This window comes from Pelodiscus sinensis, chromosome 30, assembly GCF_052426305.1.
Source record: "Pelodiscus sinensis isolate ZL-2025 chromosome 30, ASM5242630v1, whole genome shotgun sequence".
Taxonomy (NCBI): Eukaryota; Metazoa; Chordata; order Testudines; family Trionychidae; genus Pelodiscus; species Pelodiscus sinensis.
Genome location: NC_143081.1, coordinates 11,241,337 through 11,311,552, shown reverse-complemented (window position 1 = coordinate 11,311,552; position 70,216 = coordinate 11,241,337). Strand labels below are relative to the sequence as shown.

Genomic DNA, 70,216 nt, shown 5'->3' with positions numbered 1-70,216 from the left:
TTCGGTGCATGTAACGTACTGTACTTTAATAACCTGACTCTCATGCTTTTCTTTCCTGTAATAATAAACCTTTAGATATAGATTCTAAAGGATTGGCCCAGCGTGATTTGTGGGTAAGATCCAGAGGGTAAATTGACCAGGGATCTGTGGCTGGTTTCTTGGAACCGGACAGAACTTGTTCGGGGTAGGTGGGATTGGGTGCTAGGACCCCCCACCTGTGTATGAGGCCCGGGGCCATCTGGGGCACAGATATTGCTGGGGTGTCGGAGGGGTTTTGCTCGGGAGGCTTCAGGCAGGTTGCTGAAGTGCTCTGTGAGACTGGTTTGTGGCCTGTGTGGAGAGGTCACCAGTCGGGGGCTGTAAGTAGCCCCGGATTCGAGCAGTTCGCCCTGAGCAGACGCCCTCAGCTGTGCCCAGACACGGCCCGGTCCGTCACAGGGGGCCCTTGTAACGGGGGCCCAGAACTGGACACAACACTCCATATGTGTCCTCCCCAGAGCTGAATAAAGGGAAAATCCCCTTCTCTAGATCTGCTGGCAATGCTCCTCCTAATGCAGCCAATGTGCCATTAGCCTGCTTGGCTACAAGGGCACCCTTGGTCTGAAATTTGTTCCCTAAACTAGGCTTTGGGAAAAGCATCAACAGGCCCCTGTAGAGTCAACCGTTAATTAGTGGCTCCCTGGAGCATTCTCAGGAAGCCTCACCAAGTGGGAGTTAAGCTTCTAAGATCCATTGTTTTGCCTAAAGGCTCATTACCCTGAAAAGACCTTTCCCAATAGACTGTCTAGCACAGGCCTGCACAACATGCGGCCCGCAGGGGCTCACTGTGTGGCTCATGGTGACTACAGGCGGCACGGCCCCATCCAATCCGCCAGCTGGGTGGAGGAGCAGAGCTCCGCCGGGGAGGGGGAAATGCAGCAATTCTCGCCGCCGGGCTGCCTGCGTGCAGCTCTGGTGCAAGGAGGCAGGGCGTGAGCTAGAGGGTGGGATGCTGGCAGATGCCAAGATGCTGGCGTGACATGGCATCGTGATGTCACGGCCTGCGACGGCCGGATTCAAAAATATTCCTGCAGCCCCACAAACTGGAAGGCAGAAGCCAGGTAGGGGAGGGGAAGAGGCTTGTGCTGAGGGGAGAGGGGCAGGTCAGGAGAAGAAAGGGGAAGGCCCAAGGGGCGGGATGCAGGAGAGACAAATGTCAGGGGGCCAAGTGAAGACAATAAGGAAAAGGGCAGGAGGAGAGGTGTCAGTGGGAGGGGGGACAGGGTGATGCTGGGAGAGAAGAGGGTAGAGGCATTGGGAGCCATATGTTGTGCAGGCCTGATTTAATTGAAAAATTCTTAATAAAATATCAACCTCCTCCCCCAAAAAACCTACCCTTGTGGCCCACTGCTGTTTTCTTTGGCATAGTATGGCCCTCGCTGCTTTCCAAGTTGTGCAGGCCTGGTCTAGCACCTTCGCAAGTGGAAGGCACCCAGGTATAAGGATATTGGAAATAAAGATACTTGGTCCATATGCATAATTTCAGATACAAAAATAATGCATCAATACAAATAGCCTAATTACCGTATATTCAGCACATCATATCTTTTCCAATCACACCTTAAATGACCTGCCTGGTAAAAAAGCCTCAGGGGATAGCCAAGTTAGTCCGTAACTGGAAAAACATAAAAAACAATGAATAGTCTAGCAGCACCTTAAAGACTAACAAACCATGTAGATGGCATCATGAGCTCTCATGGGCACAACCCACTTCTTCAGATGGCTGGAGAATTAAAAGTTCAGATCCAAGAATAAATAAGTGGAGGGGACAGGAGAGGACTGGATCCCACAGCACTTTCTGGCAAATTTTGTTGTTAATCCTGTCAATAGAAATCAATGTCTCTCTGGTTGGTAATTCCTTTTTCATAGGAGATGATATAATCACCCTTCTTATTTCTACTGGTGTAAATTTGAAATGGTTGCAAAGAAGCAAGTTAATATTTATTTTTATAGAAACGAAAAACAATGGTATGAAGACAGTCTTATTAACAAGCCAGCCTGGTTTGTAGCGTTTAATCTGGCGGCTACAACATGTGTGTGCGTGTGAGATCCACCTTCAGTATCCTCCCTGCCAGAGGAGGGGGAAGTCCTTAGTCTCCCACACTGGGAAAAAGTGCCCGGCCAATGGACTACTCTCCGCACAAGCGCTCCCTCTCTGTCTCTTTCTTGTTAGAGGCTTAGATTTGGTTTCAATAATTAACAGGGAGTTCCACTTTGGTCTTCCGCAGCCAAATGTTCCTCGTAGCTACTAGCCTGCAAAGTTTTCCATTAAAAGCATTTTTGGAACAGAGCGTCCGTGCCAATCTAGACGCGCTTTTCCGCAAAAAAGCCCCAATCGCCATTTTCGCAATCGGGGCTATTTGCAGAAAACAAATCTGAGCTGTCTACACTGGCCCTTTTGTGCAAAAGCTTTGCACAAAAGGGACTTTGGTCCGAATGGGAGCAGCATACATAGTATTTCTGCAAAAAGCACTGATTTTAGACAGTAGGAAGTCAGTGCTTTTGTGGAAATTCAAGTGGCCAGTGTAGACAGCTGGCAAGTTTTTCCGGAAAAGCAGCTGATTTTCCAGAAAAACTGGCCAGTCTAGACACAGCCCTTTTGTCTGGAGGAGCAGCCTGCTTCATCCCTCCGTGTGTGTGCTCTTGCATGCACACAAGATGGCTCTGTGGACTCGGACATAAAGTCATGCGACAGTGGGGCCTTGGCCTGTCTTTTCACTCTGCCTCCTTTCCCTGCAGCTTTAACATCCAACATCCTCCTCACCTCCACCGTCCCAACAACCCCTTGCACCGCCGGCAGGGAACAAGACCAGTTGTGTTCCACGCCCCTCGAGCTCCCCTGTTGGAAACAGCTTCAGAATTAGGGATTCAGTTAAACGATACCCAAACCCAGCCCAAGAATTTCTCCTTAGACTCTAAGCTGTGACTTCACTAACACATCCCAGGAAGGATGGTTTTCAGTTAAGATCTCTGGGTGTTAATTAACAGCAACACTGATTGGTAATATCCCCTGAAATAGCGCTAGCCGGTTGCAGTGTGTTTTCGATAGCATGGGTAGCTCCTCTCTTTTCCCTGTGCTTACACCAGGGCTGTGCCTGCACCAGTGATCTGATAACTGAGCTAATGAATCAGGTTCTGATAACAGACACACCACAGGTACGACTACACTGGCCCCTTTTCCGAAAGGGGCATGCTAATTTTACAGGTCGTAATAGGGAAATCCACGGGGGATTTAAATATCCCCCGCGGCATTTAAATAAAAATGTCCGCCGCTTTTTTCCGGCTTTTAGAAAAGCCACAAAAGAGCGTCTACACTGGCCCTGATTCTCCGGAAAAAAGCCCTTTTCCGGAGGATCTCTTATTCCTACTTTGAAGATGGGTGAGTGGAATGTCCTGGAGGTACTGGCCGCATGCTGCGTGCTCTACAATCTTGTGGAGCGGAGCGGGGAGGTCTTTCTCCCCGCATAGATGGCAGGCGAGGGCCAGGACTACCAACAGCCCCCCACAGCTGCCATCCACCAGGCGCACCAAGATGGGGGGCGCATCCGGGAGGCCCTGACGGACATGTTCTCCCAGGCCCCATAGTAGGGTCGCCTTGGTCTCACTTTACAACTCCCTCCCCTCCCCTCCCCTCCCCTCCCCTCACCTCCCAATAAACCACAAACGCAGTTTTTTCTTGAACACAAAAACTTGTACTTTTTATTTACAATGGGGAGAGGGGAGATCTAGGATGGGAGGGGAAGGAGACCTTGAACGGGGAGGGGAGGAGCTACACCTGGGAGGGGTGGCCCCTGCGACTGCTCCTGCGGGGGCGGACCTGCACATAGGGGACAGGCCGCGTTGGGGCAGGCAACACAGAGAGGTGGGCAGGAGGGGCAGGGACAGAGGGGCAGAGACAGGAGCAGTATGGACAGGAGCAGGAGGGGCCATTGCAGGAGAGGGCAGGGGCAGTGCTAGGGGAGGGATGGTGGGTGCACGGGGCAAGGCCGTGCCATAGTGGATGACATGGCCAATGTGTGCAGCGAGGGTGGCTATTGAATCCGCCATGTGGACGCACTGGGCCTGGAAGGCGCCCCAGGCCTCCTGGTGCCAATGCAGGTCCGCCTCCACGCGCCGAGTGCTGGCTGCCTCGATGCGCTCAACGGCCTGCACATGGTGCCGAAGGAGCTGGTCCCGGTGGCGGAGCTGCCGGCTTGGGGGTTGGGCGGCTGGGGGTGCTGCTGCTGCTGCCGCTGCTGCAGGGCTAGAGGGTCCCCGGCTTGTGCTTGGTCCTGCTACAGGGAAGAGAAGAAAGGACGGGTCAGTCAGGCAGGCCGGCCATTGTCCCCACACCTCCTGCCCCCCACCCATGAGCCAGGTGACACCACAGTTGTGTGGCTTGGGCCCACTTGGTAACCCCCCTCCCTCCCATGTTGTATGTTTGCATACAGGACCGCCCTTAGAGTAGGGTCCTCCTCCATGTATTGGAACCACCGGTCTGTGTCCTGGCCCCGTGGAGGCGGGAGGGTGCTTGTGTTGTGTTAACCTGTGGAACTCCCTGCCGGTGGAGGCTGTGAGGCTTTGGGCTAATGAATCCCCACACAGTGCCTGGGAGCGCATCTGGCAGACGTGGTCTGGGCTCTCAGATCCCCATCGCGTGGGATATCTCCTGGACGGAACCAGGAGAGTGACTGGGGAGTGTCCCATCCTTGCAGCAAAACTCAAGTGGCCCTAGGGCCGGCCAGAGCGCTTCCCCCCTCCCCCTCCCACTAGCCCTCACACACGTAGCCCAGGGACATGTGTGGCCGCAGTGGGGACTTCCCTCAGGGAGCCAGCCAAGGCACCGGGAGCAGGCGAGGGGCTCGGTGGGGGCCACGCTCATGGGCTGTGATGCTGTGGTTTTCCCAGGAGCAGCTGGCTGTGCCTCACACCAGGCATGGGACAGTGTGTCGTTCTGTGTGCCTCACACCAGGCATGGGACAGTGTGTCGTTCTGTGTGCCTCACACCAGGCATGGGACAGTGTGCCGTTCTGTGTGCCACACACCAGGCATGGGACAGTGTGCCGTTCTGTGTGCCTCACACCAGGCATGGGACAGTGTGCCGTTCTGTGTGCCTCACACCAGGCATGGGACAGTGTGCCGTTCTGTGTGCCTCACACCAGGCATGGGACAGTGTGCCGTTCTGTGTGCCTCACACCAGGCACGGGACAGTGTGCCGTTCTGTGTGCCGCACACCAGGCATGGGACAGTGTGCCGTTCTGTGTGCCGCACACCAGGCATGGGACAGTGTGCCGTTCTGTGTGCCGCACAGCCAGACATGGGACAGTGTGCCGTTCTGTGTGCCTCACACCAGGCATGGGACAGTGTGCCGTTCTGTGTGCCTCACACCAGGCATGGGACAGTGTGCCGTTCTGTGTGCCGCACACCAGGCATGGGACAGTGTGCCGTTCTGTGTGCCTCACACCAGGCATGGGACAGTGTGCCGTTCTGTGTGCCGCACACCAGGCATGGGACAGTGTGCCGTTCTGTGTGCCTCACACCAGGCATGGGACAGTGTGCCGTTCTGTGTGCCGCACACCAGGCATGGGACAGTGTGCCGTTCTGTGTGCCGCACACCAGGCATGGGACAGTGTGCCGTTCTGTGTGCCTCACACCAGGCATGGGACAGTGTGCCGTTCTGTGTGCCGCACAGCTTGGCATGGGACAGTGTGCCGTTCTGTGTGCCGCACAGCTTGGCATGGGACAGTGTGCCGTTCTGTGTGCCGCACAGCTTGGCATGGGACAGTGTGCTGTTCTGTGTGCCGCACACCAGGCATGGGACAGTGTGCCGTTCTATGTGCCGCACACCAGGCATGGGACAGTGTGCCGTTCTGTGTGCCTCACACCAGGCATGGGACAGTGTGCCGTTCTGTGTGCCGCACACCAGGCATGGGACAGTGTGCCGTTCTGTGTGCCTCACACCAGGCATGGGACAGTGTGCCGTTCTGTGTGCCTCGCACCAGGCATGGGACAGTGTGTCGTTCTCTGTGCCGCACACCAGGCATGGGACAGTGTGCCGTACACCAGGCATGGGACAGTGTGCCGTTCTGTGTGCCGCACACCAGGCACGGGACAGTGTGCCGTTCTGTGTGCCGCACACCAGGCACGGGACAGTGTGCCGTTCTGTGTGCCTCACACCAGGCACGGGACAGTGTGCCGTTCTGTGTGCCTCACACCAGGCATGGGACAGTGTGTTGTTCTGTGAGCCGCACACCAGGCATGGGACAGTGTGCCGTTCTGTGTGCCGCACACCAGGCACGGGACAGTGTGCCGTTCTGTGTGCCTCACACCAGGCACGGGACAGTGTGCCGTTCTGTGTGCCTCACACCAGGCATGGGACAGTGTGTTGTTCTGTGAGCCGCACACCAGGCACGGGACAGTGTGCCGTTCTGTGTGCCTCACACCAGGCATGGGACAGTGTGCCGTTCTGTGTGCCTCACAGCTTGGCATGGGACAGTGTGCTGTTCTGTGTGCCGCACACCAGGCATGGGACAGTGTGCCGTTCTGTGTGCCGCACAGCTTGGCATGGGACAGTGTGCCGTTCTGTGTGCCGCACAGCTTGGCATGGGACAGTGTGCCGTTCTGTGTGCCGCACACCAGGCATGGGACAGTGTGCCGTTCTGTGTGCCGCACACCAGGCATGGGACAGTGTGCCGTTCTGTGTGCCGCACACCAGGCATGGGACAGTGTGCCGTTCTGTGTGCCTCACACCAGGCATGGGACAGTGTGCCGTTCTGTGTGCCTCACACCAGGCATGGGACAGTGTGCCGTTCTGTGTGCCGCACACCAGGCATGGGACAGTGTGCCGTTCTGTGTGCCACACACCAGGCATGGGACAGTGTGCCGTTCTCTGAGCCGCACACCAGGCATGGGACAGTGTGCCGTTCTGTGTGCCACACACCAGGCATGGGACAGTGTGCCGTTCTGTGTGCCACACACCAGGCATGGGACAGTGTGCCGTTCTGTGTGCCACACACCAGGCATGGGACAGTGTGCCGTTCTATGTGCCGCACACCAGGCATGGGACAGTGTGCCGTTCTGTGTGCCGCACACCAGGCATGGGACAGTGTGCCGTTCTGTGTGCCACACACCAGGCATGGGACAGTGTGTCGTTCTGTGTGCCGCACACCAGGCATGGGACAGTGTGCCGTTCTGTGTGCCACACACCAGGCATGGGACAGTGTGTCGTTCTGTGTGCCACACACCAGGCATGGGACAGTGTGCCGTTCTGTGTGCCTCACACCAGGCATGGGACAGTGTGCCGTTCTGTGTGCCGCGCACCAGGCATGGGACAGTGTGCCGTTCTGTGTGCCTCACACCAGGCATGGGACAGTGTGCCGTTCTGTGTGCCGCGCACCAGGCATGGGGCAGTGTGCCGTTCTGTGTGCCTCACACCAGGCATGGGACAGTGTGCCGTTCTGTGTGCCACACACCAGGCATGGGACAGTGTGCCGTTCTGTGTGCCTCACACCAGGCACGGGACAGTGTGCCGTTCTGTGTGCCGCACACCAGGCACGGGACAGTGTGCCGTTCTGTGTGCCTCACACCAGGCACGGGACAGTGTGCCGTTCTGTGTGCCGCACAGCCAGGCATGGGACAGTGTGCCGTTCTGTGTGCCTCACACCAGGCACGGGACAGTGTGCCGTTCTGTGTGCCGCACACCAGGCATGGGACAGTGTGCCGTTCTGTGTGCCGCACACCAGGCATGGGACAGTGTGCCGTTCTGTGTGCCTCACACCAGGCACGGGACAGTGTGTCGTTCTGTGTGCCGCACAGCCAGGCATGGGACAGTGTGCCGTTCTGTGTGCCGCACAGCCAGGCATGGGACAGTGTGCCGTTCTGTGTGCCTCACACCAGGCACGGGACAGTGTGCCGTTCTGTGTGCCGCACAGCCAGGCATGGGGCAGTGTGCCGTTCTGTGTGCCTCACACCAGGCACGGGACAGTGTGCCGTTCTGTGTGCCGCACAGCCAGGCATGAGACAGTGTGCCGTTCTGTGTCCCGTACACCAGGCATGGGACAGTGTGTCGTTCTGTGTGCCGCACACCAGGCATGGGACAGTGTGCCGTTCTGTGTGCCGCACAGCCAGGCACGGGACAGTGTGTCGTTCTGTGTGCCTCACACCAGGCACGGGACAGTGTGCCGTTCTGTGTGCCGCACAGCCAGGCATGGGGCAGTGTGCCGTTCTGTGTGCCTCACACCAGGCATGGGACAGTGTGCCGTTCTGTGTGCCTCACACCAGGCACGGGACAGTGTGCCGTTCTGTGTGCCGCACAGCCAGGCATGGGGCAGTGTGCCGTTCTGTGTGCCTCACACCAGGCATGGGGCAGTGTGCCGTTCTGTGTGCCTCACACCAGGCATGGGACAGTGTGCCGTTCTGTGTGCCGCACAGCTTGGCATGGGACAGTGTGCCGTTCTGTGTGCCTCACACCAGGCACGGGATAGTGTGCCGTTCTGTGTGCCTCACACCAGGCACGGGACAGTGTGTCGTTCTGTGTGCCGCACAGCCAGGCATGGGACAGTGTGCCGTTCTGTGTGCCGCACACCAGGCATGGGACAGTGTGCCGTTCTGTGTGCCGCACAGCCAGGCATGGGACAGTGTGCCGTTCTGTGTGCCGTACACCAGGCATGGGACAGTGTGTCGTTCTGTGTGCCGCACACCAGGCATGGGACAGTGTGCCGTTCTGTGTGCCGCACAGCCAGGCACGGGACAGTGTGTCGTTCTGTGTGCCTCACACCAGGCACGGGACAGTGTGCCGTTCTGTGTGCCGCACACCAGGCATGGGACAGTGTGCCGTTCTGTGTGCCGCGCACCAGGCATGGGACAGTGTGCCGTTCTGTGTGCCTCACACCAGGCACGGGACAGTGTGCCGTTCTGTGTGCCGCACAGCCAGGCATGGGACAGTGTGCCGTTCTGTGTGCCGTACACCAGGCATGGGACAGTGTGTCGTTCTGTGTGCCGCACACCAGGCACGGGATAGTGTGCCGTTCTGTGTGCCTCACACCAGGCACGGGACAGTGTGCCGTTCTGTGTGCCGCACACCAGGCATGGGACAGTGTGTCGTTCTGTGTGCCGCACACCAGGCACGGGACAGTGTGCCGTTCTGTGTGCCGCACAGCCAGGCATGGGGCAGTGTGCCGTTCTGTGTGCCTCACAGCTTGGCATGGGACAGTGTGCCGTTCTGTGTGCCTCACACCAGGCACGGGACAGTGTGCCGTTCTGTGTGCCGCACAGCCAGGCATGGGACAGTGTGCCGTTCTGTGTGCCGTACACCAGGCACGGGACAGTGTGTCGTTCTGTGTGCCGCACACCAGGCACGGGACAGTGTGCCGTTCTGTGTGCCGCACAGCCAGGCATGGGACAGTGTGCCGTTCTGTGTGCCGCACACCAGGCATGGGACAGTGTGCCGTTCTGTGTGCCGCACACCAGGCATGGGACAGTGTGCCGTTCTGTGTGCCGCACAGCCAGGCACGGGACAGTGTGTCGTTCTGTGTGCCTCACACCAGGCACGGGACAGTGTGCCGTTCTGTGTGCCGCACACCAGGCATGGGACAGTGTGCCGTTCTGTGTGCCTCACACCAGGCACGGGACAGTGTGCCGTTCTGTGTGCCGCACAGCCAGGCATGGGACAGTGTGCCGTTCTGTGTGCCGTACACCAGGCATGGGACAGTGTGTCGTTCTGTGTGCCGCACACCAGGCACGGGACAGTGTGCCGTTCTGTGTGCCGCACAGCCAGGCACGGGACAGTGTGTCGTTCTGTGTGCCTCACACCAGGCACGGGACAGTGTGCCGTTCTGTGTGCCGCACACCAGGCATGGGACAGTGTGCCGTTCTGTGTGCCGCGCACCAGGCATGGGACAGTGTGCCGTTCTGTGTGCCTCACACCAGGCACGGGACAGTGTGCCGTTCTGTGTGCCGCACAGCCAGGCATGGGACAGTGTGCCGTTCTGTGTGCCGTACACCAGGCATGGGACAGTGTGTCGTTCTGTGTGCCGCACACCAGGCACGGGATAGTGTGCCGTTCTGTGTGCCTCACACCAGGCACGGGACAGTGTGCCGTTCTGTGTGCCGCACACCAGGCATGGGACAGTGTGTCGTTCTGTGTGCCGCACACCAGGCACGGGACAGTGTGCCGTTCTGTGTGCCGCACAGCCAGGCATGGGGCAGTGTGCCGTTCTGTGTGCCTCACAGCTTGGCATGGGACAGTGTGCCGTTCTGTGTGCCTCACACCAGGCACGGGACAGTGTGCCGTTCTGTGTGCCGCACAGCCAGGCATGGGACAGTGTGCCGTTCTGTGTGCCGTACACCAGGCACGGGACAGTGTGTCGTTCTGTGTGCCGCACACCAGGCACGGGACAGTGTGCCGTTCTGTGTGCCGCACAGCCAGGCATGGGACAGTGTGCCGTTCTGTGTGCCGCACACCAGGCATGGGACAGTGTGCCGTTCTGTGTGCCGCACACCAGGCATGGGACAGTGTGCCGTTCTGTGTGCCGCACAGCCAGGCACGGGACAGTGTGTCGTTCTGTGTGCCTCACACCAGGCACGGGACAGTGTGCCGTTCTGTGTGCCGCACACCAGGCATGGGACAGTGTGCCGTTCTGTGTGCCTCACACCAGGCACGGGACAGTGTGCCGTTCTGTGTGCCGCACAGCCAGGCATGGGACAGTGTGCCGTTCTGTGTGCCGTACACCAGGCATGGGACAGTGTGTCGTTCTGTGTGCCGCACACCAGGCACGGGACAGTGTGCCGTTCTGTGTGCCGCACAGCCAGGCATGGGACAGTGTGCTGTTCTGCGTGCCTCACACCAGGCACGGGACAGTGTGCCGTTCTGCGTGCCTCACACCAGGCATGGGACAGTGTGCCGTTCTGTGTGCCTCACACCAGGCACGGGACAGTGTGCCGTTCTGCGTGCCTCACACCAGGCATGGGACAGTGTGCCGTTCTGTGTGCCGCACACCAGGCATGGGACAGTGTGTCGTTCTGTGTGCCGCACACCAGGCACGGGACAGTGTGCCGTTCTGTGTGCCGCACAGCCAGGCATGGGGCAGTGTGCCGTTCTGTGTGCCTCACACCAGGCACGGGACAGTGTGCCGTTCTGTGTGCCGCACAGCCAGGCATGGGACAGTGTGCCGTTCTGTGTGCCTCGCACCAGGCATGGGACAGTGTGTCGTTCTGTGTGCCGCACACCAGGCATGGGACAGTGTGCCGTTCTGTGTGCCTCGCACCAGGCATGGGACAGTGTGCCGTTCTGTGTGCCTCGCACCAGGCATGGGACAGTGTGCCGTTCTGTGTGCCTCGCACCAGGCATGGGGCAGTGTGCCGTTCTGTGTGCCTCGCACCAGGCATGGGACAGTGTGTCGTTCTGTGTGCCGCACACCAGGCATGGGACAGTGTGCCGTTCTGTGTGCCGCACACCAGGCATGGGACTGTGTGCCGTTCTGTGTGCCGCACACCAGGCATGGGACAGTGTGTCGTTCTGTGTGCCGCACACCAGGCACGAGACAGTGTGCCGTTCTGTGTGCCGCACAGCCAGGCATGGGACAGTGTGCCGTTCTGTGTGCCGCACACCAGGCATGGGACAGTGTGCCGTTCTGTGTGCCGCACACCAGGCATGGGACAGTGTGCCGTTCTGTGTGCCGCACAGCCAGGCACGGGACAGTGTGCCGTTCTGTGTGCCTCACACCAGGCACGGGACAGTGTGCCGTTCTGTGTGCCGCACAGCCAGGCATGGGACAGTGTGCCGTTCTGTGTGCCTCACAGCTTGGCATGGGACAGTGTGCCGTTCTGTGTGCCGCACACCAGGCATGGGACAGTGTGCCGTTCTGTGTGCCGCACACCAGGCATGGGACAGTGTGCCGTTCTGTGTGCCGTACACCAGGCATGGGACAGTGTGTCGTTCTGTGTGCCGCACACCAGGCACGGGACAGTGTGCCGTTCTGTGTGCCGCACAGCCAGGCATGGGACAGTGTGCCGTTCTGTGTGCCGCACACCAGGCATGGGACAGTGTGCCGTTCTGTGTGCCTCACACCAGGCATGGGACAGTGTGCCGTTCTGTGTGCCGCACACCAGGCATGGGACAGTGTGCCGTTCTGTGTGCCACACACCAGGCATGGGACAGTGTGCCGTTCTGTGTGCCACACACCAGGCACGGGACAGTGTGCCGTTCTGTGTGCCGCACACCAGGCACGGGACAGTGTGTCGTTCTGTGTGCCGCACACCAGGCATGGGACAGTGTGCCGTTCTGTGTGCCTCACACCAGGCATGGGACAGTGTGCCGTTCTGTGTGCCCCACACCAGGCATGGGACAGTGTGCCGTTCTGTGTGCCGCACACCAGGCATGGGACAGTGTGCCGTTCTGTGTGCCGCACATCAGGCATGGGACAGTGTGCCGTTCTGTGTGCCGCACACCAGGCATGGGACAGTGTGCCGTTCTGTGTGCCGCACAGCCAGGCATGGGACAGTGTGCCGTTCTGTGTGCCTCACACCAGGCACGGGACAGTGTGCCGTTCTGTGTGCCGCACACCAGGCATGGGACAGTGTGCCGTTCTGTGTGCCGCACACCAGGCATGGGACAGTGTGCCGTTCTGTGTGCCGCACACCAGGCATGGGACAGTGTGCCGTTCTGTGTGCCGCACAGCCAGGCATGGGACAGTGTGCCGTTCTGTGTGCCGCACACCAGGCATGGGACAGTGTGCCGTTCTGTGTGCCGCACAGCCAGGCATGGGACAGTGTGCCGTTCTGTGTGCCGCACACCAGGCATGGGACAGTGTGCCGTCTGCCAGCCCCTGCGCTACCCCATTCTCATGTCCCCCCGCCGATGCTGGGTGCTGGCGGCCTCCTGCTGGCTCACCGGCTTCCTGTGGTTTGTGCTGCCCGTCGTCCTCATCTCCCAGCTCTCCTTCTGCGTCCTCACCCTGGACCACTTCGTCTGCGACCCGGGCCCGCTGCTGGCCGCCTCCTGCGCCCCCGCGCCGCAGGCTGAGCTGAGCTGCTACGTGCTCAGCTCCCTCATCATCTTCGGCGCCGCCCTGTTCACCCTGGCCTCCTACAGGCTCATCGTGCGGGCCGTGCTGAGGCTGCCTGCCGGGGCCGGGCGGCACAAGGCCTTCTCCACCTGCTCCTCCCACCTGGCCGTCATCACCCTCTTCTGGGTCTCCGGCATGGTCACCTACATCACCCCCTCCGCCGTGGGGGGCAGCGGGAAGATGGCCACCCTCTTCTACGCCGTGGCCACCCCGCTGCTCAACCCCCTGATCTACAGCCTGCGCAACAAGGAGATGAAGGAGGCGCTGAGGAGGACCCTGCTGGGCAAGGTGTAGGAGGCTCTGCTCAGGCTGTGGGGCCGGCCGGGCGGCAGTAGGGGGTGAGTCCTGGTCCCTCCGCTTGGGGGGAGCACACACGGCCTGGGGCAGAGGCCCCTGAGTCGCTCCCATGGCAGAGACCTGCTTTGGTGCTGTTCCCGCAGCACGGCGGGGTGTTGGGCTGGGGGAGGAAAGTGTGTGTGTGTGTGTGTGTGTGTGTGTGTGTGTTACTGAAATGTGGTTGGCTCGCATCCTTGTCCTTTTTGGGCAGCTCATGTGTGTGTCACGGGGGGGGGGGTGAAGTGTGGCTGGCTCGCATCCTAGCCCTTTTGTGCATCTGCAGTGTGTGTGTTTGCATGTGTGTATGCAAGAAGTGCCTTTTGGTGCAGTTCACGCGTGCACGTGTGTGTGTGTTTGTGCGTGTGTGTGTGCGTGCGTATGCAGAGAGGCTGGCTCACATCTCTGCCCTTTTTGTGCCACTCTAGTGTGTGTGTTTATATGTGTGCATGTATGTGTGAGTTCAGTGAGGTTGTCTCACATCTCTCTGCATTTTGTGTGTGGTCATGTGTGTGAGCACACCTGAGTGCAGGGAGGCTGCCTCACATCTCTGCCTTTTTTGCACAGTTGTGTGTGTGTGTGTGTGTGTGTGTGTGTGTGCATCTCTTCCCTGTCTGTGTGGCTGTGTTCCCCAGATCAGTGTGCGCCCCCTCAGAGCCAGAGAGGAAAAGCTTGTTCCTGTGCTCAGCGAGGAGCAGCAACAAGAGCGTGACCGCTGGGCCCGGAAGCCCTGTTTGTGATGGACCACGCTCCCCGTTCCCAGCCAGGACCGACCCGGGGTCCGCTCCCCGATCTCACCCCCCGGCCCCGCCCCACCCCCCCAGCCAGGGGCAGCCAGGAGACGACTCTCTCCAGGAGGGGTGTCTGGTTCCGGAGCGACCACCGAACAGGAGACCCGGGTGTGCCCGCATCTTCGCGCACCAGGCCTGGCTGGACAAGTCGAGGCGCGGGATTGTCCGCTGGCGTCTCTGGCGATGGGGGGAGCCATTAAAGGCCCTTTGAATTCCTGTCTGAAGTCGTCAAAGCTCCTGCTTCTGGGGCCCAGCTGGGCAGCGGGAGGGGTCAGGCCGGGGATCCTGCGAAGCTGGGCGGAGAGGGAGGGTGGCCAGGGCAGAGAGCCGCTCGCCGGGCCGGTTCTTGCTCAGGTGTCTGGGGCTCACTGGTGACTGGCTCTGCCGTGGGAAGGGCTGGCAGGGACCGCGGCAGCCGGCGGGGTCTTCCTCCTCCAGGCTCTGCCCTGCCTGTGCAGGCCCATGGGGACTCTTCTCTCCCGTCACCTTTCAGTAGCCGGGGGCCTGGGGTCTGGTCCCCCCACTCGGGGATCTGGTGGCCTCCTCTGGCTTTAAACGCTAACCCAGAAATCCACTCCCCATCCCTGCTCTAACCGCTGCTCCCCACTGCCCTCAGAGAGACCCCGGCGCCCCGGCTCCCGGTCTAGCTGGCGGGCCGCTGCCCTGCCTGGGCTGTGCCAGCTCTGGGCGCGAGTGCAGCCCGTCCGGCTCGGAGGCGGGGCTGCCAGCCACGCGGCGAATGGCACCGAGCAGGGTGCCAGGCCTGGGGGAAGGCGTCTCGCTCTGGGCGCTGGCCAGTTGGGCGCTGGCGAGGCCGATGAAGGAGCTGAGCTGAGGTGCGTCATGGTGCTTTTTCGAAATTATGCAAATGAAGTGTGGGAAATTCAAATCCCGGCTTCATTTGCAATTTTCAAGTGCCTAATTTACATCCCTCTGTCGAAAGAGGGATGGAGTCGAGACACACCCCTGCCAACCCTAGTCAGTTTCTTGGGGTGTCCGGGGGCAGGGCCAGGGGGTGGGACCAGCTTAAGCTGAGGGCGAGGGACACAGAGGGCTCTGCCCTGCTTCATCTCAAGGAGGCCCCTGTGTGCACCCCACACCCGACCCCACCAACCTCTGTGCCCTTAGCTCCCAATGCAGCCCTCACCCCGGGGTTCCTGAGCCCTTCTCTGTAGGTGGGTCGCCATGTTCGGACCTCTCCTGCCCTCCAGTGGCTGCAGTCTTCACCGCCCCCAGCCTGGCCCTGCCCTGCCAGACACCCCCACGACCCCCGTAGCCCACCGTGCACTGCCACCACAACCAGACCCCTCCAGTACTTCCAGCCCCGCATGCTCCTGCCAGGCCCCACCTCGGCCCAGGACCCAGGGAGGTGGGGAAACGAGCAACCCGCCAGTGCATTACTGACAATGGTTAACAAGGTGCTGGCTGAGTCCAGGGCCCACATGCTGGGATCCCTTCTTGGGCTCTGCTCTTCGCTTGCATTAGCAAAGAAGAAACACAAAATCCACCCCGAGAGCGAGGGTGGCAGGAGGCCTGCGATCATCGAACATTTCACCCTTCCACTCCCTGGGTACGACATGCAGCCAGCTCTTGGGAGGGGTTGAGGTGTAACAGCCGCACGGTGAGGTGGCTGCCGGGCGGTGAGATGCAGCCAGCTCTTGGGAGGGGTTACGGTGTAACAGCTGCACGGTGAGGTGGCTGCCAGGCGCTGGGATGCAGCCAGCTCTGGGGAGGAGTCACTGTGTAACAGCTGCACGGTGAGGTGGCCACCAGGTGCTGAAATGCAGCCAGCTCTAGGGAGGGGTCACTGTGTAACAGCCACACAGTGAGGTGGCTGCTGGGCGGTGAGATGCAGCCAGCTCTTGGGAGGGGTTACGGTGTAACAGCTGCACGGTGAGGTGGCTGCCAGGCGCTGGGATGCAGCCAGCTCTGGGGAGAGGTCACTGTGTAACAGCTGCACAGTGAGGTGGCTGCCAGGCGCTGAAATGCAGCCAGCTCTGGGGAGAGGTCACTGTGTAACAGCTGCACGGTGAGGTGGCTGCCAGGCTCTGGGACGCAGCCAGCTCTGGGGAGGGGTCACTGTGTAACAGCCACACAGTGAGGTGGCTGCTGGGTGGTGAGATGCAGCCAGCTCTGGGGAGGGGCGCCAGGGAGCAGTGCAAGGGGAAGGCCCGTCCGGCGCTGCTGGAGGGAATGAAGGTTGCGAGACTGCCCGGTACGTCCCAGGGGACAGACGCTGCCTCCACATTGCCGGCCCCGGCTGTGATTGGCCTGTGTGGAGGGGCTGGCCTTGCTCCTTGGTGCTCCTCTGGGTGCCCACAAACCTCTTGGCTTCCCGCCCTGCTCTGGCTGCCCCCTCGCTCCCGAGCCCGGGTCCCAGAGCCCCAGTGCTGGAGAGCAGATATCAGCCCCTGGCCCAGCCCCTCCCAGCAGAGATGCAGAGCGACCTCCCAGCCAGGTGGGTTCACACGCAGCGGCCCCGGCTCTGTCCTGCCCCTGCCCCAACCCGGCAGGCACATGGCCCGGCTGGGGACGGGCTGGAGGTCTCTGGCCGTCCGAGGCCACAGGGTGCTATTTGTTTGCAGAGCCAGGCAGAGAAATGGGTGAGGGGGCTGCTGGGGCTGGCGGGCGGCAGGGCCCAGCCCCCGGACTCATGGCCAGTTCCATGGGCCATGTTCCTATGCGCATGCTTCAGGGTGCAGCCCCATCGGCAGGGACGTCCCTTCGCCAGCCCCTGAGTTTTAACCTCCTCCCTCCAAGGCCCTTGCGGGTGGGTGAGCCAGAGGGGAGACCCTGTCTCCTGCTCGTCTGTCAGGGGCCTCCGCATGGGCCCCGAGTCTCAGGGGGACCTGGGCTGGGGCAGGAATTTCCCCCAGTTCAGACAGGCAGTGAGCTTGGGGGGCGGGTTTCACCGTCCCCTGCAGCGTGTGAGGCTGGCCCCCCACCAAGCTGAGCTGGGAGCATCTTCCAAACCTTCTCTCTGCCTTGCGGGGGTCTCGGCCCCCCTCTTCCCTGCCTGGGGCCAGCGGAAGCCATGTTCCCTGTGGGCTGGGACCTGCTCCTCCTTTGGGTGGGATGGGCAGTGAGCAAAGCTGGGGGGCATCGTGGGCTGTGCTGGACGGCCGGGGATCTCGCCTGGCCTCCGGTTCTGTGGTTCCCTTCCACCGCCCCCCGTCCTCATGCCAGGAATAGAACCCAGATGTCCTGAGTCCCAGGGCTCTGTGCCCCCAAACCACCAGCCCCTGCCCCTTGGAGCCAAGCCTAGAGCTGAGCAGTCCTGAGCCCAGCCCCACGCTTTACCCCACTGGCTCCTTCACCTCCCAGAGCCAGGGAGCGAGCCCAGCAGTGCTGGCTGCCAGCCCCACACTCGCACCAGAGTGCCTGGCTCCAGCCCGGGCCCAGAGGGGGGACTCGGCCTGTGTCAGTGTCATGGAGAGAACAAGGCTACACCACACTTCGGGGGCACTGGCCTTGGGAAGCAAGGAGCACAAAGCCCTTGGCAACGCCTGTGCGGGTCAGCGCCACCAAGAGACTCGGGGTGCCCTGTCTCTGCCCTGCGATGCTCAGACCGGACTGCCCCAGGGTTGTCTGCAGCCCACAATGCGAGTGGGGCCAGGGCAGTCACCTCCGGAAACACAGACACTGGCTGCAGATTTAGCGTTCCCAGAATCCCAGGGTGGGCAGAGACCTCAGGAGTCAACAAGTCCAGCTCCTGGCCCAAGGCAGGACCAACCCAACTAAATCAACCCAGCCAGGGCTTGGTCAAGACGGGACTTAAACACCTCTAGGGAGGGAGACTCCACCCCTCCCTCGGGAACCCATCCCAGCGCTTCCCCACCCGCCATGGGAAATAGTTTTTCCTAATATCCAACCCAGACCTCCCTCCGTGCAAAGTGAGCTCATTGCTCCTTGTTCTGTCATTTGCCACCACTGAGAACAGCCTCTCTCCAGCCTCTTTGGAACCCTCCTTCTCAGGAAGTTGCAGGCTGCTCTCAAATCCCCCCTCACTCTGCTCTTCTGCAAATCCCTCAGTCTCCCCTTGAAGGTCATGCGCTCCATCCCCCTCATCATTTTCAGAGTTTCTACTGGACACAGCCCAAGTGTCCACGTCCTTTCTGTAATGGGGGGCCTAGAATTGGACACACTCCAGATGTGGCTTCACCAGAGCCAAATAAAGTGAAACAATCACTACTCTAGATCTGCTGGCAATACTCCTCTTAATGCAACCCAGTATTCCTATCCCCTTCTTGGCTACAAGGGCGCCCTGGTGACTCATCTCCAGCTTCTCATCCACTGTAACCCCCAGGTCCTTTTCTGCAGAACTGATACTTAGCCAGTCAGTCCCCAGCCTGTAACTATGTTTGGGATTCTTCCGTCCCATGTGCAGGACTCTGCACTTGTCCTTGTTGAACCTCGTCAGATTTCTCTTGGCCCAACCCTCCAATGTGTCTAGGTCACCCTGTACCCTATCCCTGCCCTCCAGTGTATCTACCTCTCCCGGCAGCTTAGTGTTATCTGTGAACTTGCTGAGGGTGCAATCCATCCCCTCCTCCAGGGCATTAATAAAGATGTTGAACAAACCGGCCCCAGGACAGACCTTGGGTGCATTTCCCTTCATACCAGCTACCAACTGGAATCAAGTCTCCCTTTTTGAATCTTACAAATTGATTGTAAACCAGAAATAAGTACAACACACTGCTCTGAGCTTGATATTTAACCAAGGCTTGAAATTTAATTGGTGTAGAACTGTTCGCTCAATATTTCAGCTGGTGCTCGATGTAAAAACACAATAGAACCAGGAATGTAATATTTTAACCAAATCTAAAAATATGTCGAGTTATTAATTGAATGTTTAATGAAATGAAGACATTTGTATACATATCAGCTTAATATTTCAGCCATCTCTAGGAAATACAGTATATCGTTACGAAGTTAGGATATTTATCTAATCCTGAAAATATTACAAAATGTGGTCATTCATTTAATATTTTAATCAAATGTGGACAAAAGTAATATTGAATTCCCAATTTCCTTTGACAATGAAAAACAGGACTGTATTGTCATTAATTATTGCAAGCATGCTAGGAATTCATATGCTATGTAGTTATGAATGTAACATTTCTAACGAAACTGGAGACCAGCTTCATATGTACTTAGTTAAGGTTTTGATCTAATCGAGGAATTAACATTAGACTATAGTAATTTAACGTGTACAGTGATGAGGACACTGGGGGAAAACCTATATTATCTGCACCAACTGTTAATGTCTAACTTATTAGTATTAAAATCTCCGAGGGATAGCCTTGTTAGTCTGTTACCGAAACAAACTTAAAAAATAACAAATTGTCCCGCAGCACCTTAGAGACTAACAAACATTGTCTAAATTGTATCAAGAGCTTTCTTGGGCACCCACAAAGGCTCATGATATTATCTTCATTTTCTCTTAGCCTCTAAGGTGCTTCAGGACCATTTGTGTTTTTTATTAGTAACAGTAGGTAAATGTTTCCACTGGACATTGCAATGAATGTAATATCAAATTCTTCGCTTATTATTTTATTCACAACTGATATTAAAATAAAATGTAATTATCTATTTGTGGGTTTTTGTTTGTTTAAATTGAAGCTAGAATGGATAGCACAGGCAGTTATTAATTCATTTTAATTAAAATGATGAATTGCTCTCTTAGGTAGCTTTTTATATTAATAGAAATTATAAGATAGTTATGAACGCCACATGCCAAACCTATCTAGGAATTTGTACAGAATGAAATGAGCAATTTTAAGTTCTGAGTCTGACACTCAATGGGAACTGGGACTCAATGTCTCATTTTAATCAGTTTGGAAAATATAGGGGGTAAGGCGGATAGGCCAAGCTATAGCTTTTCCCTCTGTGTCTGTGCAACACGTGGCACCATGAGGTTCTGGGGTGTGATGGGGGCTCCCGGAGGTCACCTCACTAATAGAAAACAAAATAATAAATAAATACTATAATTACCCACTGACTCAAACATCCATTTCCCATGTAACGATGGTTTGTAGAGTTGAATCCTACCACCCCAGTGACCCACTTCATCCTGCTGGGTTTCCCCTCCCTGGGCCGGCAGAGCCGGGAGCTCCTCTGTGCCCTGCTCTCCTTAGCCTATGCCGCCACCGTGGTGGGGAACTTCTGCATCGTGTGGGCCGTGCTGCGGGACCCCCGCCTCCAGCGCCTGCCCATGTACATCCTGCTGGGGAGCTTCTCCTGGCTGGAGATCTGCTACGTCACCGCCACCGCGCCCCGGATGCTCTGCGACCTGCTGCACCCCGGCCTCCCCATCTCCTTCCACGCCTGCTTCCTGCAGTTCTACTTCTTCTTCTCCACGGGGGCCACCGAATGTCTCTTCCTCGCGGCCATGGCCCTGGACCGGTACCTGGCCATCTGCCAGCCTCTGCGCTACCCCGTCCTCATGTCCCCTCCACTCTGCTGGACCATGGTCGCCTCCTGCTGGCTTGTTGGCTTCCTGTGGTTCATAGCGCCCATCGGCCTCATCTCCCGGCTCTCTTTCTGCAGCCCCGACACCCTGGACCATTTTGTCTGTGACCCAGGCCCGTTGCTGGCTGCCTCCTGCTCCCCAGCTCACTGGGCCGGTCAGTTCTGTGCCAACATGGCCTCCCTCATGCTCTTCACCACCATCTCCTTCATCCTGGCCTCCTACGGGCTCGTTATCAGGGCCGTGCTGAGGCTGCCCTCAGGGGCCGGGCGGCACAAGGCCTTCTCCACCTGCACCTCCCACCTGGTCATCGTGGGCCTGTACTACGGCTCCGTCATGGTGAACTACGCCATCCCCACGGCCTCCGGGACCAGCGGGAAGGTGGTGACGCTGTTCTACACGGTGGGGACCCCGCTGCTCAACCCGCTGATCTACAGCCTGAGGAACAAGGAGATGAAGGAGGCTCTGAGGAGGACCCTGCTGGGGGAGCGTTAGGGGGCTCTGCGGTGACCCCCGTCTGCCAGGACTGGCAGGGGCGACGGTGACATGGGGATGGGCCCTACTGCCATGGGGGCTCTTACACACACATGGCATTTTGTGTGAGCTGTTGTGGTCACTGTGACATGACCAGTTCCTGAGGCTCCAGCCCCTGCACAGAGGAGGTGTGTGTGTGTCCTTGCTGGGGCCAGGAGCCCAGCTCAGAGCGGGTTTGCAGGGGGCAGTGCACCAAGCCGAGTGCGTGTGCGGGGAGGCCGGCTTGCCCCCTGCCTGTTTTGTGCTGCTGTGTTTGCAGATGGTCCCTGGATCAGTGTGAGCTCCCCCCTTCCCTGCCGTCCAGCAACACCCACCCATGGGTGTGTAGGGACTGAGACGTGTGCAGCTGTGGGGGACGTTGTATTTGTGTGCTTGGACCCCCTGACTCTTCCACCACCAGGGCAGCACCAGCACCCCAGCTCCTGCCCCACGGACGCAGCCCAAAGGGGATGAGACAGTAGAGCTACTGCCCTGAGGCCGGCCGACGTGCAGGCCCCTGCTTGCTTTGAACTTGAACCCCGGTGTCCAGACACCCAACCCCACGGCTCCCACCCACTGGGTCCTACTTTGCCACATCCCCCCCAGAGCTGGGTCCCAGGGGTCTGACAGCCCCTCCCTCCCTGCTCTAACCACTCCACCCCACTGCCCCCAGAGAGCTAATGAGCGAGAGCCCCACCTGCTGCAAATTGTCCATGGACTCATTGGAGTCACTGGGCCAGGGTCCCAGCTGGTGTAAATGAGCCATGGCCCCATTGGTGTGAAGGGGCCAGGACCCCACAAGTCATATAATCTGCCCTTTGCCTCAGTTTCCCCAGGTGTAAAACAGGCACAATGAGAGGCCCCGAGTTTCCCACGTGCTGCACTGGGGCTTAGACAGGGGCCTTTGCAGGACCCTGGGAACAAATGGTTACATAGCACACCCAATCAAATCATAGCATGCATGCCAGAGCCAACCCTCCCTGAATTTCTTCGTCTCTTGTGTGAAGATGTAAATAAAATTTCCTCATTCACTTCCCGTAAGATTTTATAACCCTTTGTCATATCCCCCCTTTACACATCTCTTTTCCAAGCTGAAAAGTCCCAGGCTTGTTAATTTCTCCTCAGATGAAATCTGTTCCTTGCCCCCAATCATGCTTCTCTTCTCCCTTCTTGGTCGAATACTGATACATCTTTTCTGAAATTATTGGATGTGATATACCTTGACTTTAGCAAAGCGTTTGATATAGTCTCCCACAACGTTCTAGCCAGCAAGTTAAGGAGGTATGGACTGGAAAATGGACTAGATGGATAGAAAGCTGGCTAGATTGTCGGGCCCAACAGGTAGTGATCAACAGCTCAATGTCAGGTTGTGGGGTGGTATCAAGTGGAGATCCTCAAGGGTCAGTTTTAGCAACAGTTTGGTTCAACATGTTTATTAATGACCTGGATGAGGGGATGGATTGCACCCTCAGCAAGTTTGCGGATGACACTATGCTAAGGGGAGAGGTAGATATGCTGGAGGGCAGGGATAGGGTCCAGAGTGACTTAGACAAATTGGAGGATTGGGCCAAAAGAAATCTGATGAGGTTCAACAAAGACAAGTGCAGCATCCTGCACTTGGGAGGGAAGAATCCCAAACATTGTTACAGGCTGTGGACCGAATGGCTAAGTAGCAGTTCTGTAGAAAAGGACCCATGGATTCCAGTGGATGAGAAGCTGGACATGAATCAACAGGGACCCTTGTAGCCAAGAAGGCGAATGGCATATTAGGTTGCATTAAGGAGGAACATTTCCAGCAGAACTACAGAAGTGATTATTCCCCTTTATTCAGCTCTGGTGAGGCCACATCTGGAGTATTGTGTCCCACTATAGAAAGGATGTGGACACATTGGAGAGGGTCCAGGAGAGAGTGACCAAGATGATGAGGGGGCTGGAGCACATGACTTCTGATGAGAGACTGAGGGAGTTGGGTCTGTTTAGTCTGCAGAGAAGAGTGAGGGGGGATTTGAGAGCAGCCTTCAACTACCTGAAGGGGGGTTCCAAAGATACTGGAGAGAGGCTGTTCTCAGTGGGGGCAGATGCCAGAAGAAGGACCAATGGTCTCAAGTTGCAGTGGGGGAGGTCCAGGTTGGATATTAGGAAAAATTATTTCCCTAGGAGAGTGGGGCAGCACTGGGATGGGTTCCCTAGTGGTGTTTTCAGTCCTGTCTTGACAAAGCCCTGGCTGGGATGATTGAGTTGGGGTTGGTCCTGCCTTGGGAAGGGGGCTGGACTCAATGACTCCTGAGGTTCCTTCCAGCCCTAGGATTCTGTGATTCTATGAAATGTGGTAACCAGGTCTGCATGCAGTATTGAAAACGTGGGTGTACCAAGGCATTCTAGTTGGGCATGATGATACTATCTATCCCTTTCCTACCATTCTATTAGCTTTTTTGACTGACACTGCACATTGAGTGGATGTTTTCAGAGAACTGAAGCTTTTGTCGATCTTGGAGTCCATGATGACTCCAAGGTATCTTTCTTACAGGGCTAATACTAAACTACCATTTTGTATGTATAGTTGGGATTATGTTTTCTACTCTGCATTTCTTTGTATTTGCAAGCCTTGAATGTAAACTTTCATTTTCTTGTTCAAGTCACCTAGTTTCCTGAGATCCTTTCGTTACCCTTCACAACCGGCTTTGGATTTAACTAATTTGTGTCATTTTGAATTGTCTGCAAACTTTTCCACCTCCCTTTTTACCTCTCTTTCCAAATCATGTATTAATATGTTGACCAGCACTAGATAGATAGATAGATAGATAGATAGATAGATAGATAGATAGATAGATAGATAGATAGATAGATAGATGGGGGTTGGGGAGAGAGAGAGGGGGAGGGGGTAATAGAGAGAGAGGGGGTGGATAGATAGATAAATAGATAGACAGATATAGAGTATGGGGATGGATAGACATACAGACAGGCAGACAAACAGATAAATAGATAGATAGAGGGGATGTGTGGGGATAGATAGATAGATAGATAGATAGATAGATAGATAGATAGATAGATAGATAGATAGATAGATAGATAGATAGATAGATAGATATTATTCTAGTCAATGTAGCTCAAGCCTTTTTATCAGTTTTGTGAGAGCCTCTTTGACCTCTTTGTTTCTCAGGGAGTATACAATGGGGTTGAGTGCTGGGGTTATAACTGAGTACAGGACAGCAATTGCCTTGTCTCTGTCCAGAGAGTGGGCCGCAGAGGGGTGTATGTAGCTGTAAACAGCGGTGGAGTAGTACAGGCTGACCACTATGAGATGGGAGGAGCAGGTGGAGAAGGCTTTCTTCTTGCCTTCTCTGGAGCGGATCTTGAGGATGGTTCTCAGGATGAAGCAGTAGGATGTCAAAGTGACCACGCAGCTCCCCAGGCCGAAGACGGCATCAGACAGAAAAGTTAGGGCTTCGTTGAGGCTGGTGTCAGAGCAGGAGAGCTGTACCACAGGCAGCAGTTCACAGAAGAAATGGTTGATGATGTTCGAGCCACAGAAGGAGAGCTGGAGCACAAGGCCGGTGTGGACGGCCGAATTGGCCAGCCCAGCTGTCCACACACCAACGATTAACCCAACCCAAACCTCCTTCCTGATGATGAGGGTGTAATGCAGAGGATGGCAGACAGCAACGTAGCGGTCAAAGGCCATCGCAGCGAGGACCAGAGCTTCGCTTCCCAGCGTCCACGTGAAGAGGTAGATCTGGGCAATGCATCCTGCAAAGTCGATGGTCTTCCTCCCCTCTAGCAGGTTGTGCAGCAATTTGGGGATGGACACTGAGCTGGACAAGAGGTTGATCAAGGACAAGTTGATGAGCAAGAAATACATGGGGGTGTGAAGGTTGTGGCTGGTCATGACAGTGAGAACTATCAGGATGTTCCCAGCAAGGGAGGCCATGTAGAGAAAGATGAACACCACAAAGAGTAACATCTGGTGTTCAGGGAGGCTGGACAGACCCAGCAGGACGAACTCGGTAACAGAGGATCGGTTCTTCATTTCCAAATCTCTGCTACTCCTCACCAGTCGACAAAAGTCAGCTCACTCGGCCAGGCCTGCAGCGGATGGAACCTGGAGCAGTTCTAAGGAGTCTGGTCCATGGGCCTCCAATGAGGCTACGCCCGTGTGCCCCAGCAGGGGCTCTGACCGATGGATTCCAATCCCACGCACCACTTCATCACAGCTGGCCCAACTTGAGTTGGACTAAAGCATCTTCCCAACCAACAGGTGGATGGACTTCATAACAGCTGACCCATGGACTCTGCAGGACCTAGTGTAAACCAGAAAGTAACCACAGTGAGATGAATGTGACATCATCAGAGGGGAGATAAGAATGCGGCACATGACACCTGCATGTTTTAACAGTATACACGACACAATGAAGGCACTAGAGTGAATTTCAAGTAGCACTTTGTAGAGGAAGAAGAGCCAGAAGAGACCCAGGTGACCATGTGTCTGATCCCTTGTGTAACCCAAGAACTTCCCCCAAAATAATTTACCGGGACCAACTTTTAGGGAAAAGATAATCTTGAGTTAGAATTTACCACTGATAGAGATACTACCATGACACTTGCCAAATTGTCACTGTGCTTATTACCCTCCCAGGTTTAAAAAATACACCTTTCCTTCTGTGTTTTAAATCGATAATTTCCAGCCACTTCATTGTTGGTTAATTCATGCTTTACCCCTCCAGGGCAGTGAGCGGAAAATCAGACCCCATGTCACTGAGAAGGGAGAACAAAAATATTTCCTCTACATTGATCAAATATTGGAGCAAGTGATATAAGCTAGGATATCTCAGGGAGCCTAAGCAATTAGTCACCAAACCCCTTTGACAAGAAATCCCAGTCTGTACAAATTGACTCAGCATGTTGGCTGAGTCTTTCTGCTTTCCTGATCTATCTCTCTAGCCAGCTATTATGAATCTATAGAAGAGCTTTTATGTTTTATAAAGAAATCATAATAAAGAGCATGATTTAGCTCTACGTATTGAAAGCTGAGTTAGCTATTTAAAAATACTTCAAACAAATAATTATAAATTCCACGGTATCTACATAACACGTCCAGAAATCCCAAAGCAAATCAATATAGGTAATATGTGTCTGTAGATACAACACAATATACATATTGCGTGATGACCATGCAGAAAGAAAGAGGGAGAGCAGTGTTGAAAGAAAGAAAGAAAGAAAGAAAGAAAGAAAGAAAGAAAGAAAGAAAGAAAGAAAGAAAGAAAGAAAGAAAGAAAGAAAGAAAGAAAGAAAGAAAGAGAAAGTCAGTCAATGAAGGGTAACCCTGCCCCCAAGGGGTCAAATGAAATATGTGGAAGAACATCCATCAGTTCATCTCTATTGCACAACATGCTATAATTGGAACGAAAGCTCAGTCCTAACACTTGGCCGGCCATCCAATGAATGATGGCGCGCAATTTACCTTTCATGCACTGGGAATGTGGAAAGGGCTCAGTCTCCTTAGCTCTTCTAGTATCTCACACAGCACAAAATCGGCACAGCTGGGAGGAGCGCGCTTGTGCTCTTAGAAGGCTGCCGTCTGGAAATAAATATTTGTTGTTTCAGCCGGCCCAGCCCTTCAGACGCTCGAAGATGCCAGAGGAGCCATTACAATGGTCTTGCCTGACCCACAGAACATGGGCCGAAGAACATCTCCCCTACTGCTGGGAAGGACCCCATGCACTCCCTCAGTGAACGATCCGCACCACAGTCCTTAAATAACCCCCCATTCCTGCCGCCGGGGGAGGCACCTGATAGCTCCTTTAGACCTTCCTTATCTAAAGGAGGTGCTGCTCCTGTGTTTTAATTGCTTGTGTCAGCTTCAGTATCATGAACAGGATGCCAGAGTCCTTGGAGAGACACTGAAATAATGAGGGGAGAGAGAGAGATGGATGGATGGATGGATGGATAGAAAGAGAAACAGACAGATGACAGACACACAGACAGATAAATACATAAATAGATAAATAGAGGAGTTGTATGGGGATAGATAGATAGATAGATAGATAGATAGATAGATAGATAGATAGATAGATAGATAGATAGATAGATAGATAGATAGGTAGATAGATAGGGTATGTGGACAGACAGATATGTGGGAATAGATAGATGATAGGACATAGGTTTCAAAGAAAATAGTAGAGAAGTCTCATTTTTTACTGACGATCGGTTTTGTGCAGTAGAAAGGAGATCCCCTGAAGCATGAAGCCCAGTGAAAGAGGCCTGGACAGTAAGGAGATCAAAGTGGCCATCAGCAAAAACTTTCCTTTCCCCACACAATAGGGATTTCCCAGAGTTCTCCTGGTTCTCACCTCCATGGCTTCCTCTACACCCGGCCCCCAGGGCAAACATTTTGGCAGATCTGTGCACATCACAAGACATGCATTGATATTGTGGCACATGAACTTCAATGGCAGGGTGACATTTCGTAGTGGCAGGAACATATCTCCTGGACACTGCTGATTGATGGTAATGGGATCAGGACCCATTGACAGCAGTTGTGATCTGTTGACACTTAAAAACCAATGAAGAGTCTTGCAGCACCTTGAAGACTAACAAAACACGTAGGTGGTATCAAGAGTTTTTGTGGGCACAACCCACTTCTTCTGATGTTATTCTAGTTGGACTAAGGTACCTTGGGTCAAATGTTTCACGGAATTCAGGTTCCTAGTGGGATTTCTTGAAATCAACTAACTATGTACCCAGCACTCATTGGTTTCAATGGCCTTCGATGTCTAGAAGTTCGCGAGAAACACATTTTAGGTGCCCAAATGTGGAGGAGGAGGCCTGAGCTAAAATAGCTGTCAGGCCCTGCATGTATAAAGAAAAGTTGGCCAAAGTGAGGCTGTGAGCAGAAGTCAAGCCCTGTGATAAAACATGCTTGTAAGTTCACAGAACCTGGAAAGAGCTGGGCCATTGTGGCAGAAAGACGCCCATTCCTCAGGCAGTCCCACAAACACATCCCGGGGGATGGTACTAGAATGATGTGGTACAGTGATATTGTGAAAAAACACACTTCCCAAAGATAGCAGGGACCCCTCCTAAAGACAAGGTCAGGATGGCAGTGTGATGGAAAGAGATGGTTTCTTCAAGCCATCATGGAGAAGTTCAAGAGTAGTAACTTGCTACTTCAGAGGGGCATTGCATAGCTTGTGTAAGAAACTTGTGTAACTTGTATAAGAAAGAAGGGTCACAGAGGGTGTGTCTCTACATACACAAAGGGTTTCCCTAAGCATAATGACACCACAACTGTAGATCACACTTAAGGCCCTGATCCAAGAATTTATCTGCTTCTCTTTAAGCACATGAATGGTCTACTGAAGTCAAGGAGTTTACTCATAACCTATGGCCTTGTTGTCTATACTACTGGCAGTACATTGACCAAAATTATGCTACTCCAGTTACATGAATAACGTAACTGGAGTGGACGTAGCTTAGGTTGACTTACTGTGCTTTGTCATTGGGAGATGCTCTCTACTTGCCCTCCCTGACTCTTTTGGGGCACATGGAATATTGGAAAGTGCTGTCCCATTGATATAGCAGGTCTTAATTAGCCCCACTAAATTAACTGCTGCTTCATCAACTGCAGCAGCGCCAATAGATAGGTCAGTGTAGTCGTGGTCTCCACATGTCTTGAAGTGATCGATGGTAAATGGAGCCTTTTCAAGTTCAGAGATTCCCCCTTTGTCATTGGTACCTCTGGAAAATTCAATCTGATCTGGATCTCAATAGGGCTTGTCTGTCCTACACAGGATTTCTGTGTCAACCAAACCTGGCTCTCATTCATATCTCAACAGCCACATTAGCTTCAGGCTTTGCACACAGGGACACCAGCACATCTCTCTGGCTACTGTTGTGCAACTGAGCCAAATTAACAAAGCATTGTTGGGCTGTTCCATTGGTTTTGAAGGTGCTGTGTGAACTGATGCCTCTTGGCAATCTGGCCTGGGGACTTTGATGGAATGAAGCACATTTCCACCAGCTTGCCATCTGCCCTACTGACTGCACAGGGCTGGTGGAGAAAGAAGACAACACTCAGTGCCATCAGAAGTTGTCCTGTCTGTTGTATTAGCAAAGATGCATAGAGGAATCTATGTCTACATCAAGAGGAATGTTGTCAGCTTCATTTAAAAGTTGTATTTGTGCTGATTTAGTTTACGTCCATTTACCTTCTCCTTAGAGGCTTTGCGTGAGAGTTAGCTCTTGCCCCGATTCACAAGGGATGGAAGATCTCCCTACAGAAGGCTGCTGTATATGAAGAACAGTTGTCTTTGGTGATTCATAAGGCATTCAGGGTCTGTTCTGAAATTACAGCTTCCTTTCTGGTACTGGAAGATTGAATGAGAGGTAAGAACACTCCTCTTGCTTGCTTGCTTTCTCAACCATTCTGCTTGTAAATGGAATGTTCTGGCTTTTTTAGGATGGTATTTCAACATTTCTAAGAGTTAGGCACTAACATCTAGTGACATTAGTTGATAACGAAGTGATTATTTCCTCTCTATTCTTGTCAAAATGAAGCCAAATTTCATTTCTGTGATTCGTTGTGTTTTTTGCAGTTTTGTTAACTGTGTTTTGAAGGAATACTCATATCCACAACTGTTTTTATGAATCTTACACTATATTTTGACCAATGCAAATCTAATGTATATTTACATACATCGGTGGGATTGCTTTTAATTTAATTTCCACTGAGTCTAAACTCAATGGAGCTATAATATCATACAATGGGTGTGAAAGGAAAGATTCCCCACCTATTCTTTCAACCCTGAAAAGTTGTCAATCAAATCTGAAATGTGATGCAAAGTGTAACAATTTATTTTAAAATATTCTAATCTGAAATAAGAAAAATGACTCTGCTATGATTTCATGATAAGATTGATTTCTTTTCCCTGATAGTCTTCTCGTTATCATCATTTCTACAATTCAGTCACACCTTTGTCTTCAAAAGGGATAACCCTCATTTTCTGAAACAGGAGCAAAAGAAACATCAGCCAAAGCCATAAAGTTATAATAGGACTAAGCATGAGGGCAAAGAGAGACATATATAATACACAATAGAGGGCTTATCAAACTCTGTGCATGCTATTCCTAACAATGAAGCAACATGTTGCTAAGTGGTTTATCATAAAAAAATCAAAATCAAATTTTGTAGGTCCTAATTAACATTAGTTGCATAGCAGATCAAATGAGAGTCATTCACCAATATCATTCATTATACTGAAGTTTGACACAAGGAACCCTGAAAGGCAAATTAAGTCCATTTTAGTGCACCTTATTATATAGAAATATATTCATTATTATGCCTTGTTCATATACTTGGTATAAGTCACATACAATAACCGTCTACTATATTGAATCCAATCTTTGAGACATTCACTTATAAAGTAGAATCTTAGTTTAGATCAGATTTTTAGTTTACAAATGATAGTGAAGATTATAGTGTGAATTTATGCCGTTTATGTCAATATTCCCAATGGCTTCACACATCTCTATTTAAAAATATGAAAGGGGTTTATTTTTTCTTTCCTCCCTCAAATATTAGGATAATGTAGATTTAGTAGCTTTAAGACATATCATTGTGCTAATATATTTTAATGTCACGAAGTTTATTCATATGCTTTGTGAAATATCTAGAGTAAAACAAGATTATCTATCTATCTATCTATCTATCTATCTATCTATCTATCTATCTATCTATCTATCTATCTATCTATCCCCACACCCCCCTCTATCTATCTATCTATCTATCTATCTATCTATCTATCTATCTATCTATCTATCTGTGTTGTCTCCGTCTATCTCTCTGTCTCTCTATCTCTCTTGGTAATTGTAGATGCTTTGGTTGCCACAATGCTGTAGTTTCTGATACAATACCTGACAGTAACTCTTTTGCCAACAGAAGGCACACTCAAGAAATGGAACCCAGCAACCACACCAGAGTGACCGAATTCATCATGTTGGGCCTTTTTGACCATCCTCACCATCAGGGCCTGTTTTTTGCGCTCTTCTTGGGCATTTATATAGTTGTCCTGATGGGCAATTCTTTGATCATTGTGGCTGTGGTCCTCCACCCACCACTGCACACCCCCATGTACTTCCTCATCGCCAATTTAGCTACAGTCGACATTCTGTGCACTTCCTCGGTTCTGCCCCAAATGCTGAAAAACCTGATGCAGGAGACGCAAACTATCTCCTTTGGGGGCTGCATTGCCCAGCTCTTTTTCTTCACTTTCTCTGCCGGGACGGAACTTGTATTGCTCACTGTCATGTCATATGACCGGTACGTAGCCATCTGCCACCCCTTGCGCTATGCCCTCCTGATGAGCAAGAGAATTAGCATCAACTTAGCAGCAGGTGTCTGGATGCTGGGTGTCTTCAATTCGCTGGTGAACACCCTACTTGTGTTGCGCTTAGATTTCTGTGGGCCCAACCTGATCCAGCACTTCTTTTGTGAATTCCCAACCACGCTGGCACTTTCCTGCAGTTCCACCTACCTCAATGAAATTATGGTCTACATGGCTGACATCTGCCTGGCCATGGGGAACTTCTTGCTGACCGTCCTGTCCTACAGCTTCATCATCATCACCATCCTGAAAATCCAGAGTGCCAAAGGGAAGCAGAAAGCCTTCTCCACCTGCTCCTCCCACCTGCTCGTGGTCACCTTGTACTACTCCTCCATCTTCTACACCTACATCCAGCCGACCTCCAGTAACACTCTGGATAACAACAGGACGGCGGCTGTCATGTACACGCTGGTGACTCCCACCCTGAACCCCCTCATCTACAGTCTGCGCAATAAGCAGGTTAAAGTGGGTGTCCGGAAAATCTTTCCTTTCACACCGACACAATAATTATGCACAGGGTTCACCTGATTCTTACCTCTCTTGCTCCTTCCAAGCCAACTCAATGTGTGTGGGGGGTGTATTGTTGCAGAACTATGGACTTCAACAAACGTGAATTATATGACGGTACATTCACTTCTATGTATCTACAACATTTCACAGCAGCAGGAATGTGTATTACCGACACTGCTGTATCACACTGACCAGAGATCGGGCACTATTAACAGGAGTGGAACTGCGCTAAGTTGTGCTAGGTGGACTAATGCACATTGGAACCATATATTAAAGATATTTATGTACCTACTGAGATTCGAAATAATCACCCATGCTCTTAAAAATCATGGATTTCAATCGGCATCTGGAGTCCCGGTGCTTTTGAAAATAAAACCAGCCACCTAAATATACAAAAATAGCAGGCCCATTTTGTAGCAAGTTGCTTTGCATGCTGTCTCATCGAATCAGACTCTACAGATCTATTCCTTAATCAGTAAGCAGGGTAACAAAATAGATCTGGCCTTCTCACTTTTCTTGAACTTCCTTCAAGACATTAAAATCCCCAAACTTTCCAGTCAGAATGGTTGAGATGTGGACAGATCCTGTTCCATGTATCATTGATTCGGCTTAAAAAATAACAACAATTTAAGAGAATACAGTTTTATCTAATTATAAAGATAGGTATTCAACATTGGAATGTAGGTGGTTGGAGTCTTTTGTCTTCAAAAGACCTGTTCTGTGGACATGGACTAACCTAACCCAGTAATCTAATCCAAGTAATAAATATTGATTAAACCATAGTTTGCTGTTACAATAATATACAGGAGAATGAGGATGGATTTTTATTTTCAGTTATTGTAGCTGAGTCCTTTGATAACCACCATCACTACATATCAATTTAACCTTTTATTAAATTCCAAGAAAAAAGGCACAGACAAACAAAATCAATCAACAGAAATATTGAACACTAGAACTGGAAGGGACCTCAAGAGGTCATTGAGTTTAGTCCTCTGCCCTCATGGCAGGACCAAGCAGCATCTAGACCATCCTTGATAGATGTCTGTCTAAGGGTACGTCTACACTACAGAGTTAGTTCGAACTAACTTAGTTCGAATTAGTTAATTCGAACTAAGCTAATTCGAACTAACGCGTCTAGAACTAAAAACTAGTTCGAATTAGCGTTTTGCTAATTCGAACTAGCAAGTCCGCATTGAGTGGACCCTGAACAGGGCTTAAGGATGGCCGGAAGCAGTGCCGGCAGGGCATCAGAGGAGGACTTAGAGCGTGGAGATGCTGTCTCAGGCTAGCCGAAGGCTGCGCTTAAAGGGACCCGACCCCCACCCCAGACAGACAGTTCTCAGGGGTGCTCCGCTTGAAAACCAGTCCTGGCTTGGAGTGCCCGGAGTGCCCACACTGGGCACATCACGCCACTCAGCCATCAGACCGGCTGCACTTGCCGCAGGCTGCCATCTGGGGAGAGGGGACAATTGGGGGGCTGCAGGAGAGCTTCCACCCCCAGAAGCCCGCAGAGCCAGCCCAGTCCTCCCCATCGGGGGCTCGTACCCCATTCCTCCCTCACCTCCTTCCACTTACCCTTCCCTAGCCCCCCTTCCTGATGTACAAAATAAAGAAAACGTGTGGTCAAAAATAGAATCTCTCTTTATTGAACAAAACTGGGGGAGACTGGGAAAAGGAGGTGGGAGAGGGGAAGAGAAAGGCTGGAAGAGGGGAGGGCAACTAACATGATCAGGGGTTGGGAACAGGTCCCAGATGAAGAGAGGCTACAGAGACTGGGACTGTTCAGCTTAGAAAAGAGGAGATGGAGGGGGGACAGGATAGAGGTCTCTAAAAGCAGGGGTTGGATGGAGAGGGTGCATACAGAAAAGTTCTTCATGAGTTCCCATAAAGAAGGACTAGAGGACACCAAAGGAAAGGAATGGGTAGCAAGCTTCAAACTAGTAAGAGAAAGTTGTTCTTCCCAAAGCAAATAGTCAACCTGTGGAACTCCTTGCTGCAGGAGGCTGTGAAGGCTAGAACTAGAACAGAGTTTAAAGGGAAGTGAGATCAAGTCATGGAGGTTGGGTCCATGGAGTAGTCTTAGCCAGGGGGTAGGAGTGGTGTCCCTGCCCAAAGTTTGTGGAAGGCTGGAGAGGGATGGCACGAGACAAATGGCTTGGTCACTGTCTTCAGTCCATCCCCTCCAGGGTCCCTAGGGTTGGCCACTGTCGGCAGACAGGCTACTGGGCTAGATGGACCTTTGGTCTGACCCAGGACGGCCATTGTAAGCTCAGGGCTCAGGGTCGGGGGTCTCGGTGGACCCCCTTGATTTTCATGCACACCTTGAGCTGCACACAGGGTGGCCAGGCTGGCAGCTCTCCTGCCCTAGACGGCCTCCTGCTCTCCTGCCCTAGACGGCCACTTTCCTGTGCCTAGTACGGAGATCGTGGACGAGGTCCACGATGTCTGCACTAGCCCAGGAAGGTGCCCGCCTCTTGCGGTCCCGGGCAAGCTCCCGGAAGCCGCCAGCCTGGTCCCGGGAAGAAGGGGTGGGCTGGGGGACATCGGGTGGGTGGCTCTGTGCCGTGCCAGGTGCAGGGTCTGCTGGCTGGGTGCTGGCAGGCTTGCACCTGGCACGGGCACTGTAGCCAGCCCGTGCCCCTTTAAGCGGTCCGGGGCCGGGAGGGGGGCATAGAGTTTCCCTGGTGTTGGCCAGAGTGGCCACCAGGGAAACCTGGGGAGGGCTAGCCTCCCACTAGTTCGAATTAAGGGGCTACACACCCCTTAATTCGAACTAGTAAGTTCGAACTAGGCTTAATCCTCGTAAAATGAGGTTTTCCTAGTTCGAACTAAGCGCTCCGTTAGTTCGATTTAAATTCGAACTAGCGGAGCGCTAGTGTAGCGCCTATGAATGTTAGTTCGAACTAACGTCCGTTAGTTCGAACTAACATTGTAGTGTAGACATACCCCATGTGTGTTAGTTTCCTTATAGATACATAATGACACTGACCATCCGTAATAACACTAGTTGAGCTCTGTGGACGAAAAGCCCTCTCCTAAAGCTAGTGATTATTAATAGTCGCTTTTTGAAAGAATGATGTCCCCAATAAACATACATACAGAACGTTTCAGTAAGATTTGGTGATCTTTGCAATAAGGAAAAGGGCCATTTCTGTGCGTATCTGTTTGTTTTTCCTGCACAGCCCACATTGGAGTAATTATTCTGAATTGCTCTGGGGAAACACAGCCCCATGGCAATCTGTATATTAGGCTGGAAACTCATCTTAGCTTAACCCCTCTTACGCACTCAGCAGATGAACTGTGATTGCCGTAAGGGATGCGTACAGGATGTGGAGACTGTGGTAGAGTGGGAAACACCCCAAGTACTGTTACACAGCAGATCCATAATTTCACAAGATTTCTAAGCAGAATCTTCCTCTAGCAAGAGGGTGTTGGAGAAGAGGAGCAGCAGCCAGACCCAGCATGTGAGCATGTACGTAGCTGCCAAAACTGTTAGCTACTTAATGTGTTGAAACAACAATAAGTCCTGTGACACCTTATAGACTTAACAGATTTGTTGGAGCATAAGCTTTTGTGGGCAAAGACTCAGTTTGTCAGATGCATGTCGTGGCAATTCCAGAGGCAGGTGTAAATATACAGGCACATGAAAAGAAGGGAGTACCAATCAAGAGGAAGGCCGGAGATAAAGAGGTCAATTCAGCCAGGGAGGATGTGTCCCACTTCCAGCAGCTGATGTGGTGGCGTGAACACGGAGAGAAGAGAAACTGCTTTTGTAGCTGGCTGGCCATTCACAGTCTTTGTTCAATCCTAAATTGATTGTGTCAAATTTGCAAATGAATTGTAGCTCTGGGGTTTCTCTGTGAAGTCTTTTAATGTGCTAAGCAAGGAACTGAAGGAGATGTGCCAGTGCTAGTGAAGCCAATGAAACAAATTACCCTTCAATTCTACTATAACCCATTTGTCCCCTTACGGAGCAGTTAGCTCATTCAGGTTGCCTCTTCTTTTTTAATTTATTTTGATTACACTCAGAAAGGAACCTCTGCTTTGCCTGGCACTGCACTGAGACTGCTTTACATTTGAAAAATATTTTTTCCTATTGACAAGTTTCAATATAGATAGACAGAGAGACAGACAGACAAGGTGTGGGGATGGAGAGAGCGAGCGAATGAACGATATGGATGGATGGGTGGATAGATGGATAGGTAGACAGACAGACAGACAGATAGATGCAATGTTGCATTCTTGCAGTGCCCAATGCCTGCTATTTAAAATGAAATCAAAATATCTTAATTGCCTGTAGTGCATGTGGTATAATGGAGAGACACACAGTCTGTGTTCCAGTTGTCAAGATGCTAGTTTTCATAGACCTACTACGTGCTGAGAAGGACGAATTCTGCCAGTGTGTTTTTCACATGCCCCATGTGTGTATGAAGATGGGAATACAATCTTCAGTAACCGTTACATTTTGGAAGGAGGACCATTTGATCGGGCATGGTGAAAGGAACATTGGCTTAGATCCTCCCATTGTATAAATTATTGTAACTTCAAATACGTCAACTGCGAGATTGTAATTTACATAAATCGTAGAGCTGTCCCCTGGCTGTTTACTGTAATACCTAGCACCTCTACCAGTTCCTTTCCCAGCATAGTGTCACCCTTTAAGAATACTTTAAAGGAGAGAATTTGAAAGTCCCAAGGAAAACGTAGGTATCCAACTTCAGCTGGAGTCAGCGGAAGTCGGGCATCTAACCCTGCGTCTTTCAAAATCGCCCTCGATTTCCTTCTAGACACAGTTAAAAGCATTTTTATCAGCTATTATGATTGAATCCTGGATCTACCATTATTCGGTGTTTTCCTGATGCTGCAGCTCATAGAGTCATAACAATAGGGTTTCCATTGGAGGGGGAAAAAGTTTTTTCTAGCTTCACAGTTTCACAGAAAAAGCTGGAAAGTGTGACAGCAGTGTAATGCAAATACTCAACCCCTCTCCCCAATGCCCCCCCCCCCCTCCCGAGGGCAAGGAAACAGATCTTAAGATGTGTTAATCTAAAGAGTTTGGTAAGTCTTGGGGAGCCGACTGGTGATTGTTTCTGTTTTTGAGGTGGGTGCTGCTGTAGTTGTCACCCCTGTTTAACCCCCACTGGTTTGGAAATTAGTTTGAGAACCATTGTCTGGTTGTGGACTGGCTTGTTTGACATAGGCAAATGACTGAGATAATCCCACTTGCAGTTGCTGTAAGTGACAGTGCTTCCCAGGGAGTGGGTCTCTGCATGGGCAGTGCCCTTCTTGCCTGGCATGTTGAAGGCAGCTGGAATTTCATCATTTATTTTAATGTGACCACAAAGACCTCCTTAGATCAGGTCAGATTGTTTCTCTTCAGAAAATATTGACAAAGCAATTTAAAAAAACACTGTTTCTGTTTCTGTGGAGATTTTCCACTGAACATTTTGAATTTTCTTCCAAAACAAAATCAAATTCTGAAATATTTCTGCCAAACATTGAAATATTTTGATTAAAAACTGAGAATGCTTCTGAAATGTCATCCATGTGCCTTGTGGAAGTTGTAGTTTGATGGCCTCTTTCTCTTCGGTAGGCTGGACTCCCTGAAAGGACAGGGAGTGGTCCTGTAGCACCTTAGAGACCAACAAATATATATATAGCATCACGCACTCTTCATGGGCAACACCCACTTCCTCATATGAGCAGAGTCGTTATTTTCGAAGTTACAGATTAACATGACTACCCCTCTGAAAGGACGGAGTCACTCATGGGTCCCTCATGAGAGGTGAAGTCCAGCAGAGGTGCTGAGCTAACACTAGAATGTAGAAGCATGAGGTGCCTGAACGAAAACTCCCATGAGGCCCTGCGGCAGCCTTTCAGGATCAAAATATTTTAATTTTGGTCTCAGCTTCTGCAGAAAACTGGATTTTGACAGGATTGAGGGCTTTCAAAACCTTGAGGGGAAAAAAATTAAAGTTTTCTGCAGAGTTCAGCCACTTTGAAAGGGCACTTACATGATGTTGAAATCCTATTTGGCCCTAAAAACACATTTGGCAAACAGTGGATGGGGCTTCTATCAGTAACATGTGCCTGTATCGGTGTGGCTTCTCCCTCCCCTTCAGTGAAACCATCTATGAAGGTACAAGCAGCGTTTGTAGATAGAATAGAGAAATTTGCCAGCTCAGCTATGTCCGTCAGGGCTCACGCCTCACCGTATATCTGGTCCCTCAGGGCTGTGCTGGTTGAACTGTGCAGTATACAACAGGCCTTGAGTGCAGACTAGGCCTTGAGTGCAGGAGTAAAAGTGCCATGGTGAGCATCCTGTTGACCTCAATTGGGCCACTCACTGTTTAAGTGTAAACCAGCCCAGACTCAAACTACGAATTGAACTCAGATTTTTTTCCCCAATGAGTTAAAAAACAGTTTAATTTGAGGTGGCAGGAGAAGGGTGGAGCCCTAACTCTGCTGCTAGGAATTGTTCAGATATCGCGGTTCTCATTTCACGCTGCTTGGCTGACGGTGCAGACAAAATCCAGCCCTCAGGGACTATGCAGGGAGTATTGTTCACTGTGTGTTATGAGAAAAACAGCGAGGAGTCCTGTGGCACCATAAAGACTAACACATTTGTTTGGGTAGAAGTGTTGGTGGGCTGGAACTCCCTGCGTCAGACGAAGGGCTGCTTAGTTAGTCAACTAAAAACGCCAAGAATTTGGTTTGTGCCAAACACTAGAGAGGGCACACGAGTACTGCACCTTTTGTGAGCGGTGGTTGGGAGGAAGAATATTTAGTTTCAAAACATGGCTGTGTTTTTGAGACAAAAACTTCGACACAAATATTTTTATTTTATTTTGTACTAGCAGAAATACCCTGCTTCGCCCGGGGAAAATATAGTAAAAGGTGTGGTAAATGAACTACATAAATTACTGTAACATCACATACTTTACTGGAAATACTTTTTCTTTTATCATACTACTTTAAAAAATTAACATAGCTAGTGCTGTGCTTGCAAAACGCATTGCCTAGTGGAGAACAGATGAAGTACTTAGTTCGTAACCATAGGGAAAGGATCTCAGTTACCGTTTATGTGACACGCTTAACAGAAGAGTCAGCAAATGCCTATGATCAGGCGCTACTAAAAGCTAATTATTGGTGGACCCAATTGGGGCTCTGGGGGAGCCGGGGGACTGATTTTGAGATATAACCAATCCAGTTATTTAAGTTAGGAAATCAGTAATATCTGTTCAAAATTTCGTGTTTCCCAGGAAATGCCTATGATCAGGTGCTACTAAAAGCTAACTAGTGGCCCAATTGGGGCTCTGGGAGACCTGATTTCGAGATATAACCAATCCAGGTATTGAAGTTAGGAAATCAGTAGAATCTGTGCAAAATTTTGTGTTTCTATGATCAGGTGCTAGTAAAAGCTAATTATCAATGGGCCCAATTGGGATTCTGGGGGAACCGGGGGAACCTATTTCGAGATATAACCAATCCAGCTATTCAAGTCAGGAAATCAGTAGTATCCATTCAAAATGTGGTGTTTCTAGCTCTGACCATTTCAGAGATCTTTCTGGACAAACAAACAAACGTATGGAAATATTTATAAGATTATTTGGGCGCATCTTTTGCTTTTGTTTCAATTCGTCAGAGAGAGAAAAAATAGCCCATTTTTTCCCTGTGGAAAATGGGGTGGGGGGGCAGTGAAAAATAACCTCAGTCACCCCCAAAATCAAACATTTATTTCTCTCCACCAAAAAAACCAACAAAACTGTACTTTTAAAACTTGCAGGTTGTGTCTAGACTGTCAAGTTTTTCTGCAAAATCATCTGCTTTTGCGGAAAAAATTGCCAGCTGTCTACACTGGCCGCTTGAATTTCCTCAAAAGCACTGACGATCTCATGTAAGATTGTCAGTGCTTTTGCAGAAATACTATGCTGCTCCCATTCGGGCAAAAGTCTTTTTCTGAAAAACTTTTGCACAAAAGGGCCAGTGTAGACAGCAGAGATTTGTTTTCCACAAAAAAAGCCCCGATTGCAAAAAGTGCTTTTGCGGAAAAGCGTCCTGCCAATCTAGACGCGCTTTTCCAAAAATGCTTTTAACGGAAAAGTTTTCTGTTAAAAGCATTTCCGGAAAATCATGGCAGTGTAGACGTAGCCGCAGAGTATATCTATAAACACACACACACACCATTTTGGTCAGCTCTAATCATTGCTATCAAAAGAAAGTGTGATCCCTACTAATGACCATTTGAGTTAATGGGGACTGAGGGTATTAGGGCTAGAGAGGTGCACATAACAGATAGGGGAGCACAGCCATTAAATAAAATAAAATAAAATAGTTTAACCCTAATTGCAAATGACTTTTTCAGAATGTCTGGCACATTAGAAACATTAGGGAAAAATCATTTTGGGGTGGTGCTATGAGCTTTTTTGTTTATTTCCTGAACTGTTTAATTCTGCACATTTTTAATAAAAACAAAGGAATCATAGAACCATAGAATCCCAGAACTGGAAGGGACCTTGAGAGGTCATCGGGTCCAGTCCCCTGCCCTTACGGCAGCACCAAACACTGTCTAGACCATCCCTGACCGAGGTCTGTCTATTAGATCTATTCCTCCAACATATCGTACATACAGCGGCTTCCCCGATAGTATCAGTTGCCTTTGAAATTAGACATTCCATTTTTTTTCTGTTTCTTTGGGTTTTCGCTCCACAGATCTCTTGCCTCCGTTCATTTCCCATTGGAATTAATTGTTTACCCTGAATTCTCCTTTGGGCTGGTAATAAGACTGTTCCAATAGCTTTGTGGGTCCCCCCCCCCCTTTTGAAACATAGAATCCTAGAACACTAGGACTGGAAGGGACTTCAAGAGGTCATGGAGTCCAGTCCCCTGCCCTCATGGCAGGACCCAGCACTGTCTAACTCATCCCAGACAGGTGTCTGTCCAACCTGCTCTTAAATATCTTCAGTGATGGAGATTCCACAACCTGCCTAGGCAATTTATTCTGGTGTTTAACCACCCTGACAGGTAGGAACTTTTTCCTAATGTCCAACCTCAACCTCCCTTGGTGCAGTTTAAGTCCATTGCTTCTTGTCCTACCCTCAGAGGCCAAGGAGAACCATTTTTCTCCCTCTTCCTTGTAACACCTTATTAGGTGGTTAAAACCCCCTATTGTGTCCCCGCTCAGTCTTCTCTTTTCTAAACTAAACAAGCCCAATTCTTTCAGTCTTCCCTCATAGCTCATGTTCTCTAGACTTTTAATCATTCTTGTTGCTCTTCTCTGGACCCTCTCCAATTTCTCCACATATTTCTTGAAATGCGGTGCCCGGAACTGGATACAATACTCCAACTGAGGCCTAATCAGTGCAGAGTAGAGCGGAAGAATGACTCCTCGTGTCTTGCTCACAGCACTCCTGTTAATGCGCCCCAGAGTCATGTTTATTTGGGTTTTTTGTCGGTGGTGGGTTTTTTGCAAAAGTGTTACATGGTTGACTCAGATTTGGGGAAATGAATGTCTGGATTAGAGCTCAGACTGATGTCGAAGGTGTGTCCCATCGATTCCCAGCCATCTCGTGGGTGATGCGTGAGACCCACACATGATTCCCCACAGTGGAGTAGAGACTGAATCAGTGAGCAACTGTTTATCCGCACGTGTCCTTCCTCTGGCATTATTGTTGCTGCTGATCTATTTTGTCTAGATCTACTCTATGCCTGAGAGTGCCCATCAAATGAAGAAGTGGGTTTCACCCACCAAAACTCCTTATCCTATATATTTATTTTTGTTAGTCTCTAAGGGTACGTCTACACTAGCCCCCTAGTTCGAACTAGGGAGGCTAATGAGGATAAATCCCTTAGTTCGAATTAACAGTTAAACCTCATGAGGTTTAAACCTAATGAGGTTTAACTGTTAATTCGAACTAAGGGGTTTATCTCAGAATCGTGCTTCTCTGCCGCGTGTAGACGCGGGCAGTTATTTCGGGCTAGGCAATTTCCAAAATGGCGACCGGCCAGGAACATGCTAATCAAGTGAGGGATATTTAAATCCCACACTTCATTAGCAATTTCTGTCACCCTCATTAGCCTCCCTAGTTCAAACTAGGGCGCTAGTGTAAACGTACCCTTAGGTGCCACAGGACCACGCGTTTTTTTTTATATATTTGAGAGAGTTTGTGAGGGAGCGACTCTGTTCATCCATCTGTTTGTTCAAGAACTCCTCCTGAATGGTACAAGGTAGGCCCACTGAATCAGAAGCTTCCTCTTCTCCAAACTTAAAGCACGGTCAGAGTTTGGTTGTATCGGGACAATGGGACACGCCTGGAATCCAACTGTTTTTCAGAACATGGAAAGGGAGGGGGTGCCCACAGGGGGGCAGCACGGGTGTCAGAAATGGGGACCGGGAGAGCTATAACCCCATTGGCACAGCGGGATGGAGGTAAGCTTCCTGCACACTGCTCTGTGAAGCAAGGTCCCTACCACAGGCAGAACCAGGGAGCTGTCCTCTGGCCAGTGCAGCTCCCGATGCATCCAGCCCTGAGACGTCTGCCACCCAGGGAGTGCAGCCTTCACCACAGGGAGCCACCACTCAGGAAGTGCTGCCCTAACCAGCTCCTCCACACCTGCCCCCGCACACCAAGACCCCAGCCCTGAGCCCTTCCTCACCAGCAAATCTTCTCTTCAGCCCCTCCACACATGGCAACCCCCTGCCCTGAGTTCCTCTGTACCCCCAATCCTGAGTTCTGCACCCCCATCCTCAGTCCCCTGCCTGGATCCCTCTTCAACACCCAAAACCTGATTCCAACACCTCACCCCAACCCTGACTCCTTTACCCCATACACCCCAGCCCCGCCTCCCCCACAAATCCTGCCTCCTGCTCCTACACACAACCCCAAGCCCTGACCCCCTCCACACCCCATCCCTCTCTTCTGTACCCCCCTCCCCCACACCCTCATTCCCCTGCCCTTAAGGACCCAAGCAATGCTGGGTAACTGTTCTAGTAATTAAATATGCACGGGGCAAGGACTCTGGGTGTCCCCATCTATGTGTCCTCCACACATACCATATTCTTCCTCTGGCCCAGTGACCAGTAAAGTGGAACAGCTTCCACAGGGGAGACAGTGAAAGCACCATCCCAACACCCCATAGCCTGGCGGTTGGGGAACTTGCGGAGGAAGGAAGCCGTGCTGGAGGTCTGATCATGAGTCTTCTCTATTTCAGTTGGGTGCTCTGTGTAGAAGTGCCTACCCCACTACCTCTGGCTCTCCAGCTTTGTGAATGGAGCCAATATCTGTCCCACAATATTAGCATGTGTATAGTCAGAACTGGTCAAATGAACCATTTAGAAGTGTCCCCAGTTTATTTTATTTTCAATTAGAACAATCAGCCTAAAGTGTGAACTACTTTGGTTGACCCAAATCTGAACTTTTTCAGTTAAAAAAAAAAAAGTTTGGATCATAAAATTCCACCCAGCTCTATTCAGGACTTAAAGACCTGGTATCTCATGGGTCGGTGTGTGTCCTGTATCATTCTCAATAACTGAGCCATAAATGATAAGGCTGAGAGTTTCAAAGGCCTCTCGGTTGAGCTATTTCAAATTTTTCAGATAAAACATTTTCCTATTGAAATAAAATTAGGGATGTCAAATTATTAAAAGATTCATCATGATGAATAATTAGATTAAAATATAATCACAATTAATCAGTGTTACAATCAGACTAATAATACAATGCCATTTGTTTAAATATTTTGGATGTTTTCTACATTTTCAAATATACTGATTTTAATTACAACACAGAGTACAAAGTGCTTAGTACGTTATTATTTTTATTACAAATTTTTGCACTGAAAAGGTAAACCAAATAAATTGCATTTTTCAATTAACCTTATACAAGTAAACAATGTAAAATGTAAAATATAAATGTAAAATATAAAACAATGTACAGGCAGTCCCCGGGTTATGTACAAGATAGGGACTGTAGGTTTGTTCTTAAGTTGAATCTGTATGTAAGTCGGAACTGGCGTCCAGATTCAGCCGCTGCTGAAACTGACCGCCAGTTCTGACTTACATACAGATTCAACTTAAGAACTCCAAGCTTCCCCAAGTCAGCTGCTGCTGAAACTGATCAGCGGCTGATTCCAGGAAGCCTGGGGCAGAGCAACTCTGCCTCGGGCTTCCTGTAGTCAGCGCTGGTCAGTTTCAGCAGCGGCTGACTTGGGGACGCCTGGGGCAGAGCAGCTGGGGTGCTGCTGGGTTGCTCCAGTAGCACCGCTCCTCGGCGCTACTGGACCAACCCAGCAGCACCCCAGCTGCTCTGCCCCAGGCGTCCTGATTCAGCCACTGCTGAAACTGACCAGTAGCGGCTGAATCAGGACCTGGGGCAGAGCAGCTGGGGTGCTGCCGGGTTGGTCCAGTAGTGCCCAGAGCGGCCCTGCAGGACCAATCGGCAGCGCCCCAGCTGCTCTTCCCCAGGGTCCAAAACAAAAGCCTGGTCTGCTGGGGGGGGCACACTAGCTGCGCCCCCCCCCCAGCAGACCAGGGACATGGGGAGCAGAGCCGCAGTGGCAGCGGGGTGCCGCGCCTCTGAGGCTTTGCTCTGGCAAAGTCTCACAGGCGCGGGACCCCGCCGCGACTGCGGCTTCAGTCCCAGTGCCTGTGGTCTGCTGGGGACGGTCCCCAGCAGACCACAGGCACCGGGACTGAAGCCGCAGCAGCGGCGGGTTTCCGTGCTTCTGAGGCTTTGCTCTGGCAAAGCCTCAGAAGCGCGGGAACCTGCCCGGTGCCCTTGGTCTGCTGGAGACGGTCTCCAGCAGACCAGGGGCGCCGGAGCAGCTTAAGAACGGGGCTTTCTCGCCCCGGAGCTCGCAGGTAGCAATCCGCCATCTCGACCTCCGGGGCGAGAAAGCCCCGTTCGTAAGTGCGGATCCGACATAAGTCGGATCCGCGTAAGTTGGGGACTGCCTGTAAATCTTTATAGCCTACAAGTCCACTCAGTCCTATTTCTTGTTCGGTCAATTGCTCAGATGAGTTTGTTTACATTTGCGGGTGATAATGCTTAGCATATCTGGTATATAAATACCTGGCAATGCCAGCTACAAAAGTACCATTGAATGCCTCTTCTCACTTTCAGCTGACATGGTAAATAAGAAGCATATTGTATCATCTTAATGTCCTTTGAAGAAAAAAAAAGGTTCAGTCTGAGTAAAATTTGAGCTGTCAAAATATGTTTAAATAAAATTTGTTTTAGTTAGACACCCACACACAGAGGTTAAAATTGAAAAATGTCCAAACTTCACACAATAAATAGAGAAAATTAAAATTTCATTTTTCCATTTTAATTCAGGATTAAAACAAATGCCAAAACCACAGACTAGAGAAGTTGCAGCAACCAGACCTTCATCCTCAACAGTCTCCAGAGCTCCAGAAATGGAGAACCAAAGCGTTGTGACCACATTCATCATGGTAGGACTCTCCAGTGACACCCAACTGCAGGTCTTACTCTTCGTCCTTTTCCTCTCCATCTACATCATTGCTCTACTTGGCAATTTACTCATCATGGCTGCCGTCCTTTCCAGTTCTAAGCTGCAGAGACCCATGTACTTTTTCCTCTTCCATTTGGCCGTAGTGGACATCATCTGCACCTCCACCATCATCCCCCAAATGCTGGGGAACCTAGTGGTGGTCAGGAAATCTATCTCTTACCCAGGGTGTATGGCCCAGCTCTACTTCTTCACTTGGTGTTTGGGGGTAGAGATGGTGCTCTTCACCGTCATGGCTTACGACCGCTATGTGGCTGTTTGCCATCCTTTGCGCTACAGCATCATGATGAACAAGACCACGTGCATGGGCCTGTCTGCCCTCGTGATGGTCATTGCTGTGGTCAACGCTTTGGTGCACACGGGCCTCGTCCTGCAGCTGACCTTCTGCGGGCCCAACATTATTAACCATTTCTTCTGTGAGATCCCATCTCTGCTGGTTCTCTCCTGCACCTCAGTGCGAATAAATGAGGTCATGTTCTTCACAGCAGACATCTTCCTAGCTATGGGAGACTTCCTGCTGACCAGTGTCTCTTACTGCTTCATTGTCAGGGCCATCTTAAGGATCAAAACAACTGAAGGGAGGAGAAAAGCCTTCTCCACCTGCTCCTCCCACCTCATTGTGGTATCTCTTTATTACTCCGCTGTCATCTACACCTACATTCGCCCGGCCTCCAGTTACTCCTTCAACAAGGACAAGATCATTGCCACCTTGTACAGTCTGGTAACGCCGACTGTCAACCCTATCGTCTACACCCTTCGGAATAAAGATGTCAAGATGGCCATCAAGAAAATGCTTCCACGCCTTGGGAAATAGGTCAGGGTGGGACAAACCTTGGCAGGTTCGGTGGCAAGTCAGGAGTTTCAGTGTTGGCTTCACTATCGAAAAAGCTCATTCAGGTTGCCTCTTCTTTTTTAATTTATTTTGATTACACTCAGAAAGGAACCTCTGCTTTGCCTGGCACTGCACTGAGACTGCTTTACATTTGAAAAATATTTTTTCCTATTGACAAGTTTCAATATAGATAGACAGAGAGACAGACAGACAAGGTGTGGGGATGGAGAGAGCGAGCGAATGAACGATATGGATGGATGGGTGGATAGATGGATAGGTAGACAGACAGACAGACAGATAGATGCAATGTTGCATTCTTGCAGTGCCCAATGCCTGCTATTTAAAATGAAATCAAAATATCTTAATTGCCTGTAGTGCATGTGGTATAATGGAGAGACACACAGTCTGTGTTCCAGTTGTCAAGATGCTAGTTTTCATAGACCTACTACGTGCTGAGAAGGACGAATTCTGCCAGTGTGTTTTTCACATGCCCCATGTGTGTATGAAGATGGGAATACAATCTTCAGTAACCGTTACATTTTGGAAGGAGGACCATTTGATCGGGCATGGTGAAAGGAACATTGGCTTAGATCCTCCCATTGTATAAATTATTGTAACTTCAAATACGTCAACTGCGAGATTGTAATTTACATAAATCGTAGAGCTGTCCCCTGGCTGTTTACTGTAATACCTAGCACCTCTACCAGTTCCTTTCCCAGCATAGTGTCACCCTTTAAGAATACTTTAAAGGAGAGAATTTGAAAGTCCCAAGGAAAACGTAGGTATCCAACTTCAGCTGGAGTCAGCGGAAGTCGGGCATCTAACCCTGCGTCTTTCAAAATCGCCCTCGATTTCCTTCTAGACACAGTTAAAAGCATTTTTATCAGCTATTATGATTGAATCCTGGATCTACCATTATTCGGTGTTTTCCTGATGCTGCAGCTCATAGAGTCATAACAATAGGGTTTCCATTGGAGGGGGAAAAAGTTTTTTCTAGCTTCACAGTTTCACAGAAAAAGCTGGAAAGTGTGACAGCAGTGTAATGCAAATACTCAACCCCTCTCCCCAATGCCCCCCCCCCCCTCCCGAGGGCAAGGAAACAGATCTTAAGATGTGTTAATCTAAAGAGTTTGGTAAGTCTTGGGGAGCCGACTGGTGATTGTTTCTGTTTTTGAGGTGGGTGCTGCTGTAGTTGTCACCCCTGTTTAACCCCCACTGGTTTGGAAATTAGTTTGAGAACCATTGTCTGGTTGTGGACTGGCTTGTTTGACATAGGCAAATGACTGAGATAATCCCACTTGCAGTTGCTGTAAGTGACAGTGCTTCCCAGGGAGTGGGTCTCTGCATGGGCAGTGCCCTTCTTGCCTGGCATGTTGAAGGCAGCTGGAATTTCATCATTTATTTTAATGTGACCACAAAGACCTCCTTAGATCAGGTCAGATTGTTTCTCTTCAGAAAATATTGACAAAGCAATTTAAAAAAACACTGTTTCTGTTTCTGTGGAGATTTTCCACTGAACATTTTGAATTTTCTTCCAAAACAAAATCAAATTCTGAAATATTTCTGCCAAACATTGAAATATTTTGATTAAAAACTGAGAATGCTTCTGAAATGTCATCCATGTGCCTTGTGGAAGTTGTAGTTTGATGGCCTCTTTCTCTTCGGTAGGCTGGACTCCCTGAAAGGACAGGGAGTGGTCCTGTAGCACCTTAGAGACCAACAAATATATATATAGCATCACGCACTCTTCATGGGCAACACCCACTTCCTCATATGAGCAGAGTCGTTATTTTCGAAGTTACAGATTAACATGACTACCCCTCTGAAAGGACGGAGTCACTCATGGGTCCCTCATGAGAGGTGAAGTCCAGCAGAGGTGCTGAGCTAACACTAGAATGTAGAAGCATGAGGTGCCTGAACGAAAACTCCCATGAGGCCCTGCGGCAGCCTTTCAGGATCAAAATATTTTAATTTTGGTCTCAGCTTCTGCAGAAAACTGGATTTTGACAGGATTGAGGGCTTTCAAAACCTTGAGGGGAAAAAAATTAAAGTTTTCTGCAGAGTTCAGCCACTTTGAAAGGGCACTTACATGATGTTGAAATCCTATTTGGCCCTAAAAACACATTTGGCAAACAGTGGATGGGGCTTCTATCAGTAACATGTGCCTGTATCGGTGTGGCTTCTCCCTCCCCTTCAGTGAAACCATCTATGAAGGTACAAGCAGCGTTTGTAGATAGAATAGAGAAATTTGCCAGCTCAGCTATGTCCGTCAGGGCTCACGCCTCACCGTATATCTGGTCCCTCAGGGCTGTGCTGGTTGAACTGTGCAGTATACAACAGGCCTTGAGTGCAGACTAGGCCTTGAGTGCAGGAGTAAAAGTGCCATGGTGAGCATCCTGTTGACCTCAATTGGGCCACTCACTGTTTAAGTGTAAACCAGCCCAGACTCAAACTACGAATTGAACTCAGATTTTTTTCCCCAATGAGTTAAAAAACAGTTTAATTTGAGGTGGCAGGAGAAGGGTGGAGCCCTAACTCTGCTGCTAGGAATTGTTCAGATATCGCGGTTCTCATTTCACGCTGCTTGGCTGACGGTGCAGACAAAATCCAGCCCTCAGGGACTATGCAGGGAGTATTGTTCACTGTGTGTTATGAGAAAAACAGCGAGGAGTCCTGTGGCACCATAAAGACTAACACATTTGTTTGGGTAGAAGTGTTGGTGGGCTGGAACTCCCTGCGTCAGACGAAGGGCTGCTTAGTTAGTCAACTAAAAACGCCAAGAATTTGGTTTGTGCCAAACACTAGAGAGGGCACACGAGTACTGCACCTTTTGTGAGCGGTGGTTGGGAGGAAGAATATTTAGTTTCAAAACATGGCTGTGTTTTTGAGACAAAAACTTCGACACAAATATTTTTATTTTATTTTGTACTAGCAGAAATACCCTGCTTCGCCCGGGGAAAATATAGTAAAAGGTGTGGTAAATGAACTACATAAATTACTGTAACATCACATACTTTACTGGAAATACTTTTTCTTTTATCATACTACTTTAAAAAATTAACATAGCTAGTGCTGTGCTTGCAAAACGCATTGCCTAGTGGAGAACAGATGAAGTACTTAGTTCGTAACCATAGGGAAAGGATCTCAGTTACCGTTTATGTGACACGCTTAACAGAAGAGTCAGCAAATGCCTATGATCAGGCGCTACTAAAAGCTAATTATTGGTGGACCCAATTGGGGCTCTGGGGGAGCCGGGGGACTGATTTTGAGATATAACCAATCCAGTTATTTAAGTTAGGAAATCAGTAATATCTGTTCAAAATTTCGTGTTTCCCAGGAAATGCCTATGATCAGGTGCTACTAAAAGCTAACTAGTGGCCCAATTGGGGCTCTGGGAGACCTGATTTCGAGATATAACCAATCCAGGTATTGAAGTTAGGAAATCAGTAGAATCTGTGCAAAATTTTGTGTTTCTATGATCAGGTGCTAGTAAAAGCTAATTATCAATGGGCCCAATTGGGATTCTGGGGGAACCGGGGGAACCTATTTCGAGATATAACCAATCCAGCTATTCAAGTCAGGAAATCAGTAGTATCCATTCAAAATGTGGTGTTTCTAGCTCTGACCATTTCAGAGATCTTTCTGGACAAACAAACAAACGTATGGAAATATTTATAAGATTATTTGGGCGCATCTTTTGCTTTTGTTTCAATTCGTCAGAGAGAGAAAAAATAGCCCATTTTTTCCCTGTGGAAAATGGGGTGGGGGGGCAGTGAAAAATAACCTCAGTCACCCCCAAAATCAAACATTTATTTCTCTCCACCAAAAAAACCAACAAAACTGTACTTTTAAAACTTGCAGGTTGTGTCTAGACTGTCAAGTTTTTCTGCAAAATCATCTGCTTTTGCGGAAAAAATTGCCAGCTGTCTACACTGGCCGCTTGAATTTCCTCAAAAGCACTGACGATCTCATGTAAGATTGTCAGTGCTTTTGCAGAAATACTATGCTGCTCCCATTCGGGCAAAAGTCTTTTTCTGAAAAACTTTTGCACAAAAGGGCCAGTGTAGACAGCAGAGATTTGTTTTCCACAAAAAAAGCCCCGATTGCAAAAAGTGCTTTTGCGGAAAAGCGTCCTGCCAATCTAGACGCGCTTTTCCAAAAATGCTTTTAACGGAAAAGTTTTCTGTTAAAAGCATTTCCGGAAAATCATGGCAGTGTAGACGTAGCCGCAGAGTATATCTATAAACACACACACACACCATTTTGGTCAGCTCTAATCATTGCTATCAAAAGAAAGTGTGATCCCTACTAATGACCATTTGAGTTAATGGGGACTGAGGGTATTAGGGCTAGAGAGGTGCACATAACAGATAGGGGAGCACAGCCATTAAATAAAATAAAATAAAATAGTTTAACCCTAATTGCAAATGACTTTTTCAGAATGTCTGGCACATTAGAAACATTAGGGAAAAATCATTTTGGGGTGGTGCTATGAGCTTTTTTGTTTATTTCCTGAACTGTTTAATTCTGCACATTTTTAATAAAAACAAAGGAATCATAGAACCATAGAATCCCAGAACTGGAAGGGACCTTGAGAGGTCATCGGGTCCAGTCCCCTGCCCTTACGGCAGCACCAAACACTGTCTAGACCATCCCTGACCGAGGTCTGTCTATTAGATCTATTCCTCCAACATATCGTACATACAGCGGCTTCCCCGATAGTATCAGTTGCCTTTGAAATTAGACATTCCATTTTTTTTCTGTTTCTTTGGGTTTTCGCTCCACAGATCTCTTGCCTCCGTTCATTTCCCATTGGAATTAATTGTTTACCCTGAATTCTCCTTTGGGCTGGTAATAAGACTGTTCCAATAGCTTTGTGGGTCCCCCCCCCTTTTGAAACATAGAATCCTAGAACACTAGGACTGGAAGGGACTTCAAGAGGTCATGGAGTCCAGTCCCCTGCCCTCATGGCAGGACCCAGCACTGTCTAACTCATCCCAGACAGGTGTCTGTCCAACCTGCTCTTAAATATCTTCAGTGATGGAGATTCCACAACCTGCCTAGGCAATTTATTCTGGTGTTTAACCACCCTGACAGGTAGGAACTTTTTCCTAATGTCCAACCTCAACCTCCCTTGGTGCAGTTTAAGTCCATTGCTTCTTGTCCTACCCTCAGAGGCCAAGGAGAACCATTTTTCTCCCTCTTCCTTGTAACACCTTATTAGGTGGTTAAAACCCCCTATTGTGTCCCCGCTCAGTCTTCTCTTTTCTAAACTAAACAAGCCCAATTCTTTCAGTCTTCCCTCATAGCTCATGTTCTCTAGACTTTTAATCATTCTTGTTGCTCTTCTCTGGACCCTCTCCAATTTCTCCACATATTTCTTGAAATGCGGTGCCCGGAACTGGATACAATACTCCAACTGAGGCCTAATCAGTGCAGAGTAGAGCGGAAGAATGACTCCTCGTGTCTTGCTCACAGCACTCCTGTTAATGCGCCCCAGAGTCATGTTTATTTGGGTTTTTTGTCGGTGGTGGGTTTTTTGCAAAAGTGTTACATGGTTGACTCAGATTTGGGGAAATGAATGTCTGGATTAGAGCTCAGACTGATGTCGAAGGTGTGTCCCATCGATTCCCAGCCATCTCGTGGGTGATGCGTGAGACCCACACATGATTCCCCACAGTGGAGTAGAGACTGAATCAGTGAGCAACTGTTTATCCGCACGTGTCCTTCCTCTGGCATTATTGTTGCTGCTGATCTATTTTGTCTAGATCTACTCTATGCCTGAGAGTGCCCATCAAATGAAGAAGTGGGTTTCACCCACCAAAACTCCTTATCCTATATATTTATTTTTGTTAGTCTCTAAGGGTACGTCTACACTAGCCCCCTAGTTCGAACTAGGGAGGCTAATGAGGATAAATCCCTTAGTTCGAATTAACAGTTAAACCTCATGAGGTTTAAACCTAATGAGGTTTAACTGTTAATTCGAACTAAGGGGTTTATCTCAGAATCGTGCTTCTCTGCCGCGTGTAGACGCGGGCAGTTATTTCGGGCTAGGCAATTTCCAAAATGGCGACCGGCCAGGAACATGCTAATCAAGTGAGGGATATTTAAATCCCACACTTCATTAGCAATTTCTGTCACCCTCATTAGCCTCCCTAGTTCAAACTAGGGCGCTAGTGTAAACGTACCCTTAGGTGCCACAGGACCACGCGTTTTTTTTTATATATTTGAGAGAGTTTGTGAGGGAGCGACTCTGTTCATCCATCTGTTTGTTCAAGAACTCCTCCTGAATGGTACAAGGTAGGCCCACTGAATCAGAAGCTTCCTCTTCTCCAAACTTAAAGCACGGTCAGAGTTTGGTTGTATCGGGACAATGGGACACGCCTGGAATCCAACTGTTTTTCAGAACATGGAAAGGGAGGGGGTGCCCACAGGGGGGCAGCACGGGTGTCAGAAATGGGGACCGGGAGAGCTATAACCCCATTGGCACAGCGGGATGGAGGTAAGCTTCCTGCACACTGCTCTGTGAAGCAAGGTCCCTACCACAGGCAGAACCAGGGAGCTGTCCTCTGGCCAGTGCAGCTCCCGATGCATCCAGCCCTGAGACGTCTGCCACCCAGGGAGTGCAGCCTTCACCACAGGGAGCCACCACTCAGGAAGTGCTGCCCTAACCAGCTCCTCCACACCTGCCCCCGCACACCAAGACCCCAGCCCTGAGCCCTTCCTCACCAGCAAATCTTCTCTTCAGCCCCTCCACACATGGCAACCCCCTGCCCTGAGTTCCTCTGTACCCCCAATCCTGAGTTCTGCACCCCCATCCTCAGTCCCCTGCCTGGATCCCTCTTCAACACCCAAAACCTGATTCCAACACCTCACCCCAACCCTGACTCCTTTACCCCATACACCCCAGCCCCGCCTCCCCCACAAATCCTGCCTCCTGCTCCTACACACAACCCCAAGCCCTGACCCCCTCCACACCCCATCCCTCTCTTCTGTACCCCCCTCCCCCACACCCTCATTCCCCTGCCCTTAAGGACCCAAGCAATGCTGGGTAACTGTTCTAGTAATTAAATATGCACGGGGCAAGGACTCTGGGTGTCCCCATCTATGTGTCCTCCACACATACCATATTCTTCCTCTGGCCCAGTGACCAGTAAAGTGGAACAGCTTCCACAGGGGAGACAGTGAAAGCACCATCCCAACACCCCATAGCCTGGCGGTTGGGGAACTTGCGGAGGAAGGAAGCCGTGCTGGAGGTCTGATCATGAGTCTTCTCTATTTCAGTTGGGTGCTCTGTGTAGAAGTGCCTACCCCACTACCTCTGGCTCTCCAGCTTTGTGAATGGAGCCAATATCTGTCCCACAATATTAGCATGTGTATAGTCAGAACTGGTCAAATGAACCATTTAGAAGTGTCCCCAGTTTATTTTATTTTCAATTAGAACAATCAGCCTAAAGTGTGAACTACTTTGGTTGACCCAAATCTGAACTTTTTCAGTTAAAAAAAAAAAAGTTTGGATCATAAAATTCCACCCAGCTCTATTCAGGACTTAAAGACCTGGTATCTCATGGGTCGGTGTGTGTCCTGTATCATTCTCAATAACTGAGCCATAAATGATAAGGCTGAGAGTTTCAAAGGCCTCTCGGTTGAGCTATTTCAAATTTTTCAGATAAAACATTTTCCTATTGAAATAAAATTAGGGATGTCAAATTATTAAAAGATTCATCATGATGAATAATTAGATTAAAATATAATCACAATTAATCAGTGTTACAATCAGACTAATAATACAATGCCATTTGTTTAAATATTTTGGATGTTTTCTACATTTTCAAATATACTGATTTTAATTACAACACAGAGTACAAAGTGCTTAGTACGTTATTATTTTTATTACAAATTTTTGCACTGAAAAGGTAAACCAAATAAATTGCATTTTTCAATTAACCTTATACAAGTAAACAATGTAAAATGTAAAATATAAATGTAAAATATAAAACAATGTACAGGCAGTCCCCGGGTTATGTACAAGATAGGGACTGTAGGTTTGTTCTTAAGTTGAATCTGTATGTAAGTCGGAACTGGCGTCCAGATTCAGCCGCTGCTGAAACTGACCGCCAGTTCTGACTTACATACAGATTCAACTTAAGAACTCCAAGCTTCCCCAAGTCAGCTGCTGCTGAAACTGATCAGCGGCTGATTCCAGGAAGCCTGGGGCAGAGCAACTCTGCCTCGGGCTTCCTGTAGTCAGCGCTGGTCAGTTTCAGCAGCGGCTGACTTGGGGACGCCTGGGGCAGAGCAGCTGGGGTGCTGCTGGGTTGCTCCAGTAGCACCGCTCCTCGGCGCTACTGGACCAACCCAGCAGCACCCCAGCTGCTCTGCCCCAGGCGTCCTGATTCAGCCACTGCTGAAACTGACCAGTAGCGGCTGAATCAGGACCTGGGGCAGAGCAGCTGGGGTGCTGCCGGGTTGGTCCAGTAGTGCCCAGAGCGGCCCTGCAGGACCAATCGGCAGCGCCCCAGCTGCTCTTCCCCAGGGTCCAAAACAAAAGCCTGGTCTGCTGGGGGGGGCACACTAGCTGCGCCCCCCCCCCAGCAGACCAGGGACATGGGGAGCAGAGCCGCAGTGGCAGCGGGGTGCCGCGCCTCTGAGGCTTTGCTCTGGCAAAGTCTCACAGGCGCGGGACCCCGCCGCGACTGCGGCTTCAGTCCCAGTGCCTGTGGTCTGCTGGGGACGGTCCCCAGCAGACCACAGGCACCGGGACTGAAGCCGCAGCAGCGGCGGGTTTCCGTGCTTCTGAGGCTTTGCTCTGGCAAAGCCTCAGAAGCGCGGGAACCTGCCCGGTGCCCTTGGTCTGCTGGAGACGGTCTCCAGCAGACCAGGGGCGCCGGAGCAGCTTAAGAACGGGGCTTTCTCGCCCCGGAGCTCGCAGGTAGCAATCCGCCATCTCGACCTCCGGGGCGAGAAAGCCCCGTTCCTCAGTGCGGATCCGACATAAGTCGGATCCGCGTAAGTTGGGGACTGCCTGTAAATCTTTATAGCCTACAAGTCCACTCAGTCCTATTTCTTGTTCGGTCAATTGCTCAGATGAGTTTGTTTACATTTGCGGGTGATAATGCTTAGCATATCTGGTATATAAATACCTGGCAATGCCAGCTACAAAAGTACCATTGAATGCCTCTTCTCACTTTCAGCTGACATGGTAAATAAGAAGCATATTGTATCATCTTAATGTCCTTTGAAGAAAAAAAAAGGTTCAGTCTGAGTAAAATTTGAGCTGTCAAAATATGTTTAAATAAAATTTGTTTTAGTTAGACACCCACACACAGAGGTTAAAATTGAAAAATGTCCAAACTTCACACAATAAATAGAGAAAATTAAAATTTCATTTTTCCATTTTAATTCAGGATTAAAACAAATGCCAAAACCACAGACTAGAGAAGTTGCAGCAACCAGACCTTCATCCTCAACAGTCTCCAGAGCTCCAGAAATGGAGAACCAAAGCGTTGTGACCACATTCATCATGGTAGGACTCTCCAGTGACACCCAACTGCAGGTCTTACTCTTCGTCCTTTTCCTCTCCATCTACATCATTGCTCTACTTGGCAATTTACTCATCATGGCTGCCGTCCTTTCCAGTTCTAAGCTGCAGAGACCCATGTACTTTTTCCTCTTCCATTTGGCCGTAGTGGACATCATCTGCACCTCCACCATCATCCCCCAAATGCTGGGGAACCTAGTGGTGGTCAGGAAATCTATCTCTTACCCAGGGTGTATGGCCCAGCTCTACTTCTTCACTTGGTGTTTGGGGGTAGAGATGGTGCTCTTCACCGTCATGGCTTACGACCGCTATGTGGCTGTTTGCCATCCTTTGCGCTACAGCATCATGATGAACAAGACCACGTGCATGGGCCTGTCTGCCCTCGTGATGGTCATTGCTGTGGTCAACGCTTTGGTGCACACGGGCCTCGTCCTGCAGCTGACCTTCTGCGGGCCCAACATTATTAACCATTTCTTCTGTGAGATCCCATCTCTGCTGGTTCTCTCCTGCACCTCAGTGCGAATAAATGAGGTCATGTTCTTCACAGCAGACATCTTCCTAGCTATGGGAGACTTCCTGCTGACCAGTGTCTCTTACTGCTTCATTGTCAGGGCCATCTTAAGGATCAAAACAACTGAAGGGAGGAGAAAAGCCTTCTCCACCTGCTCCTCCCACCTCATTGTGGTATCTCTTTATTACTCCGCTGTCATCTACACCTACATTCGCCCGGCCTCCAGTTACTCCTTCAACAAGGACAAGATCATTGCCACCTTGTACAGTCTGGTAACGCCGACTGTCAACCCTATCGTCTACACCCTTCGGAATAAAGATGTCAAGATGGCCATCAAGAAAATGCTTCCACGCCTTGGGAAATAGGTCAGGGTGGGACAAACCTTGGCAGGTTCGGTGGCAAGTCAGGAGTTTCAGTGTTGGCTTCACTATCGAAAAAGGACTCAGAAGAAACTCATGTAGGTTTCAAGCGGGACTTTCTAACTGGTCAAATGCTGATTTCCTAAATGGCTGAAACTTTTGGAACTAATTGAAACTCTGTTTCAGATGAAAGAAAGAAAGAAAGAAAGAAAGAAAGAAAGAAAGAAAGAAAGAAAGAAAGAAAGAAAGAAAGAAAGAAAGAAAGAAAGAAAGAAAGAAAGAAAGAAAGAAAGAAAGAAAGAAAGAAAGAAAGAAAGGGTATGTCTAGACTACACCCCTCTGTCGACAGAGAGATGAAGATTAGGCACGTCAAAATTGCTAATCAATAGGGGATTTAAATATCCCGTGCTTCATTAGCATAAACATGTCTGCCGCTTTTTTGGCATTTTTTGAGGTATACAGCATCTGTCAATAAAGGGTTTATGGTCAACAGATCCACTTCTAGACTGCCGTTTTGTGTCAACAAAACTCCACATGGAAAAAAAAGCGGTGGCCATGTTTATGCTAATGAAGCGCAGGATATTAAAATCCCTGCTTCATTAGCAATTTCGACGTGCCTAATCTTCATCTCTCTGTTGACAGAGAGGTGTAGTCTAGACATAGCCAAAGTTACCAGACTTGTGATATACAAGCTTTGAAATATAACCTATTGTTTCATAGCATTATAGTTTTCATTCTTCATCTCTAAATTTTCCCAGCTGTGAAATAGGGGAAAGAACACCTGTCTACATCTCGGAAGCATTATCATTTCATTTCTCCATCTGAGGACTGTCTCCAGTGGTGATTCCACTGCATGAAGCTGGGCTCCAGAAAAAAGGCACATTTCCATCCTGCAGGACATTTTCGGTTTGCAACTAGGCCATACAGGGATGTTGTGATTGGATGGTTTAAGCAGATGTTTGTTTGAGCATCAAACATATGATGTAGGGGGGTGAAGGCTGGTGGCAGGCTGTACAGTGACTGACACGAACACGGTTCATGATCACCAGCTCAACGAATGCGTATTCTTCTGATTCCCCAGCCAGCTCGCTCCACGCACACAACGATGGTTAGAGAGGAACATTGTGGACACTCCAATATGAGAATGCTCTTTATCCCCTCTAGTGGCTGAATGAAATTTACAAGTCTACTGCTCAGTGCCTGTGACCCATCCTGCAACTCAGCCAAGGGGGGGGAAAGGTTTTTGATCCAGGTTTTGGTCTCTCATCACACAAATGCAGAGGAGAAATGAAGGCTGGAGGTCCCAATGTTGGGAGGGATTATGAGGACATAGAGGATTGCAACTGAACCTGGTCTTTGTTGTTGCTATAGTGATCTACGGATCATTACATGATATAACAATGGAGCGCACGGGTTGGGTGTGTCTTTGCTTACAACAGGACGGGGTTCAGCACAACGCCATGGGTCACATGTCCATCTCTCTCTCCATCGTACATATACAATCCTAAGTACTGCTATCTCTGTCTCTCAGCCCTGGTCTATAGTAAGGAGTTATTTTGAAATAATCCTCCTTAGGTCGAATTTATATGGGGAGAGTCCACACAACCAAGCCCATTATTTCGTATAACGGGATGGTAATTTTGAAATCTGTCCTCCTGCTTTCCTCGCAGAATAATGGTGATTTCAAAATAGTTATTTCAAGATGTTTGGACACTCCGGTGCTGCTATTTTGAAATAACAAGAGTAATTCAAAGTAATTACTCCCCAGTACTTCTTCTGGCTCTAATTTGAGGTAGCGTATCCCCCTTAATGGAGGCTGCCTCAGACTAATTTGGAGGCTCCCCTGTAGTGGGGACATGCTATCTCTGGAGTTGTTACATTGATTTTAGTTATTTCAAAATAGTTTCCTAGTGGGGACATGACCTCATAATCTATAACCTATCTATGTGCTCACCTCACCTGTAGGCTTGGGAAATGCAGTTATCGTATGGGCAGGGAACTAAGGCACAGAGGTCCGGTCTACACTAGACCAGGAAGGTATGCAACTCTAGCTACACAAAATGTGTAGCTGAAGTTGGCTTACTTTAGCCAACCCTTGGTGGAGTCCTCACAGCAGGAGGATGATGGGAGCAAACACTCCTTTTGGCTTCCCTTCTTCCTCACAAAAGGAGGAGCACCAGATGCCGACAGGGGCTGCCCTCAGCATTTGATTTAGCGGGTATCCACTAGACCCACTAAATCAAATGCCAGAAGATTGAACTCTGGAGCATCGAGAGTCCAGTAAATATAGATCTGCTCAGAGTATCTGTACTCCAACCAAGTATCTGTACTCCAACAAAGTTACTTTGGGTGACACCCACTGTTAACACTTCAGGTACAACAATGGAAAAGCCAGAGAGGGCTGATGGACCATCAGTGAGAACAATGGACTGTGAAAAGACTGGGCCTTCCTATGAACCCCCCATTTTACTAATGACTCCTGAATGCGGGTGTAACCCAAAAACCTGCTGGGTGTGTGGTACTCTCTAGCGGCAGCAAGACAACTTATAGAGAGGATAATAATTAGTCTGTTCTACAGCCTTAGCTGAGAGCCAGCAGGATTTTAGCTCAAGCTGTAACGGCTCATGCACTAAGCTCCAGAGTTCCCTGTTCAGTTCCGCCTGTCGGAGTTACACTGTGATGCAGCAGTCAGGTGATCTGGTCCTCTCAAACTGGCCCTCATCTTTGATCTGAGGAAGTGGGTCTGGCCCACGAAAGCTCATCATCTAATAAACCATCTTGTTAGTCTTTAAAGTGCTACATTGTCCTGCATTTTGCTTCTGGCCCTCATCTTGGACTGATGGACTTCTCCTGGCGGGTGGGAATCAAACAAAGGGTTCCTGCCTGATGGACATCCTATCAAAGGCAGAGGAAGGAAACAATCACTCAAGGCCTTCAGTTTGTGTCTCCTCCGGTTCCCCACCCAAAGGGGAAACAAAAGGACTCAGAGCAGAGGAGGGAGAACTGCTGGACCCAGGCTAGAAAGACACCTCTGGATTCTGAAGGACTCTATCTGAAACAATAGCTAGAGGGAGAAACTATTATTTGTTACCAATGTCTGTGTATTTTTTCTTAGTTGCCTGCTTCGCTCTTTTTGGTATTTAATAACTTGTTTCTGGTTTATACTATAACCCGGTTTATATAATTTCTAACTGGGGGAGGAGGACGTTGTGCCAACCTTCCTCCACATTGAGGGAGGAGGCAAATTTCACATACTGTTGGTCATACTCCAAGGGATGTGGGCAGCTGGGGTTCCTTGACCCGAGCCTAACCAGAACAGATCTGAGTGTCTGTAGCCTTCTACCGCTGGGTGTGACCCTGCCTGGGAGCTTGGGAGCTTGGCCAAGCAAGGCCAGGTAAAGGAGGCCCAGGCTGGCAGATACGCTGACTCAATGGTATCTTAGTTGCACCCCAAAGGGGTCCTAAGCCACCATTAACCCCCTTTCCTCCCTGTGCTACTCAGGAGCAGGCCACACACACTGTGTGATGTTGCCCAGAAATAAAATCCCGAGAATCCCAGTGGTGACTTTGATTAGCTGGGAATCCTCTACTCATCCGTCTGCTGCCCCTTTACTCCTCATACAATGTAAAAATGATGGTAGCTCCACGTGGTGGCCCCTGTACTCACTCTGGAATGTGGGGCCCCTCAAGGAATAACCCATTCTAATAATGACCCATGGCATGGGTCGCACTCAGAAATGCCAGGGACCAATAACATATGCACTGATGTTGGGTGAACACATCTTCACTCAACAACTGAAGGAAACAGTGTAAGAGATTGTGATTAATTGTCACTACTCATTTAAAAGCAGAGTGGGAAATTAAATAAAATCAATAACAAATAAAAATAAAATAACAGCCAATAACAAATGCAGGTGACAGCCAATGGCTTTTGAACTCTGCCATAGATTCTCATGACTATGCAGCACTTTAGAACAGATGAGGGAGGTGAGGTTAGTGTCTATAAGATAATGGTATTAGAGGTGATAATTGGGGAAGCTATATCTAATATTATCTCATAGGCACTAACCTCCCCTACTCATCCCCCCTCTGTTCTAAAATCTGATTTGTCTATTTTATATGTATTCACTTTTTTGATTGTATCCCTTTGGTATATATGGTTGTGCCAATTTTCTTCCACTATTTGATCTGAGGAAGTGGTCTAGCCCACGAAAGCTCATCACCTAATAAACCATCTTGTTAGTCTTTAAAGTGCTGCATAGTCCTGCCTTTTGTTTCAGCAAGACCAGACTAACATGGCTACATCTCTATTACTATAGATTCTCATGGTATTCACCTGGCCACCCTGTCCCCCACCCTGGCCTGTGCACCCCTCTGGATTGCAGTGTTCCAGACACTGGATTCAAGATCTAAGGGGGGGACTGACACAGCACTGGGCAGGTTCTGGGTATCAGTCCAGCCAAGGCAACCAGCTGCACAGTCTTCCAAGGTTGGAACTGCCCCCCGAATGTCCCCACAGCTGGGTCCTGGCTCTAGGGGAAGATCTCTCAGCCTCTTCTCAGACACAGTCTCTGCATATGCACTTGGAGAGGGACTCTGGCAGGTACTAGAGCAGGTATTTGTGAGTGTGGTGAGAGATGTGTGTATACTGGGAGGGATTTTTGGAGGATTGTAGAGGGGATATTTGGGGATGTGCAGAGGGGGTGTTTTCTATTAAATGTATCTGGGGAGGATGGAGGGGATATTTTAGAGTCAGGGAGGGGTGTGTACTCGGAGCAGTATCCTGGTATTTAGGGGAGCGAGGAGATGTGAGTGTGTGTATTGGGGCTGGAGGGACTACTTGGGGATGGGGAGGGGTGTGTGTACTGTGAGGTGTATCTGAGGGTTGCAAGAGTGGGGGAGGGGGATTTGGGAGGTGATGGAGTGGGTTTATATAGACAATGCTAGAAGGGGTCCTTGGAGTGGGGGATGGGATGTCTGTGCCGGGTGGGATACCTGGAGATGCTGGAGAGGTGTTTGGGGGTGGGGTGGGGGGGTCAGTGTGCACTGGGAGTGGTATCTGGGGGCTGTTGGAAGGGCATTGGCTTTGGAGAGGGATATGTGCATACTGGGAGGGGTAAACGGGGGAGGAGGAGGGGATGTTTCCCAATGCACTGCCATCCCAAAGTCAGAACCCCTACACCCCCCAGCTCTTTAGAGTGGGAGATAAAACTGGGGAGTTCTCAGCGCCTGTTTTCTTTGGCTCCAGAACAGAAATTAGAACTCAGGAGTCCTGCTCCCAGCTTCCCCTGCAACCCTCCTTCCAGAGCCAGTTCGAACCCAGAAACCCTGGATGCCACCTGCCTCCTCCACTAGTCAACTAACCTTCACCCTTTGCAGACCCAGAGCGTGTACCTGGAAATCCTGACTCTCAACCCACTAGACTCCCCACTCAGGACTGGAAATATCACCCGAGAGTCCCGAAGGAGCTCTGATGTACAATAGCAGAGCTGCGAGCAGATGACTGTGTTCTTCAAAAGCCACAGGGGTGGACACACTGGTAGCTCTAATGTCAGCGCCAGACAGACTGGGTGGAAGTATAGCACAGAAGAGGATAACCAGACATGGGCATACATGATTTATTGGGGAAAAGTCGGCACAGCTTTTGTAAAGGGAAATCTTGCCCCAGAAATCTATACAAATTCTTTGAGGGTATGTCTACACTACCCTCCTAGTTCGAACTAGGAGGGTAATGTACGCATACCGCACTTGCTAATGAAGCCCGGGATTTGAATTTCCCGGGCTTCATTAGCATAAGCGGGGAGCCGCCATTTTTAAATCCCCGCTGCTTCGAACCCCGTGTAGCGCGGCTACACGGGGCTCGAACTAGGTAGTTCAGACTAGGGTGCCTATTCCGAACTACCGGTACTCCTCGTTTCACGAGGAGTAACGGTAGTTCGGAATAGGACCCTAGTCCGAACTACCTAGTTCGAGCCCCGTGTAGCCGCGCTACACGGGGTTCGAAGCAGCGGGGATTTAAAAATGGCGGCTCCCCGCTTATGCTAATGAAGCCCGGGAAATTCAAATCCCGGGCTTCATTAGCAAGTGCGGTATGCATACATTACCCCGCTAGTTCGAACTAGCGGGGTAGTGTAGACATACCCTGAGAGTGTCAACAAGGGTACATCTAGACTACAGGCTTTTGTCAACAGAAGTTTTGTCAACAAATACTGTTGACAAAGCTTCTGTCAACAAAGAGCGTTTAGACTACAACCAGTTCTGTCGACAAAGCAAGCCACTTTGTCAACATGAGAGTGTAGACACAAAGGACAGTGTAGATGCAATAAGACCTTCTGTCCACAGAACTGTCGACAAAAGGCGTTATTCCTCGTAGAATGAGGTTTACAGCCATTGACAAAACTGCTGAGTTCTGTCAACGTTATGTCGACAGAACATGGCGGCAATGTAGACACAAGTCTAGTTTTGTCGACAAAACCCTGTAGTCTAGACACATCCCAACAGTCTGAACAAGGCTGATTCTGTGGATACAATCTACTACAGAGTTCACAAGCCCTAGACAAGGACCCCAAAGGGGAAACACTTGCCCGGTGCTCTGCTAGATAGTTTTCTTCTTCCAGCTTTTGAGAGGTGGTCGGACCCAGTGGGTTAGAGAAGGGAGACATAAGTTGCCAGCACAACTGGGATCTACTTCTAGCTCTTGGAGGGAAGTGAAGTCTAGTGGGTCAAAGCAGGGGCCAGGGAGGATGAGAAGGCAGAATTTCTGGGTGGTGCCCATTGCCCTAGGAAGGAGTAAGAAAGTGGGATCCAGGGAGTTAGCACACGGTGTGAGAGTCTGGACTCCTGAGTCAAAGCTTAAGGCCAAAGGGGACCAAGTCAGATCATCTGGCCTGACCTGTAAGACACAGGCCACCAACCTGACCCATTCACTGAAAGAAGACCAAAGTGGGACCACGACCCCCATAGGGGCAGGGAAATAATTATATGAAATTGATCCAGATAATCCTGACAAGTGAGATATTTATAATGCGGGGAGTGGGGTGGCAACTTCTCCCAAGTCATGGCCAATCAGACCAGCATGGTGGGTGGAATTAGTTCCTTACCCCATGCATGGCGACCAGCTGGGCCTGAGGCTTGGTCTACACTAGAGCGGAAAGTCGACTTAAGATACGCAATCACATAGCTGGAGTTGACATATCTTAAATTGCCATCCACACAGCAAGAAGTTGATGGCTTCCCTTACTACTCCTGAGGAGCAGGATTTCACTAGACCCGCTAAACCGAATCCCCGAAGATGGAGCGCAGCGGTGTTGATATTCTGCGTAATGTAGACGTGACTTGAGAGTGTAAGTAGGAACCAGCCAGCCAAAGATCTGAGCCAGAGTGCGGGGTGTCACCTCAGAGCCCTGGCCCACCTCATCACATGTCCCATCTCCAGCAGTGATCGCTTCTGATTTTGCAGAGGAAAAACTCAACAATCCAAGCAACCTCTTCTACAGAACAAAAATAGATCATATTTCTCCCCTAAACCTAATTGTTTTCCCCAATAACAGCATTTGGGGGGGTGGTTCCAGAGAGTTAGAGACCTTCTCATTTCTAGCATTGCTACGGAAGAGGGATAAGGTCTTGTGAGCTGGATGCAGGGCAATTGGTTCTATTCAGGCTGTAGGAGAAGAGTGTGGCCCATTCCATACAAACATGATATTGCCGCGATTTGGGTCCCAGCTCTCACTCCCAAGACATCGTTAGGTTGCTCCTAATTGACGACAGAGAAAAGGAGAATGGGAAGTTGTCCCCTGGATCAGATCTCTAGGGAACAATAATGAAACTCAGCTGCACAATACGGGTGGAGATCGGACTCAGCCTTTGTGTGCACACATTGGGTTTTATTATCCTATCCTCTGCAAACACGGACATGGAGCAGTGCTCATGGCCTCCAGCAGGGGCTCATGAGCCCATGCAACTTTGGCCCCTCAACTCCACCGTGGCCGAAGCATCAGTAAATGATCATATCACAGATCACGCAAAATGCCGTGTGTGCTCCCCCTGCAGCCAGAACCACCTGGAGCAGTAGGGCCCAAACCCATGGCCCCTTCTTCCCCATCAGTCCCAACCTATGGGGGTCCCTTCAGAGCCTACTATGGCCCCCCCAGCAGGGTCCTCCTCAGAGCCCCTTTCATCTCTTTGTTCCTCAGGCTGTAGATCAGCGGGTTGAGCAGCGGGGTCCCCACTGCATAGAACAGCGTCACCACCTTCCCGCTGGTCCCAGAGGCTGTCGGGATGGAGTAATTGACCATGACGGAGCCAAAGAACAGGCTCACGATGGCCAGGTGGGAGGTGCAGGTGGAAAAGGCCTTGTGCCGCCCAGCCCCTGCAGGCAGCCTTAGTACTGCTGTGATGATGAGCCCGTAGGAGGCCAGGATGAAGGAGACAGTGCTGAAGATCATAAGGGAGCTTGCAGTGGAGCAGATCTGACCAGCCCAGTGAGCTGGGGAGCAGGAGGCAGCCAGCAATGGGGCCGGGTCACAGACAAAATGGTCCAGGGTGTAGGGGCTGCAGAAGGAGAGCCGGGAGATGAGGACAATGGGCGCTATGAACCACAGGAAGCCAAAGAACCAGCAGGAGGCGACCAAGGTCCAGCAGAGCTGGGGGGACATGAGGACGGGGTAGCGCAGAGGCTGGCAGATGGCCAGGTACCGGTCCAGAGCCATGGCTGCGAGTAAGAAACACTCGGTGGTTCCCAGGGAGAAGAAGAAGTAGAACTGCAGGAAGCAGGCGTGGAAGGAGATGGGGAGACCAGGGGACAGCAGGTCGCAGAGCATTTGTGGTGCAGTGGATGTGACGTAGCAGATCTCCAGCCAGGAGAAGTTCCCCAGCAGGATGTACATGGGCAGACGCTGGAGGCGGGGGTCCCGCAGCACGGCCCACATGATGCAGAAGTTCCCCACCATTGTGGCAGCATACGCCAAGGAGAGCAGAGCAAAGAGGAGCTCCCGGCTCTGCCGGCCCAGGGAGGGGAAACCCAGCAGCAGGAACTGGGTCACTGTGGCGGTGCTGTTGGCCGGATGCATCAAAGGACCCTGGAGGTGATAGAAATGAGACAGAGACAGTCACCGGACGTCAAAATCTCTGACCCACCCCCACCCCCACCCCCACCGCCCTGTATCACATCTCACACTCACGCTGGGTTTCTTTCCCTTTAGGAAACGTTTAGGCTATTCGACCAGCTGCTCTTCCTGGGCAATGCTCACTTGCTCTTCCTTCCATGGTGGGGTCAGCTTCTCTGGGCCCGGCCAGGATCCCAAACCCCATCGGAGCCACTCAGCATCATGGGGGGTTCTCAGAGAAACTGCATCACAGTCCCTCCCTGGACATCAAGGCTGAAATTAAATGGCCTAGGTTGAGCAGCACATTTAGGCACCTAAATCCATTTGACGGTCTGATATTAAATTTGTATTGCGAGTGGGATTAGGCTCCCAAACCACTGACTACCCTTTTGCAAATGGGATTAGGCTCCTAACCCTTCCCCCCATCGCTCTACTGGGCTCAAGAAGACATTCTACAGTTCGATAGATAGTGATTATCCCTAAGGTCCCCTCAGAAGGACAATCAAGATTTAATACAAAAAAAAAATTAATTTCCTATGGCATCTATTCCTCCCTTAAATTCACACACACACATAATGCAAAAAATAAATTATATTTATTACCAATTGTACACAAAATAGTAAGTTGAGATTTAGATATTTTATTCTTTGCTACCACTAATGAAAATATTTAGTTACTAAGGTGCAGGTGACCAAAGCTCACAGGTAAGTGAAGAACACGGAGGCCTGGGAGATGAGTTGGGAATGGGAGGGATCATGGGCTACAAGAGTGGAGAAAAAGGAGGGACAAGGCAGAACTGGGAGGCAAGGACAAAGACGTAGCTTAGATGCCTATGTACAAATGCAAGAAGCCTATGTAATAAGCAGCAAGAACTAGAAATGCTAATAAATAAACACAACGACGACATTGTTGGTATCACAGAGGCTTGGTGGGATAATACACGCATTTGGAATATTGGCATAGAAGGGTGCAGCTTGTTCAGGAAGGATAGGTGGGGCCAAAAGCGAGGAGGTGGTGCCTTATACATTCAAAATGTACACACTTGGACTGAGGTGGAGATGGATGTGGGGAGCAGATGTGTTGAAAGTCTCTGGGTTAGGTAAAAATAAGGGTGATGTCATGCTAGGGGTCTATTACAGGCCACCTACCCAGGTAGAAGAGGCGCATGAGGCTTTTTTTAAACAACTAACAAAATCATCCAAAGTGCAGGATTTGGTGGTGATGGGGGATTTCAACTATCCAGACATTGTTGGGAAGCTAACACAGTGGGGCACAGACCATCCAATAAGTTCTTGGACTGTATTGGAGACAATTCTTTATTTCAGAAGGTTGAAAAAGCTACTGGGGGAGAAGCTGTTCTAGATTTGATTTTAACGAATGGGGTGGAGCTGGTTGAAAATTTGAAAGTGGAAGGCAGCTTGGGTGAAAATGGTCATGAATTCATAGAGTTCATGACTCTAAGGAATGGTAGAAGAGAGAACAGAAAAACAGAGACAATGGATTTCAGGAGGCAATTTTCGTAAACTCAGAGAGCTGATTAGCAAGGTCTCATGGAAAGCAGAACTAAGGGGGAAAACAACTGAAGAGAGTTGGCAGTTTTTCATGAGGCATTAGTAAGGGCCCAAAAGCAAACTATTTCACCACAAATTGGGGTAGATGGACTTTCAGACTGGCCCAGTGAGTTCTAACACTGAGAGCAATATGTTGCACTTTCTTGGGCATGTTTTCCTGTAACCCATTTCTGATCGGTTTCTCCTCTTTGCTACCTGGAACTGGGGTTTCACTGAGCCCTCCCACCCACCAGTCTGGGATCACTCGCACATCAGGCACCTCTGGCAAGCTGCAGGCTCACTCCTGCTCCTACGCTTTCTCAAGCATCCACACAGCTTTGGATACACGCAGTTGTTGTTACACGCATACTCTATGATGAGCCTCTGGATGAAATGATAGGGAAGCTACTATAATGATAACTATCAGCCTATGACACCAGAGCTGTAGAACCCTAGTGAGGCTACCCCTAACACGGCTACCCCTCTGATACAGACAAGTCTGTTAACGATAAAGAATCTGAGCAGATTACCAGAAAGCAAACAAAAATCCTCACAAACTCAGCATAACGGGCTGCTCTGAGTCCATAGAAATGAGCAGATTCTCACCATGCCCAGTGATACGAGGCATCTGGCAGATTCTCAAGGCACAAGTTGCATTTGCTTTGTCACTTGGGTTTTTCAGGCTTCTGTACCCTGGGTACCTTTCACCTGGGGCCAGCACTTTCCCCAGGTCCGTCCTTGCTCTTCAGATCTTTCCAGGAGTCCTCTTGTGCAGGGAGTAAAGAACTGCTGGTTTCACTTCCTGCCTTCTATAGCTTCAGAAAAGGGTGGGAATCCTTTGTTTCAAAGTCTGTTCCCAAGACTAGGCTTTGGAAAAACACAAACAGGCCCCTGTAGAACCACCCATTAATTACAGGCTCCCTGGAGCATTCTGACGAAGGCTTACTAAGTGGGAGTTCATCTTTTTGCCTAACAACTCATTACCATTAAAAGACCCTTCCCAATGGACTGTCTAGCACCTTCCCAAGTGGGAGGTACCCAGGTGTAAGGACATTGGAAATAAAGACGCTTAGTCCATATGCATAAATTCAGATAAAAAATAATGCACGAATACAAAGAGGCTAATCATATTTAGCACATCATAACTTTTCCAGTGACACCTTGAATGACCTGTCTTGCAAAATTATCCATGCTTTAGTCCTACCACAGTAAAATATTCAATATTGGGGTTTAGTGTCACAGATTCTACTTTCTTCCATGTTCCTTCTGGATCGATCAAGAATCCCATTCTTTCTGACATGATGCCTGAATAGGCATGTTTCCTTTCTAAATTCATGTATTTTATATTACCAGTGGCACTCTAACCTCATCCCTTCCTTCAGATCTCATGGATAAGATTGGAAAATGTAGTTCAAAGACAGTCCCTACTGCTATTGGCAGACTTCAATTATCTCTGGAAACTGAGATTCGGTTCATGTCTGGATGCCACAGAACTTGCAAATGTTGTTGTTAATCCCTTCAAAAAATATCACTCTCTCCCCTGGCTGGTAAATCCTCCTTCCTATGAAATAATGTAATCACCCTTCTTATTTCTACTGGTGGGAATTTGAAATGATTGCAGAGAGGAAAGTGAATATTTATTTTTATAGAAACAAAAAACAATGGTACCACTTGTAACCATCATTGGTAATGAATTGTTACCAATCCCAAATGGGAAGTCCTGGAAAATAATAGATTCCAAAGGGAAATAATGGAGACCAGAGAACTGTTGACCCAAAAGATAAAACAAAAAGGAAAGGGAATGTCTCGTTCAAAGGAAATTAGTGCAGGGAGAACTTCTGATTTCAGTGGAAGTCCCTATTCTTCTGATGGGTTAGATGAGAAGGTCTCTTGCTTCAATTCTCCATATACTCCGTATAGATGTCAATCAGGCATAAAAGAGCTTCCTAACTGACATGAATATGCAATACCCACCAATTTCATTGAAAAAATGGTGTTAAAATGCTCATGCAATATATTCTAGAGGTTCTCCCAAGTGTCTGAAGGTGAATTGTCACACTATTTGTTAGCTGAGAAACCATACAAATTAACCAGTGAGGGTCTGGATCTGTAAATCATCACTCACATGATGTAGACCAATGTTTCTTAAACTGTGTTCCGCGGCACACCAGTATGCCATGAGGCAGTTGGAGGTGTGTTGAGGAGAAAAACAGAATTAAAAATGGCTGCTCTGAAACAGGCAGGCAACCTTTTTGCCCCTCCCCCTCAATAACTTTCCCCGACCCTATTTTACCTCAATAACTTCCCCCTCCAATCCTTTCCTCCACCCCCGACCTTTTTTTTTTCTCCACAAAAAAATCCTTGATGTTCCCCATTGAAAAAAAATATTGTTTGGTGATCCTCAGTCTTAAAAAGTTTAAGAAACACCAATGTAGATGCAGCCTTCATCACCATTTCCTTAGGGAGAAGCAAAAAACGTGGTTTTCTCTTGCTGTGGTTAGGCAAAAAGTCTGGAGAGCAACACTGACTAAGGACCATACATCCGTTTCAGTGCCCCAGATTCCAGAGTTCCCAGCAGTCTGGCCTAGGACAGAGGCCAATGACAGTTTTAGGGTCTAGAAGGTCCAGCTGGAATGAAGGGCCTGTTGTGCTGGGTTTTGGAAAAGAGCAAACAGTGAGAAACATCCCTCCACAGCACAGGCATTGCTGCCC

The 70,216-nt window shown here is 49.8% G+C and overlaps 7 protein-coding genes across 7 annotated transcripts; 5 read left to right on the top strand and 2 right to left on the bottom strand.

Moving 5' to 3' along the window:
- The first annotated feature begins 12,815 nt into the window (after positions 1–12,815).
- LOC142821176 (olfactory receptor 11H12-like) lies at positions 12,816–13,575 on the top strand. Its single transcript, XM_089774382.1, has one exon. The coding sequence runs from the start codon at positions 12,816–12,818 to the stop codon at positions 13,374–13,376; it is 561 nt and encodes a 186-aa protein (XP_089630508.1). The 3' UTR covers positions 13,377–13,575.
- Positions 13,576–18,477: 4,902 nt separating this feature from the next.
- On the top strand, positions 18,478–21,170 carry LOC102461101 (olfactory receptor 11G2-like; the record flags this gene model as incomplete). The annotated part of the gene is made up of 2 exons (XM_006110221.3): positions 18,478–18,501; positions 20,247–21,170. Coding segments are annotated over 2 exons (948 nt in total), but the record flags the coding sequence as incomplete, so codon positions are not given.
- Positions 21,171–24,285: 3,115 nt separating this feature from the next.
- LOC102461340 (olfactory receptor 13G1-like) lies at positions 24,286–25,218 on the bottom strand. Its single transcript, XM_006110222.3, has one exon. The coding sequence runs from the start codon at positions 25,213–25,215 to the stop codon at positions 24,286–24,288; it is 930 nt and encodes a 309-aa protein (XP_006110284.3). The 5' UTR covers positions 25,216–25,218.
- A 5,693-nt stretch (positions 25,219–30,911) lies between these two features.
- Positions 30,912–32,074, top strand: LOC102460853 (olfactory receptor 13G1-like). The gene is made up of 2 exons (XM_089774381.1): positions 30,912–30,953; positions 31,130–32,074. Exon 2 carries the CDS (start codon positions 31,139–31,141, stop codon positions 32,072–32,074), a length of 936 nt encoding a protein of 311 aa, XP_089630507.1. The 5' UTR covers positions 30,912–30,953; positions 31,130–31,138.
- A 13,415-nt stretch (positions 32,075–45,489) lies between these two features.
- LOC102461581 (olfactory receptor 13G1-like) lies at positions 45,490–46,421 on the top strand. The gene has a single exon (XM_075912277.2). The coding sequence runs from the start codon at positions 45,495–45,497 to the stop codon at positions 46,419–46,421; it is 927 nt and encodes a 308-aa protein (XP_075768392.2). The 5' UTR covers positions 45,490–45,494.
- A 9,503-nt stretch (positions 46,422–55,924) lies between these two features.
- Positions 55,925–56,912, top strand: LOC149521225 (olfactory receptor 13G1-like). Its single transcript, XM_089774456.1, has one exon. It carries the CDS (start codon positions 55,930–55,932, stop codon positions 56,854–56,856), a length of 927 nt encoding a protein of 308 aa, XP_089630582.1. The 5' UTR covers positions 55,925–55,929; the 3' UTR covers positions 56,857–56,912.
- Positions 56,913–64,985: 8,073 nt separating this feature from the next.
- Positions 64,986–65,918, bottom strand: LOC142821276 (olfactory receptor 11G2-like). Its single transcript, XM_075912119.2, has one exon. It carries the CDS (start codon positions 65,916–65,918, stop codon positions 64,986–64,988), a length of 933 nt encoding a protein of 310 aa, XP_075768234.2.
- Positions 65,919–70,216: the final 4,298 nt, after the last annotated feature.

What these genes read in the sequence shown, in the direction of transcription:
- LOC142821176 (XM_089774382.1), top strand. Translation starts at nt 12,816, where the DNA reads ATGGGACAGTGTGCCGTCTGCCAGCCCCTGCGCTACCCCATTCTCATG.
- LOC102461340 (XM_006110222.3), bottom strand. Translation starts at nt 25,215, where the DNA reads ATGAAGAACCGATCCTCTGTTACCGAGTTCGTCCTGCTGGGTCTGTCC.
- LOC102460853 (XM_089774381.1), top strand. Translation starts at nt 31,139, where the DNA reads ATGGAACCCAGCAACCACACCAGAGTGACCGAATTCATCATGTTGGGC.
- LOC102461581 (XM_075912277.2), top strand. Translation starts at nt 45,495, where the DNA reads ATGGAGAACCAAAGCGTTGTGACCACATTCATCATGGTAGGACTCTCC.
- LOC149521225 (XM_089774456.1), top strand. Translation starts at nt 55,930, where the DNA reads ATGGAGAACCAAAGCGTTGTGACCACATTCATCATGGTAGGACTCTCC.
- LOC142821276 (XM_075912119.2), bottom strand. Translation starts at nt 65,918, where the DNA reads ATGCATCCGGCCAACAGCACCGCCACAGTGACCCAGTTCCTGCTGCTG.